At 38.1% G+C, this 72089-nt stretch overlaps 2 protein-coding genes across 5 annotated transcripts; one reads left to right on the forward strand and one right to left on the reverse strand.

Annotated features, from left to right (window-relative positions):
• Positions 1-19479: 19479 nt before the first annotated feature.
• SERBP1 (SERPINE1 mRNA binding protein 1) lies at positions 19480-37668 on the forward strand. Of its 4 annotated transcripts, none has more exons than XM_025171641.2 (10): positions 19503-20180; positions 24780-24933; positions 25199-25342; positions 25462-25557; positions 26000-26074; positions 30133-30310; positions 31646-31693; positions 33120-33293; positions 34142-34180; positions 34847-37668. In XM_025171641.2, the coding sequence occupies exons 1-10, from the start codon at positions 19784-19786 to the stop codon at positions 34901-34903; spliced, it is 1362 nt and encodes a 453-aa protein (XP_025027409.2). In that variant the 5' UTR covers positions 19503-19783; the 3' UTR covers positions 34904-37668. The 4 variants fall into 4 exon arrangements, with proteins under 4 accessions (XP_025027411.2, XP_025027412.2, XP_025027409.2 ...); XM_025171642.2 differs by having other exon boundaries at positions 19514-20180; positions 25486-25557; XM_025171643.2 differs by lacking the exon at positions 31646-31693 and having other exon boundaries at positions 19480-20180.
• Positions 37669-51620: 13952 nt separating this feature from the next.
• On the reverse strand, positions 51621-69286 carry IL12RB2 (interleukin 12 receptor subunit beta 2). The gene is given in 14 exon segments (XM_025171754.2): positions 51621-52154; positions 52541-52628; positions 53717-53819; positions 55250-55384; positions 57281-57439; positions 57516-57617; positions 59164-59361; positions 59815-60034; positions 60441-60520; positions 62736-62874; positions 63860-64002; positions 65075-65253; positions 67829-67943; positions 69029-69286. Coding segments are annotated over 14 exon segments (2451 nt in total). The 5' UTR covers positions 69285-69286.
• Positions 69287-72089: the final 2803 nt, after the last annotated feature.

Raw genomic sequence — 72089 nt, forward strand, 5'->3', positions numbered from 1 at the left:
GTTCCATTGTCACAACCAATCCACCTTGGCTACACTCCCTGCTGATGTTCAGATAATCACTCCAAGAACAGTGGTGATGTAGCGGCCATGTCTACTCAATCCATTGCTGTCGTCACCACTGCTGCTATTCTGGTTCCAGCCAGCTGCCTTCCAACAGCAGCAGATGCCATACCTCGTGATCCCAATCATGGCATCATTGCCACTGCAGCCATTCAACTCCAATCCAAAACGACTCCCTCCTTCTGTCTGCCAGATCCCCTGACCATGCACTGACTGAGCAACTTTTTCTGGTGGCTTGCTGAATCTCCCTGTGCTGGTAGCACTCCTGATGGATCTCCATGGCACAAAAACATCCAAACCATCCAGACTTAGTCCTTCCCCTCACACACACCGAAACTCAATCCAAGCCTCCAGGCAAATCCATTCTTCCAGCTCTCTGTTCTTTTACCCTTAGTACCCCACATCAGCTACCTTCTGTGATGCCATCTTTAAAAAATAAAAACTGTGAATCACAGCTGAAATGCCCATGAAAAAGATGTTGATGTTTGTGGGTGATGACTTAGTGTTGTGGAAGTAATTCTTTGCCCAGCACAGACCTGAAGGGTGGAGGACAATATGTAGTAATCAGCAGAAAAAGCCAGTTTGGGGGGCAATTAAATGCTTGGGTGTGGCAAGACAGAGAAGAAATGGGTGTGAACTCAGACTCAGAAGCACTCCAGAGAATGAACCTTATGGGTACTGTCTGTGGCCACCTCAAGAGCAAGAGTCATGCTGCAAGTCAAGACTTGAGATCAATGCTTTCTTAGACTCAATTCCCACAAAAGGGCTATGTGAGGACCATTGCAAGAATAAGTATCAGATCATTCAATAGATGAAGTAAAACCAGACTGATCACTGGAACTACTAATAATGAAATTAAAGCTTAGATATTTTAAACATATAATGTGGAGGCAAGAGTAATTGGAGAGGACCCTGATGCTTGGAAAAATCAAAGACAATTGAAAGAGGCCAAAAGAAGACAAGGTAGCTACAGGTAGTCCTCGACCTACAACCATTCATTCAGCAACTGTTCGAAATTACAACGGCACTGAAGGAATGGTGATTACGACCAGTCCTTGGAGTTCTGGTTGTCCCAGCACTCCCGCAGTCACGTGATTGCGATCTGGGCACTTGACAATTGTTTTGTACTTATGGTTGCAGCACCTCACAATCACATGATTGCCATTTGCAACCTTCCCTGCCAGCTTCCCCAGAAAGTCAGTGGGGAAGCCAACATGGAAGGTTGCAAATTGCTGGGGTAAGTTTTCCCCTACCTGCACACCTTCCACCAGCCCCTCTTCACTTATGCCACGCTGGCCACTTGCGCAATCCTGTGCACCCTCTTTGACCTGTGTTGGGCCTCTCACACACCATTGAACATCCTTGTGGACATGCACCATGCTTCTTGTGCACCCCCTTGCACCCTTGGGCACCCTCCCTGACCTTCCCCTGTAGCCCTGCACATCCCCTTGCTCTCTCCAACCAGCAGTAGTCACTTACCTGCCTGCTGGCCTAGGACTTGCAACTTCCTGCTGACTTCCTCACTGATTTTGGTTGTGAGAAGCGGGCAGGAAGTTGCCTCCCCTAATGACAGCGGGATTCAGTTAACAACAGCAACCAGGACTGCAGGGATTGCTGTCGCTTAGCAATGTGGTCATGCTTTACAACTGCATCATTTAGCGATGGAAATTTTGGTCCCAGTTGCTGCCATAAGTCAAGGACTACCTGTAGAATAATTGAAGAAGATTGTGATGTTTGGAAAAAAATCAAAGACTATCATTAGTGACATCAGAGGAACTTAGTGAAGCAGTTATTGACAGATATTCTTGATGAAATGATGTTCAACAGGCCATGAAGAGTCAGAATTGACTGAATGACTGAAGAACAATATCAACAAACTTATGAAAATTGTTCTGCCTGACGATTCAGTCACATCCAGCTACTCATAATATGGAGACATTTCTTTTCACTTCAAAACAGACTTGTGACTGGATAGTTTCCATAATAAGTCATTTCAGATAGCATATTTTACAGCTCTAGTTAGACATTAGCATTTAATATGTATTTTCATCTCTTTAACATCAAATCATTTCATAGTATCATTTTTCTTTGCTCACAGGTTCATCAATTCTTTCTGTGCTATGTGGAATATGCTAGGGCAGCCTTCCCAGCCTCTACATGGGTTGTGATTACAACTCCCAGAATTCCCAGCAAACGTAGCCTGGGGAAGACTATGTTAGAATGCCACCTATTGGCTTTGAGATCTCAAGTGATGCAATACTCCTCTTCCACAGCTGTGCTAGTGTGTGCACCTATACTCTTTGTTTTTGTTTTGAATTGGTTATTCCTCAATCCCATTGTTATTTATTGATGGGAATCTCCTGGGGAGGTGATGATTTACACTTAGGATGAGTGCAGTGCTATGGCAAGGACTAGTTTCTATTATTCTTAGTATTTTTATTAAAAAATATATCTGAGAGTCCCTACGATCACAGATTTTGTTTGTTTGTTTACACCTTGTTTATTGACTCTACATAGTTGAACTTTGCAACTGTTCCAAAGAACTACGCTTGACATAAGAGATGCTGGCTGCAATCCAAAGACTTGCGCAAAAGTTGATTAGCCTGTATCCTTTTTGCAAACCAAATTAACTGTGATGCTTCTAAATGGTTCTTCAGGAAATATTTGGGAGTTGTAATTTTTGTTTAAAAACCAAGCATTTTTCCTAAGAATGTCATCATACTCACTTTTAAAACTCCAGTGTCCAAGATATTGTAAGAATAGATACATTTTCTCTAGGATAATCTGTTCCCAACCTGGTCTTTCAGGTTTTCTAACTTTGCACCCATTGCTGTTGATCATCCTCTTCTTTTCTTTCCTTCCACCTTTCCCAGCATTATAGACTTCTCCTGAGAGTTAGGTATTTGCATAATGTGTCCGAAGTATGATAACCTGAGCCTAATAATGTGTGCTTTGAGGGAGAACTCTGGGTTGATTTGTTTGATGATCCATTTGTTTGTTTTCTTGGCTGTCCATGGTATTCTCAGGAGTCTTCTTCAACATCAAAGTTCAAAAGCATCAATATTCATTCTATCCTGCTTCATCAAAGCCCTATTTATGCTTCCATAAATGTCATAGGGAAAACCAGTGAAGATGTTGAAGTAATGGATAGCTTTTGCCTTTTAGGATTAGTTATCAACAGTAAAGGAACCAGCAGTCAAGGAATACACCATAAATTAGCACTTGGAACAGTAGCACTAAAAGGCAAGGTTAATCCTAACCCTAACCTTTTCCATATATTTCATGGGTCTTGATTTACAACCTCTCAATTAAGTGTTATCTTGGCCTATGTGAGATACTAAGAGGAAAGTGAGGGAGGAGGAATTCAGTTTATGTGACATCTGTGATGGAATGGACTTATGAAGGCCAGGCTCAGGGAGATAAGCGTGTTCTTAGCCCCCAACAGGAGCGTGGGAAGTTCAAGAAGATGAGGCTGGCACCTCCCTAAGGAATTCACGGTGTTGTGGCTGGCTGGCTTGGGAACTAGGGTTCAGTCTGGGGAGATTGATGGCAGGTTCAGCCCAAAGAACTCCAAGAGACAATGCAAATACAGTTCTGTTGCGTTTATTAGCTACAACCTCCAGACAGAAAATCTCCCCAGACTGAACCCTAGTTCCCAAGCCAGCCAGCCACAACACCGTGAATTCCTTAGGGAGGTGCCAGCCTCATCTTCTTGAACTTCTCATGCTCCTGTTGGGGGCTAAGAACACGCTTATCTCCCTGAGCCTGGCCTTCGTAAGTCCATTCCATCACACATCTGACAACACGGTCCAGCTGTGAGATGTGAGAAGGAAGCATTTTAAGAAGACTGTCTTAATTATCTTTATTTATTTATTTTTATTTATATATCAAATTTGTCACCACCCATCTTGTTAAAAAATTACTCTAGGCAGTTTACAAAGATGTTATAATCAATTAAAAATACAATATAAAATGGTCCTGAATAAATAAAAAATAAATATAATCCAAGATTAGATGTTAAATTGACAAGTAACTCAGAGAGCATCATCAAGGCACCAGCCATCCCCAGGACTGGGTAAAATTCTTGTTGCCCCATGCAAGTTGGCAAAGCCAGGTCTTTACCCTTTCTGGAAAGCCGGGAGTGTAGGGGACTGGTGCACCTCTGGGGGGAGAATATTCCAAAGGGTCGGGGCAATGGCAGAGAAGGCTCTCCTCCCAGGCCCCGCCAGCTGACATTCTCTCACTGACGGTGTCCGCAACATTCTCTCTCTGCCTGACCGGATGGGATGGGTTGATATAATAAAGGTGAGATGGCCCCTCAGGTAACCTGGACCCATGGCATGTAGGGCTTTAAAGGTAATATCCAACACCTTGGATTGGACCCGGAAGCAAACTGGGTCCCAATGCAGCTCCTGCAGTAAAGGTGTTACATGTGCCATTCTTGGGGCACCCAAGATTGTCTGTGTGGCTGCATTTTGAACCAGCTGTAACTCTGACTAGGAATTCACTCTTCCAAATGCCTTTCTGAAATCCATGTGGTTCTTACTTCCTTGGTTTGCCAGCAACCTGGGTCTTGACAGCCTCTCAAGTTGGGACTTATAATCCTACCATTAAACTGGTTGTGAATTTACTACTCACAGATTGTTATTGCTCAGCCTAGTACAGGACATGGCTAAATCCACCATTCCAAGCACTTATCTATGATTGTCCACTTCACCTCATCCCTGCCCAGGAGGGTGATTGGTGGTTGTTACTAGGTAAAGCTTGGGGGAAGGGAAGCCAGGATAACCCACCAATTGTTTGAACTTGACTCACATTAAATCAGTAAGGACAGACCATTGATCAGCCAGAGCAACAGTGACAGGACTCATGTGTGAGACATATATTATAAAACTAGTGAAAACAGTTTTTTTTTTAAATACAGCCACTTAAAACCTTTTGCTGGCAGGAGTGGAAATAGTGCAATGCACACAATGATGACAGAACTAGGAACACACTTTTGGCAGAACCTGGTTCTCTTCCCTGGTTTAAATCAACCTTCTTTGAAGCATTCTTTAAAGAGAATATTAGACTATTTTTAAACATACAGTAGGTCTTGTGTTCTTTTAAAAGAAACACTAAACCTATGTTTATAAGGAGCCTGCATAAGACCTAAAAAGCTATGTGGAAAGTGGCATTTAGGCATTATGTGGGCAGATGCCTTTGTAGAGACCATGTGTCCAGTCTTTTCTGCAAAATGGCCTTGAAGAGCAGTGCTCGCTAACTGAAGTAGAGGGGTCATGTGCACAGCTGCCTGAAATGGACAGTGGAAGCCAGGCAGATTCCAACCCCTGACTGCATCAACAACAGAATTGTCAGTGAAGAATACCAGATCATACCTGTAAAGGAATATAAATGTGATGAAGGAATGTATGAGTCTTTAGGGGAAGAAAAACAATTCAGTCCTGGGAAAGTGGAAAGCATGAGAAAGAAACTCAAAATAAACCTGCCTTGATTTTGTTTGGTATAAGACGGGGCAGAAAGAAACTATGATAGGCTTTCAAGATGCTGTTATTATACCCTACAACTGTAAAGTAGCATTCCTAGAATCCTTGTGATGTCTGTTTCCTAACCTGGTCTACCTTGGCTGGCATCAATCTTGAAACCACAAATTGGCCAACCACTTTTTAACTGGTGCAATGAATAAATGGCTAATTAATGATATGGGTCAGTAGGTTATGCAAATGGATAAAATCGGGCTTATTAAGTTAATTATGGATAAGCATGTCATGCAAACACTGCCATTAATTCTGGTGCAATGATGATATCTTTTCCTGAAACTACTCATGTTATTTGCTTGGCAGAATTTGCTGAAAAACAATTTCAAATGGAGCTTTTTACAGTGTCTTATCTGTTTCCTTCTCTCATTCAGCTTTTTTCTGTGCTTTCACTTCTGGGTTCACTTCTACTGTAGGGAGAAAGCAAAATATCATTTTTCTGGGATTCCATTACACTTGTCAAGCTGTCCTTGCTGACACCTGCTCTGTCCTCCAAAACCTGCAATCCTTTCCACCAGCTAGTTCATTCAGCAGATCTCTCTTGGGTCCTGCTTATTCCTGCTGGGTCTCCAACTGCAAATTCCTCCTCCTTAATACAATGGTATCTCCAGTCCTTGCTATACAAAAACAACTCCAGGAATGCCAACCACCTCTTCCTGCATTACGTAATGCTTTTATATGTTTACAGTTATAAGGCCGGAGTTTTAATTAGGCAAGAAGCTTCTTGGTTGTCTATATGACCCTGAGCCTAGTTTTGGTCCACAGGAAAAAAAAACCTTTAACCTTGAGACTATTGCAAGTCCATCTGGACAACTCACCCTGCTATATCCATTATCAACATTAGTTTCCTCTCTTCTGGACAGGAAGTTCTCTTTGTAGAAGGGCCTTTGCTCAGTGGTAGAACACGCATTAACCCAAATCATAGAAAGTACTGTACCACCAACTGCCAGTATCTCATCTTTTAACATCTTCTCCCAGGTAAGAGATGATGAGTAAGGCCTTTAACAAATGAGCATGGAGGATTACAACCATCAGAGAATGCAATTACTTTGGTAAAAGGAACTTGTATAAGGCAGCTCCATATGACTTTCTTCTGTTTCCCTAGCTGAGTTCATTCATTATGCTATTTGCAGTTTGTCTGGTTTTAGTTTAGTATGGTCATGAATCTATCCAGCCAGTTGTGACTTATTCAGGAAAATAAATAAGCCATGGCTTAGCTCAGTGTTCTTCAAACTTGGCATCTTTAAGATGTGTGGATTTCAACTCCCAGAATTCCCCAGCCAGCAATTCTGGGAGTTGAAGTCCACACATCTTAAAGTTGCCAAGTTTGAAAAACACTGCTATAACTGAAATGTGATTTATTTACTGTACCGGAAATGCATTAAGGATAGGCAAAGCTAGCTACACCATCCTCCTCTTCATCAGGAGGAGACTACAAGAGCACATGCTGTACGCATATGTGCCTGGGAAGGAAGGCAGAAGGAGGGGACCTCACAAAAAGACCTCCTTAGTCTTTTAGGAAAAGAGCAGGCAGGGTGTCAGCAAACAGGGGACCCAGAGTACAGTACATCCATACCTATCTATAGCCTGTTGCCCTCTTGTGGTTAATAAGTTATGAGGCACTGAAGAGTCAGTACAGTATTGTTGGGTTTGAAACTCCAATCAATCAATCAATCAATCAATCAATCAAATAAGGGCCTAAGGTTATAGATCCTCTGTTTTCAAAATCTGCTTGTTGTACTTCCTACTTTCTGCTGCTTAGTCTATTACTAAGCAGTTTGCCAGCTGTTGACTCTGTTTGAAAATAGCATGTAGCATGTCACAAAGAACTCAGCTCCTCTTTCGGTAAGGCAGCTCCTTAGGTAGGTTATGACTGAGTCGGTGTGCGAACAGTAAGTAAATGCTATTTTCATTCTGTTGCCATAAATAGATCCAGCAATCTTGTTTCTGTAGCTGTTGGAAATGCTGGCTTCATCCCAACACTAAACAGTGATTAATACAATAAGTTTATTCTAGGGAGGCTCAGCGCTTTAAAATTGACTGAAGGTTCTGAAATGTTTAACTCCACTTTGTAAGAAAATTATTCCTTCAGACTTGTTCTCACTTCTTGGTGCATTACTAATTTGATAACCTTAATTGTACTATAACACTAACTAGCAAGCTCATTACTAATGATTGTATAAGACCTTGCTCTAGTACATATAACAGAGGCAATGACATGAGAAGATACCATGTAGTGTTTTTTTTTTAAAAAAAAAATGGTGGTGTGTTTGTGCCACAGTTGTTTATGGTGTATATAACATTCTTTAAAGCTTGCCAGATGCTTTATCCGCTATGAATAACAACTACTCTATATTTACAGCTAAAGAACTAAGCCTAAGTAAGAGAAGATGTATTCAGTAGCAAGTGAATGTGTGCAAAAGGTGGGTATATAAATACACCCCTCTTACATTAAAAAATCATCACTGTAACTCTCAGATTGTAACAGCTTCAAAATGTACAAAAGTGTTCAAACCCAACCCTCCCTCCCTTTATGAAGCTTGTGTGTGTGTGTATTCTCATCTGAACCCTTGGCTAGTGATGGGGAACAGAATGTTTTTGTGGTTGTCAAAAATTCAATATTTAAACATTTAAAAGAACTGAACAGTTGACTAATACAAGAAGTTACCATACTTAGAAGAAGTGGATGCAGTGGCACAAGATGGGCCACCAATAACTAAAGGATGTTCTGATAAGAGACTGAGCTCATCTTCATATCCTCCCAACTGCAGCACAAATACATAACCATTTTTTAAAAAATACTATGCGAAGCCTTCTCCAGAAAGCTAGGTCTTTCCATAAGGTGTCCAAAGCAGGATAATTTGAGCTTTGTCATTGTGCCTCTAGTGAGAACTATGGGTTGATTTTTTTCAATTCGTTTGTCTGTTTTCTTGGTTGTCCATGTTATTCTCAGGAGTCTTCTTCAACATCAAAGTTCAAAAGCATCAAAACCCTTCCTATCCTGCTTCTTCAAAGACCTACTTTTGCTTCCATAGGGGGTCACAGGGGATACCATTGCTTGCATAATTCTGTTCTTTGTAGGCATAGAATATAACTTCTGAATATCTTTTCCAAGGCCTTCATGGCTTCTCTACCAAGTGCTAGTCTGTGGTATCTTGACTGCTTGTTCCTTTACTGTTGATAGTTGATCCTAAAGGGAGAAGCTATCTACCACTGATATCTTCATTGTCAGTTCTAAGGCTGGTTGTTGTACCTGTTGTCATTAGTTTGGTCTTCTTTATATTTAATTTTAGTTCAATTTTTTCACTGTACTCCTTGACTTTTATTACTGGAGCTTTCAGATCCTTTGCATTTTCAGCTATCAGGATAGTGTCATCAGCATACCACAGATTATTGATGTTTCTTCCTCCGGTTTTAAAGCCATAGTGCCCATTTTTTATGGAAATACTCCTTTTTTCCAGTGTGGATAGACCAGGATGGGAGTGGAAGATAATCTTTTAAGAATTTAACCCTAAAGATCTCTATCAGAGGTGATGATGGTAATGAGGTGATCTACAATGGATAACAAAAAGGGATATTTCTCCTAGAGTATCACAAAGGTGATTCATTTTGAACATGCAAACATACTAATGAAGTGAATTATTCATGCCAAGGTACTGGCATGAATTGTGGGATGGCCAGACAAACAGCAGTTACCTGAGTTGAAATGAGAATTTAGAGGCTGGCTGTTATGAAAGTAGCTCTCTCTGAGCTACTCATATAGGGCATATAAGACGTTCAATCAACATTCAGTCTGGCTGACGCCTGTCAGATGATCAGATAGCAAAAGGCAATGAGATTACTCAAACCTCCCATTCTGCCAGTGGGGAAAAAAAATTGTGTCCTTTTAAAACAAAGGCAGAAGCTGTGTCCTGGGTATAGGTAAAGAAGCTTCTGAGCTTCTGTAAAAGGTTTTATTGTATGCTGCCCAGAGTCATGTTTGTGAGATGGGTGGCCATGTAAATTTGATAAATAAATAAGAAATCAAAGAAGCCAAGGAGGAGAAAACTTTTGCTTCATGATATTTGTTTACTTGTGAAAGGGTAAGTAAAAACAGCTAGAAAAGATCATGTTAAGGTTACTTTTACTTTGATTGGATGTGTTTTTAATTTTTTTCATTGTCTCTGGTGCTTGTTATTGAAGATGCGCAATTACTGAGTTTTCATAGAGAAAATACCCAACATCCTTTTATATTCTGCTCCGAGGTCTTATTTTTTTTCTGTGCATTTTTCTACTGGAAGCTTTTGAGATGTTCTCTATGCTTTTCACAGCTCTCTATTTTGATTCTTTCTGCCATTTATTCTTTTGCATATAATTATTTAAATGTAAAAAGGAATCTTTACATTCTCCTTCTTTTTAAAGTGAAGTTTGATTCTATTTATCTCTTGAGAGTTTAATCTATCACCCCACAAAAGATGAGCAGGAGGAAGAAATGATTTCCTTAGCCACCGGCCTCCATACTACTGGGCAAAGGAAATGGTGCTAGAACATAAAAGATTGCACACAGATTCCCCTTCATCAGTATTATTGATGGTGGAGGGAAGACCTCCATCCACATGCCTTGTTCCAGTCATCTCCTTGCCTGAGTGCTCATAATTTTACAGTGTGGAACAAGCCTTTCTCAAGATCCAGTTTCTAGCAATAATAACACATAGAGCAGTGTTTCTCAACCTTGGCAACTTTAAGACGTGTGGACTTCAACTCCCAGAATTCCCAGCCAGCCAGCCTGGCTGGGAAATTCTGGGAGTTGAAGTCCACACGTCTTAAAGTTGCCAAGGTTGAGAAACACTGATATAGACTGACATACACAGCAGACAAATTGTAAATCAACTCAAATATATGAGTTCTTTTGGCTTCTGTTTTCTTTTTCTTTTCTGTCCCTGCTTCCTCTGCCACCAATTATGTTAAAGACTGTTTGAATTATCAGGCACAAGCTGCTGATTAATGTATTCAGCAACTTGTTCTCAGTAAGATAAGTGATGCAGTGTATCACAGCCTAGCTGCTGCTGTGCCAGAAAATTCAATACACCCACCCATCTCTCTTTGAGCTGGAGACATTGCGGAATTACTTTCCGTTGCCTCTGTTTGACAAGCAGCCATATGTAGCTACTACTCCATCTTGCACATGAGACACTTTTCTTAAATATGAATGTATGTTTCTGTTTTGCTTTATTTATTTATCAGATAAAAAGGCAGGAACTCTTCAGCAAGGAAAAAAGATCAGAAAAGACAGGTGGCAAATATGTAAACACACACACACAAACATACTGTACTGCTTCTCAGTAGCGCCACAAATCTCTGAATTTAATTGAAATAGAAAAGCATGAAAATATTCCATGCAGAGGGTTTTGACTGTGTTTTTTCCTGAGCAAAATTCCCCATCCCTCCCCAAAGGAGAACCAAAGCCAGGTGATGCTAGACAGAGAAGGCAAGTGGCGAAGCAGAGCTCGGAGAAAGGACTGAGCATTTATTCCCCATTCTGCTGCAATTCTAATCACATTCAGAATCTTCTGCATCTACTTTGGATTTGCAAAACACCCGCACCTGTACCAAACCAAAATATTTCACTGGTCTCCACACTTTGGCTGGATAGATAAAACTGGGCTCATCAAATAGCCCCAAAATATGGGAGTGTCACAAAAGTAATTATTCCAAAATGGCAAGTAATCAGATTCTACTTTGGTGCTGACAAATGCTTACCTAGGGAATTCACTGCGTTTGTTTAAACATGTTATTTTCTACTGATAATTGAACTCTGGTGCTGATTGGCTTTTGCAACAACAAACTTCACTCTTTGGCCAGATTTTGGGATTCTGTTTTGTTTCTTATAATTGAAGCGGGGGGGGGGGGGCAGATATGCTAAAGCACAGGAGTGGAAGAAAAGAAAAACCAATCACTAAATAGCTGTGTAAATCACTGATATATGTATCTATCACTTTGTACTATGAAGGTGGAAGATGGTTCTATGACTTCATGCCGTGTGACCATTTCATTTCTCTTCCTGAGTGGATTTTATTTATTTTTTGCTGACATTATCTTCATTGTGCCTTATTTATTATTTATTAACTAGCATTATTTATAGGTTGCTTTTCTTCTCATCCCCCTTAAAAAAAGCATACAATAACAATAGAATCTTACAACACAATCAACAAATTGCATCAAGAAAATAAAAGCAGGAATGTGCCTGTCATTAAGCATTTCTTTCTTCTGGTGGGGAATAAAGTGGCAAGTGAACTGTAATTCAGAGCTAACTTGTCCTCCCAGTGAACACATTGTGAACTGTAGTTAATACTAGGCAGATTTGGATGGTGGTATTAATCCATTATAAGCTTGTATCACCCATAAACTCTGTTTATAACTTGCTCACATCAACTCTAATATTGCAAAATAACTTCCTGGCTGACCAACTCTATGTTCTGTATCACTATATCAGTCTTCTCCAACATGGTGTCTTCTAGAGGTTATGAACTACAGCCTATTGAACTTCCTATCACGTATCAAGATAGTTTCAGGTTTTTGCTTTGGGAATGTAAGGTCCTAAACCATTGCCTTCTCTGATATAAATCCGAGTGATCCCTAGATCATCAGAGGTGTTCCTGGTGCTTGCGCTATGACTTTCTGATTGTCATGTTGCAGTTACTTGCAGATAGGCCTTCTGTGCAGTGCTAACTCTCGGAAGTTTTCCTCCCTGATATTTAGGAGGTATCTACTTATGATGTCTTCATCTGTGATGGAATGTGAGGTTGACCTTGGAAGATGAGGGGAAGAGATGCCCTCTAGGAAATGATTAGATAAAAGAGAAAGGAGTCCTTAAGAGACAGTCAGAGAAAGAAACTTAGGAAGATCCACCCTAACTACTCAGGAAGTAAATAGGGAGGGTGGGAGATACAGTACTTGCAAGATACTGTTTCAGACTTGCAAGATACTGTTAAGATAGCCTTACAATAAAGTAGAATTAGCTCATCTAGTCGTGTTTTCTAGCTGGTTTACCTGGGAGGGGTGACATCAATCTTGCCAGTCTGAAAGTACAAATCTCTGCCCTCTCTATTTACCCCCTAGTAGTTAGGGCAGGTCTTTCCTAAGATTCTTTCTCTGGCTGTTACTCTGTTGCAGACTCCTTTCTCTTTTATCTGATTGTTCCCTAGGTGACATCTCTTCCCCCCATCTTCCAAGGTCAACCTCACATTCTATCACATCATCCAGGTCCTCCCTACATCAATGTCTTCTATGAATGGATTGATTTTACTCCTCCATCCACATTTTTAATATTAATACTGTGAATATGATTTATATCAGATGGTTTAATTTGGAATTTTAATGTATTTTAATATAAGAAAGCAATATATAAACATATTAAATAAAATATGTTGATGCTAACTTTGAAAAACAGGAGTAGAAAAATTGGGAAAGGCTTACACTTTCACCACACCAATTGAGAATGGTCCTAAATTTATGTTCTAGGCTTCCATTGGTTCCCTCTATTTCTTTCAACAACTGCTGTCTCTTACAAGTTCACAGGCTGGTCACTTTTCCAACCCTGCTTCTGTTACTACTAATTTTATTATGTGCCATCAAGTCTATGTATACTCTTAACCATCACATAGATAAAACTTGTCCAGGATGATTTGTCCTCAACCTGGCCCTTTTGGTCTTCCAACAGTGAACCTTTCACTATTGTAACAGAGTGCATCACCTTGCTGTTGGTTGTCCTCTTCCTTTTCCTTCTGTCTTTTCCAGCATTATAAACTGCTCAAGAAGGCTAGGTCTTCAAATGTGTCCAAAATGCAATAATTTTAGTCTGGTCATTTGTGACTCGAGTGAGAGGTATTGTTAGCTGGCATGGCCAAATCAAACTAGCATCTTGGGGAAGACTGCACTGTCCAGTGAATCTATTAAATCACCTTTTGTATGTGAAGGACCACATTCCCAGATGACTAAGATAATGGAGACCATGCACTAGTGATGGCCAAAGCTGAATGTGGAACTAGCCACTCATTCGGCCTTTGGATGCTGCTTTAAAAAAATCTGACATTGTTATTTCTCTTTCTAACACCTGATTTTTTTTCCTTTCCATATTGCATGATGCTTAGATGGGATATATCCACTGATACGCACTGATCCTACACAAAGGACTTTGGAACTTAGGCTGCGAGATGCATTTGGCTCTGAGGCTGCTGGTTGCCGATTCATGAGTCAAGTACAATACTCAAGGTAATACCCACTGCATCTGATCTTGGTCCGAGTAATATCCTGAGTTCTGAGGCGCACTGAAAATATGGAACATTTTCAGACAAACAAGTGATTGAAGCAGGAAAAGCTAGAAAATAGGGGTCTAAATAGAAGCTGTTTTTCTCTGCTGCAGCTGATTCCAAAAGTCAGGGATGGATTACAAAGCTGACAATTCTCCCATTTTTTTTCTGATTTCTTCCTAACCCTGAAGGGGATCGAATTTAAAAATAAGGCCTTTCTTTGTTTCATTCGTTTTCCCCACAAATTTCAGATCACATTGCTTGTGGTCACAAGGCTGGAATGTCTGTGTCCAGTGTTTTCTTTTAATCCAGAAAGTAGCAGATACTTCCCAATGGATTAAGTATAATTAGTAGAACTATGTGATAGCAAAGCAAATGTTGGCATTCATTGTGAACTTGCTGAAATGCCAGCTTTGGCCAACGTCACTAACTGTGGAAAAAAAATCACCACTACTTGCCATACCAGGTTTATATGGCACAGAGGAGTAAGGCAGCAGGTAAACACAAACCAGTCCTTCTTCAGCGTCGCAATCTTAGCCCTTCCTCCAGGCCTCCAACAAGAAGCAAAGCTTATATCCCAGAAAGGAGTTGGGCGGTCAGTAAACACAATCCAAGCCACCTTTAGTTATTAGTAGTTGAGTCTCAGTCATTCTCCCAATCTTCCAGCAATATACATTGCATGTTGGGATGATACTTGGCAGCTCCGTTCAATCAATGTTCTTTTCTAATTTTGCATCAGAGGATTATCAACCAATCAACCACTAGAAGGCAGCAGAGAGTTTTGTATCTTTTGCTTCCATCTAGTGGTCATCTAGATTTGTGCAGCTCAGATGTAGCTTCTAGATAAATGTTGAAGAGCCATCGTTTGGTGGGAGTGAAAGAAGTGTAAAATTGTGGGGTTCTCTTGGGTGTTTCAGCTCTCATTCTGAGGCAGCAACCTCTCTGTAGATCAATAAGTTAATATTCCTTTTTAAAATATACTGATTAAATTGCTGCAGTCTCCCTTGCAGCCAAAACTAGATCAAGTCCATTGTCCAGAGCAGTGTTTCTTCACCTTGGCAACTTTAAGATGAGTGGACTTCAACTCCCAGAATTCCCCAGCCAGCCTTTGTTGCCAAGGTTGAGGAACACTGGTCCGGAGACTGAATGATAGAGGTATTCCTACAGCAAACATCCTAGGCCAATTAGAGATGAGTAATTTGCCAACTTGGATATGGTCATCACACGGCTCCTTCTCCAAGCAATAGAGACTGTCCAAATGGACTTTTTGAATAGTTATCCTTGTGTAGGGATAAGTGAGAAAACACTACTTCCACATATGAACACCTAAAGTCAATTTGAGTCTGCCTTAGCAGCAAACTGACAATGGCATGGAGATAATATTGAGAGCACTTGCCTTCTGTAAATGATTAGTGGGGAATCTTCATGTCACAGCAAGCAGGATAAGTGAATGAAACCCATGACTTCTCAAGAAGCTATCCAGACACAAGCCTTCTTTTCCATCAAGATGTCTCATAAAGTTTAGTGTGATTTTTTAAAAACATCGAATTCTTACAGAATGCATATTTTTGAATATTTATCCAAACATATGCATTACTTTCCTAATGTACTTTAAAAAAAACTTTCCTGAACTTAATACATTTTTGTACGTTATTTTAATTAATATATGCTTTTCTGTGCAGACTTTAACTTCAGTAATTGATATAATAAGTGTAATAATACAAATAAAATAATATACATATTTTAACTGAAGAACTCAATGGAAAAATTGGAGTGATGCAAATTTCAGAGCAGTAGTGAATTTCACTTTGTGTTTTTGATTGAAAATGAAGTTCTGTTCTACTCTTTATAGCTATATTCACGTGTACTTACACAGAGGTGTGCTGCTGTATTCAGTAGGTTTTCTCTTTTTTATGAGGGTAGAAAAGCTGTGGAAAATAGAAAGAATTTGTCTTGTAGAATATAAATTTGCTCTGCACTAGAAAAATAAGGGCATTCACAAGAGATTATAAGTCATGCATATGTATACAATAATGAATTAGTTAATTTTTAAGATGCCAGAAGTGCCTTCATTCTTTGTGCTACAACAGAGTAACACAACTACCTCTGAATACTTCTCCAGGAATAATTCCTTTCATAGCGACTCAGTCTCACATTTCCTTTACCCACATGCTTAAAAATTGCACTATTCTGCTTTTTTCTTATGGTATGTGTAATAGCTAGGAAAAAATGGAAATGTAGTGGGACAGTACAGACTAGTTAGAAATGAATCACAGTGCCATTGGTAACCTTTTTAAAGCATTCCATGAACAAAGCATTGTGACTATACAAAAAAAACCTTGTCTGGAAGCACCCAAAAACTGATGAAGAGCACATAAAACTACTGGTAAAAGAGGCAAAGCAATTAATGGAAAAAGAGTTTAATATGACAGGAAAAGTAGCAAAAACTTTATACAGCTCGTAAATCTGATGGTGCATACTACAAAAAACTGTAAGAGTAATACAAATTGCTACCTGTTGCAAAATAAAATTGGCCAAACATCTGCATAAAAGTGAAAAAATAAGTAATTAGAAATAAAACAGAGTTTTTCATTAATTACCCAGAAATGATAGATTTTGTTTTCTACTTTTCCACAGAAGTGCTAAAGAACAGGGTCTAAATTCCAGTTAACTTTCGTATACAGAGTAGTATAGGGTAATATACAGGGCAATAAAACATCAGTTGTAAATGTAACAATACCAATCCATAGATTAGATAGTAGAAAAACAGAGAAACATCATCACATTTTAAACTGCTAAGAATGAAGAAAGGTTATAATGAAATCATACCTTTTTTTGTAAGACTTACTAGATGAATCTAAGTGTTCACCTAGGTGAATGCTTTATATTTATTTTTTGATAACTAGGCACAATAAACAATGTAAGTTAGCAATTAAAAATGTGAATTAAATTATAATGAGAAAAGCAAAACTCATTCAGCATTTAAAAATGTTTAAAATATAAATAAGGTAACTTCTGACATTCTTTGCTACAGGTACAAATATATAATATATTAAGCTGCAATACCTCTCACTCAAGTCACAAATGACCAGACTAAAATTACAGTATTGCATTTTGGACACATGTGAAGACCTAGCCTTCTTGAGCAGTTTATAATGCTGGAAAAGACAGAAGGAAAAGGAAGAGGACAACCAGCAGCAAGGTGATGCACTCTGTTACAATAGTGAAGGGTTCACTGTTGGAAGACCAGAAGGGCCAGGTTGAGGACAAATCAGCCTGGAGAAATTTTATCTATGTGATGGTTAAGAGTCTACATAGACTTGATGGAGCATAATGTTTTTTATTTTATTTATATATCAAATTTGTCACTGTCCATCCTGTTGAAACGATTCTGTGTGGTTTACAAAACAGTTACAAAAAATTAGTAGCAACAGAAGCAGAGTGGGAAAAGTGACCAGCCTGTGAACTTGTAAGAGGCAGCAGTTGCTGAAAGAAAGAGAGGGAACCAATGGAAGCCTAGAACATAAATTTAGGAACATTCTCAAGTGGAATGATGAAAGTGTAAGCCTTTCCCAATTTTTCTGCTCCTTTTTTCAAAATTAGCATCAACATCTTTTATTTAATATGTTTATATATTGCTTTCTTATATTAAAATTAAAATTCCAAATTAAACCATCTGATATAAATCATATTCACAGTATTAATATTAAAAATGTGGAGGGAGGAGTAAAATCAAACCATTCATAGAAGACATTGATGTAGGGAGGACCTGGATGATGTGATGCAATATGAGATTGACCTTGGAAGATGGGGGGAAGAGATGCCGCCTAGGGAACGATCAGATAAAAGAGAAAGGAGTCTGCAACAGAGTAACAGCCAGAGAAAGAAAATACAGCAGTACATTAACCCCAGGCCTGGGACCAAAGCCAGGTTTCAAGAGCTATTATCCCTTCTAATGAACCAGGGTCGTTGTTCAGACCAGCTATGGAGAAAGTGAGGCTGCTTGGCTTCCCAGTTAAGCAGAAGTAGAGAGCCTCTCCTGTTGTACTGGGGACTCCTCTCCCTCACTACTTGATCCAGGGAGGTGGGGTGATCCAGGGATCAAGTGTTGCTGGTGATCTAGGGAGGGAATATGGTTCTGTGGGTAAACAGGAGGGATGTGCCTCTCCTGCTTTACTGGGAGCCCCTCAGACAGGTTGTGACAGAAAGCTAAATCTGCAGAATTTGCCTCCTCTCCTTTTCTTCTCATCTTCCATCCTCATAATAGGGAGAGCGACTGGTTGATATTTTTCCCACTGGGAGATCCAGCAATCACTGCATTTTAACTTCTTTTTTTGGGGGGGGGCACCTTCAAGTCAGTTTTTGACTCCTGCCAACTGCCTGGATATGTCCCTGCAGTTTTCTTGGCAAGGTTCTTTGGTGGTTTGCCATTGCCTCCTTCTGAGAGAGTGACTGGCCCAAGGTCACCAGCTGGCTTTGTGCCTAAGGTGGAACTAGAACTTAATGTCTCCCAGTTTCTAGCCTGGTGCCTTAACCACACCACCAAACTGGCTCTCTAACTAGCCTGCAATGAATATGGAGTACAGTACAGCCTGGCAGTTTAAGCAGAGCAAATTTATGCTCACATAATTTGAGCTGCCTCACAATCTGGAAGGCTGTTCAGAGGCTCTCTGAATGAGCTGTATATCTTATAGAAGACAACATAGTTTAAAGCTGTGAAACACATAACGGATTAATTATTTGTTAATCTCAAGTTGTAGTTTAAGTGAGACAAAATAAATCATTTTGTTCTATGTTGAGAGGTCATGTGTATTTTCTAATCCATGTTTCTAAGTATAATTATGGAACTTCAAATATGGTTGCAGCTCTAAGATCTTCTGGAGAGAAGCATGTACTGAAAATTATGTAAGAGACTACAACTGTCTTGTTTGTCAGTACACAGCATAATTTAATAGTGTGAAGCTGTTAGCTACAGTACAATCCTATGTATGTTTATAATCCTATGGCAAATTTGCAGTTTCATCATAATGTTAGTTTTACACACATCAGTAAGTCAGAAAACAGAAGACCAAGCCAGTTTATACAGAGCCAGAGAAAACAGCATTTTCCTTCTCCGCTTGTATAAGAAATACATCCTGAAACATTGGTAATATCCCTATTTACACCTCTGAGTTTAGATGCTTTGTATGTACCCATAGGAAAATCACGTATAATGCTGTCTTAAGCACATTCTGTTAAATGAAGTAGGTAGAATTCACGCATGTTAAACCAAAATGTAATTGGCTAGTTTGTGACTGAGGGTTATAATTTAGATATAGCCATTACTATTCCCTTTAAGTTCAGAGGGTTGCTCAAACCCCCATAATTGGGTTAATTCAAAGTCATGCATCAGTATCAGTATGTTGTGTAAGCCCAACCCTTGTATTGTTGACCTTTCAGGTTTTCAGGAAACCATGTCTCTCACTTTGTTTCATTTAAGACAATGCAATTTAAGAAAGAGGAAAGAAAGGAATTGAGTACCATGTCTTCTCAAGCAAAAAGCAAAAACAAACAAACAAAAAACCAATTTCTCTGAAACATATTCTGAGGGACGAGATTCCATTGGGAGGGAGCCTTCACCTCCTTATTGCTCTGCTTCTTGATGCCTGCTGGGAATTGTGGTTTTTCTTTGCGCCAAGAACCGGTTATTCTTACAGACGGGGAGTTCAGCCTCTAGTTCCCAAGATTCTCTGCGGGAGCTAGCGGCGTCTAGTTCTGTTTCCCGGATGTCGCTCTCGCCGGAAGAGAAGCGAGTTTCTGTGGGGGCCGGCCATCTTGTGTGGGCAGCAAACGAGCACGTAGGGGGTGGGCCGGGGCCTGGGCAGCATCGGAGGAGGATCCCACCCAAAGGGGTCCATCATGCCCGGACACCTGCAGGAAGGCTTCGGTTGCGTCGTCACCAACCGCTTTGACCAGCTCTTGGACGACGAATCTGACCCCTTCGAGGTGATCCAGGCGGCCGAGAGCCGCAAGAAAGAGAGCACCGGTGGTGGCGGCGGCGGCGGCGGCCACCAAGGGAGCCGTGGAGGTGGAGGCGGGCAGGCGGCCCAGGCCAATTCATCCTCAGGCGGTGGCTCGGGCCAGGTCGGCTCCGGCGGAGGGAGCGGCAGCGCGGCAAAGCAGCTGCGCAGGGAATCTCAGAAGGAGCGCAAGAACCCGCTGCCGCCCTTCGCCTCCTCGACTGGGCCTGGAGGCGCTGGGGACCGAAGAGAGGATGGAGGCGGGCAGCCTGGTTCCGCGCCTCTCAGGAAGGAAGGTGAGCGGCGGGCCGTTCTTCTTCCCTTCTTCGGGAGGAGGAGGCGGGGGTGGTGGTAGACGAGTAAGGCTCTCCACAAGGTCAGTGTCTCTATTGGGCGGGCGGAGAGAGAGCCCGCAGCAGGTCCCCCCCCTTTTGCAAAGCACGTGGTGCTGGAGCAGGACCCCCTCCCCCCTTTTCCCGCTAGTCTGGCCGAAGGCAGCTTTCCAGAAGAGACGTGCCCGTGTCCCTCACATGTAGGGAATGGGAAGGCTGCCTGCTGTGAGCACCTTGCTCACTCCACCCTGTCCGGAGTGGGCCACCTCGTGTTGACCAGCCGCCGTGGAAAGCGCGCCGCATGGGAGGGTGGTGCAATTGAGAGAGCTCATTAGGCGAGCCCTCCACCTTCTCTGCTCGCGTGGGATGCAGGAGCGCTTCGGAAGGGCGTGCGCCCTGAGGTTGGGTTACTCCTTGCGTTGGGATGGCCCTGGAAAGGGCCTGCAAAGGGGAGAGGGAATTCGTCGGGGAAGTTTTACAATCAGAATGCTAGCTTGAGTTTTAAATGCTTAGAAATGGAGAGTGGTTCTGGTGTTTCGGTTTGGTAAACCTGCTGGTTTCCAGGCAGAAGCAGCACGCCGGACGCGGGTTGGTAGTAATGAAGTTTAGTCAATTTGTACCTGGGCCACGTGCATAGCCCGCGTGTTGCTTGGCGGCTGGTCGTTGGGTTTCAGTTGTCTACTGCCGCCTGTTAGGGCTGAAGGAATAGACAAAATGGAGCTCTTGAGGTGAAATGTTTGAGTTGGATTCTGTACTGTAACTTGTAAAGAGATTTTCAACATTGGTGGTTTTTTTCCCCAGTGAAAATTGATCCAAATATGTTTGAATATGTGTCTGTCTTGCCTTATTTTTTTGATTTGAGCATGTCATACAGTTGGTGCTTATTCTAAGACAGAAGGCTAGGATCTGTGGATCGCTGTTTATATACTTTGCAACTTATTGTGTAAATAAAATAAAATGGGCTAAAAGTGTTAAAACTTCACTGTGCTTTTAACTCAATAAAACATTACTTCTCTTTAAGGGAAATAAAAGGTGCTCTTTGAGAATATTGATTAAATTGTGCTTATTATACGATTTTAGTCTTATTTTCTGTGAACTTAGGCAGAAGGATAGTGAAGTATGGTATATTTAATGGTACTGTGCTACACCATGAAGTGCTGGGAAGAAAATTTATGACATGTAACTTGATTATTTTAAATGCATCTTGCTTACAAAAATGTCTTTGCTTATAATTTATGCCAAAGATTATTTAGTGATTATCAGTCCAGTGTCCTGTGTGATGCTACGGTTCTCATAATCACCAATCAACCTGCACTGGCACACTTGGAGAGAAGAAAGTTAAATTAGTACAGGCAATTGTACAGCAACAATAGGAGTTGGAGGTGGTATTAGCAATTGACAGAAATTGTTATTAAATTTATTCTATAGTTTTGTATATTTTAGGTAACATTTGAATATTCAAATAGTAAAAATGCTCTTCTTGAATAAGACAGAGGTGTCTGTCATTAATGCATTAAATCAAGCCTTGTGATGTTTGAAACTTTGATCTGGATATTGATGTTTTCCTTACTTATAGTAATTGCCAGAAGCAAATGTTTGTTATAGTTCTATGACAGTATTTGAATATCAGTTTTTTGGGCTATGAAGTAAGACACAAGTATAAGAGGCTGAGTTTCCAGCATGCCTTTACTGCTATCTACTGACTGTCTGGAGTTTTGCAGCCTGTGTCTGTAGCTATACATTTTAAATGCTTGATTCCACCACTTGAAAATTTTCATGAGTAGGATATTTAATTTAGAGAAGTTGGGTTGATAACTTTTTGCAACAATATGACAGTTCAGACATTAGTACTTCTGTAATTGTCTTGATTCAGCCTTGCTTGAAGCTTCTGTTTGTATTTTATTTGTAGAAATAAAATTTTATTTGTTATTTTTATGCAAACTCCATATACTTATGGAAACATTTGTCTATTTTTGGAGAACTTCAGGTCAGTCTATGTAAACTCAGGAAAATGTTCAGTACTGAAGAATTGCCTGAATCCCACTTGTTTTTAAAAGTTTGGATTATGATATGTGCTGTCAAATCTTTGCCTATTTTCATATACAAGAATCTGATAGAAACCCATTTTAAGGCAATCCATTCATTTTTACTTTGACAGTTACTATAGTAAAAGGATGATGTTAGAAAAGCTGCCTTTATTAGAGAAGAGTATAAATAATGGGGACAATCCAGTGCAGTTAAGTGGAATTTAAATAGCTCCTAAATAATTTCAGAAAAGTTTTTAAAAAATTAAAGTAAGTTTTCTTTTCCATATATTTCTGGTTTCTCCTTAGATTCTATAAATCTTTCTCCTTATAATATAGGCATCTCTTCAAATGGTAGAGAAGGCGAAAGAGAACTCTTGTGCTTACATGCTGAATTTTATGGTAGCTTTAAAGAGTGGCAATCCATAGTGGCAATGGATGCATGACAGAAAAGAAAGCTGCTTGCTTTTCTAATGAGTTGTAAATTCTGCTTGCTGAATACTATCCTATTAAGGTTACATACAGATACTTTGCCTATATTCTGTAGAAAATTGCAGCATAATTCCTGGCCATTGTGGAAAGCAGTAGGATGCTAATGGTAATATTAGTTGTAATATTGTAAGCACGTTCTGCTTACAAACATCAAATCTAGCTAATTTGATATAGGTTCAGTAAGCTTACATGGATCCATAAAAAATCTCAGTGATGATTGTTCAGTAGGCAAGCTATTCTGATTGAATCAGAAATAATGCAACTGTAAGTTAGGCACTTGGAAGAGAAATATTGCTGCATGAAAATGGTTTCATCTAATTTTATACCATGCAATAGAATATCTTTATATTACTAGTAAATATGCAATATATGTAAGACCACTAATAACAGCAGAGTCAAAAGTACTGTTTTGCTTTTATTTTGAACAACAGCTATAGCAGTGAAAGTTAATCGCTTGGATCCAGACTAAATTAATTGCATTGAGATGAAAGAAATAAGTTAGCATGGTCAGGAAGTAAAGCAAAAAAGCACTGTAGTCCTTCAGAAGGCTAGTATCTCCTGATGAGGGCAACTAATAAATGCTTTTCAATTTCTGTGGATTCAAAGTGACAGGAGAAAAGTAAACTTGACCTGATTAAGAACTAAAAAGAAGTGAGGGGAAAGCCAAGGAATATGTTTGCATGTAATGGTTCCTAGATAGGTGTGAAGTTCAGTGTCAACAATTCACTGGAACCTCTTTCCCTTTAATCAGTAGTTATAGCATGTAGCCTCAGGATTTGGCTTGGTCTGAAATGAATGATCACCATATTAAAAGATATAATCACCAGTGATAGCCTGTTGTGGGATTCTGGGACTCTTGGACATTTCTGTTTCAACACATACTGTTCAGGCTGTGCCTGTGAGTATTAAGTATGGCTAATAATTTTCATAAGAAGTAATATTTTTACTGAGATTCCTTGTTCTGAGTCCAGCACACTTGGAATGGTTTCATATAATGATATACATGATAGTTTTAGAACACATTGGTTTAGCATTCAGCAGAACTTTTGAAGCCAATTCATAATATATATTGAGTGGATTTATATCCCATAATTTTTGCCAATGATACAATATTGTTTGAAGCCACCATTGTTCTTTGGATGAGGAAAAGCCAAATTTTAATGTAAAAAAATCATTTCTGTTTCTCTGTTTGAATGGAAACTTTGGCACTGTTGGTTAGCCAGTTGAGTTCAAACAGTGGGACCAAACTGTTATGCAGGAATTATTGGCACTGTGACAGCTCCCAGGCAGAGAATAGATTGTATTGCATGCTGAGACCTAGTGCTTTCAGTTGCAGAAATATTGCATGTGGGGAGGGTATTACTGCAACAGTTTAGTGTATTACTACACAGATAATTTTTTCAGTGAAGTCATATTTCCAGCTTCTTATAATTTTATAACAGAACATCTAATTTCTGTTATAAATAACTTGATAAGTATTCAAACATAATAAGAAAAATGGTGGCTCTCCCATTTCCTAATTGCAACTGATTCTTCACATCCTATAAAAGTTTCTGAAGTAGAAATTATTGACCAGGTCAAAATTAAATTTCACCACTTTTCTTAAATAAAGTGAACAGCTTAGATATTAGACTGTGTTTTCTATCCCAAAATAATTTTTTGCAAACTATTTGAGTACACAAGACTGTAATTCGGGAACAAGTAACTTGATTGTTTCAGTAAAGAATACTACTTGTGGATTTTATTTAATACAAAGGAGACTGAATATTTTAATGATTATTGTTTCAATTATGTGTGTGAACTTAGGTTTAGCTTTTCCAGTTTGTAGCTTGAAGCATTATAAATACCTGTAGATCTAGTTTGACCACAAATCCTATAACATAATAACTGTAAGAACTGCTAGCAAAGGCCATCATACAATACAGTCTCCTAGTCAGTAGAAAACTATTGTTTATCACATGTTGATAATACCTGTGTGTTAAAGAATACTAGTTGCTTGATGGAGGTCAGTAAATAATTTACTGATGCAGATTGCCTTCTATTTTAGGGATAAGACGAATTGGCAGAAGGCCTGATCAACAACAGCCTCAGGGAGAGGGCAAGCCTGTTGAGAGGAGGCAGGAGAGACGGCCTCCTCGTGAACGTCGATTTGATAAACCTGCTGAAGAAAAGGGGGAAGGAGGAGAATTTTCTGTTGACAAGTAAGGATTATATATTTTAAGATTGTTTAGAGATGATTGTGTGCTAGGGTAAGCCAAATTGACCTGTTGATGGATGGTAATTCAAAGCAACTTAATTAGGAAGTACAGAATATTTGTTTTATGAAGGCATGTTTCTTCATATGTTTTAATTAAAATATTGTGAATCACTTAATTTCAAGTTGAATGTATGGTCTGTGGCAATACTTTTTAAAGCATATTAACATGTTTAAAGAGCTAATATAGCCTCTGTTTCTGCTTATAATAGACCCATTATTGATCGTCCTGTGCGTGGTCGTGGTGGTCTTGGAAGAGGTGGCCGTGGTGGAAGAGGACGTGGAATGGGCAGAGGAGATGGCTTTGACTCTAGAGGCAAACGTGAATTCGATAGGCATAGTGGAAGCGACAGATCGTAAGTCTTAAACTCAATAGCTTGTCCTTCAAAATATATTGCAACCTATCAGAATATTTTGCAAATTTGCCTTTGAATTTCTGTATCCCAGCACTATTGTGTTAACTCAGTTTTGTTAGTTCTCTTTCACATTCACATTTCAGTGGTCTAAAGCATGAAGACAAGCGTGGTGGAAGTGGATCACACAACTGGGGAACTGTCAAAGATGAACTGACGTTAGTATTTTATTTTAAGTTTATATTTAGAATAAATATAAATTATAAGCAAATCCATACATATTTTAAGATTACAAGATCACATGATGAAAATACAGATATTATGTTTAATGTTTAGCACCCTAAGCTAGAAAGCAGTGGTGGTGATGGAAGGAGCAGAATTTTTTTTGAAAATATGGCATTATGCAATAGCATAAAAATAAACATTTTTCAGTCTTCAGCATTTTGATTCTGGTGCCACATGTATGTCTTGTAAACTTCATCAGACATTTTAACCACCTGTGTTTTATTAGGGCATGTATTTTTAGAAAACAAAGGAATATATAGATTTGGGGAAACTGGAACTCTGAGAAGTTACTCTACAATTTTCCATAATTTTAAACTCCATGGCAAATAAGTTAAAAGTACTAATTGAAAATAATCTTTATTTTAAACTCTACAGTGACTTGGATCAATCACATGTGACAGAGGAAACACCGGAAGGAGAGGAGCATCCACCTGCTGACTCAGAAAATAAGTAAATATTAAATTGTTAGGTGTTTTTCTTGATTCCCTATAAGAAGCTAAGTTAATGGTGATTTCTTTGTGCTGACATCCTATCATGACCTTTAGGATGAAAAAGTCATCTGAAGCAGTATGGAGAATTATATATTGCTTTGGTAAAGAGCTGTTGGACTGAACATATAGTGGTATCTACTATTGTATGAAGTACTTATATATAATATATGCAACACTTACTGTATGTAATCATATATAAAATGAATGAAAAGCCGTTGATGCACTTGAGGGCTGTTTTGGCAGGACTGGGAACTCTGTCGCTAAGGAATGCTGTTGTAAAGCACAACATCACATGACTCTGCTGATTTATGGCGGCAGTTCCAGCAGTGCCAGTTGCCATCATTAGGCGAATTCCACGCAGTTGCAGTGTCCCATGGTCAAGTGGTTGCCTTTTGCGACCTCCTGCCAGCTTCCCCATTGACTTTGCTCATTGGATGACAGCAGCAAAGGTCACAGATGGTGATCATGTGACTGCAGGATGCCGCAACATCGTAATTGAGCAGGTTGTGACAGCCACAACTATGGGGGTTGTTAGTAAGTCCCCCTTATTCATCACTGTTGTAACTTCAAATGGTCGCTGAACAAGTGGTTGCTAAACAAGGACTGCCTGTATTTAAACTGTCATATATAAGTTGATCTTATATATCTAGTGCTTTTGACATTTATGTTAAAATAAAAAATAGAACATCTTAGTTATGACATGTATCTGTTTTAGGAGTGAGCAGCCCATATGGCAGCAAACCACCAAATCACAATTTTCCACTTCTAAGTAAGCAATAAAAGGTTCATTAAGCCTCTGGTATTTAAAACACCTATATTGCTCTTTTAATACCTGAAGAATTAGGTATTTTAATACCTGAAGAAAGAAAAAGAGGCTGAAAATGCATCTCTCTGTGGCTGGAGAAGAAAAAAAATAGCATTGCCACCAGCCTAAACAGGTTGTTCACCCTGATATATTTATTTACAGCTGTGTATGTCATAACCAGTTCCAAATATATTCTCTGCATTGCAGCATTATTGATGTACAACTAGGCCTCGACCTGCAACCATTCATTCAGTGATTGTTTGAAGTAACAACGGTGCTGAACAAATGGTTATGACTGGTCCTCGGAGTTCTGGCCGTCCCAGTACCCCCACGGTCATAAAATTGTAATCTGGGCGCTTGACAACCGGTTCACACTTAGGTCCAGTTGCAGTGCCCCACAATCATATGATTGCCATTTGCAGCCTTCCCTGCTGGCTTCCCCAGAAAGTCAGCGGGGAAGCTGTCAGGGAAGGTCACAAGTCGCTGGGGTAAGTCTCCCCCACCCACACACCCTTCCCCAGCCCCTCCGCACTTGTGCCGCACCAACTTCTTGCACACCCTCCCCAACCCGTGCTTCTTGCCCACACGCTCACGTACCCGCCTCTTCCCCCCTTGCGCACCCCCTGCTCCTCCCTCACCCAGCAGCAGCCACATACCTTCCTACTGGCCTAGGACTTGCATCTTTCTACCAGCTTCCCCACTGACTTTCATTGTGGGAAGCTGGCAGGAAGTTGCCTTGCCTAATGAGCATGGGATTTGGTTAACAACAGCAACCAGGACTACAGGGATTGCTGTTGCTAAGCAATGCGGTCGTGCTTTACAACCACATCACTTAGCGATGGAAATTCCAGTCCCAATTTGTTGTCGTAAGTTGAGGACTACTTGTAGTTTTGAATGAAGTTCTGCTAAGTCTTCCGCCAAATTAGAAAGGAGCAGTTTTAAAAAAGGTTGTGAGATTGGTATGTAGTTGAAATTAAGATGCTCTAAAAAGTTAGCCTTTGCTGTTACTGTGCATACAAATATTCCAACACTGAAATATTTGTCTTGTTTCTCCCCCTCCCCCTCCCAGCTTGGTAAATCATGGTGATTGATTTCCAATTTTTGGTGTATAATTCAAAATTACATTTTATCTTTAAACCATATTGTTATTTGTAACACATTAACAGACTTACAGATACTGAACTAAAATGGAAAGTTAATTGAGCAAGTTGATATTCTTTAAATAAGTGTCATCTGTTTTAAACTTACAACATAGTCAGATTTGTGCCCAGCCTTTTAAAACAATAGATTTAAAATAAAATATTTTGTTAAATTAGTATCATTGTAAGATCATAAGAAACATGCATAATATTCTTGGAAAATGCTGCCTTGAATTACATATTAAAAAGTCGGGATAAAATATAGTAAAATAATAAGTATACCTGATCTTTAGTCCATAATCCTTGCAAATAATTAGTATCTATCATACTGATACTCTTGAATTGTTTATTTGAAAAAAATACTGTAATTTCAGTCATCCAAAATGTGTTTCAGTATTGATAATAATGTAGGAATTTATATGCCGCTAATACATTTGGACCAAATCATGAAATGAGATGTTTTAATTGACTCTCCTGCCATTTAGCAGTTTTAGGCATTCCAAATTGCTCTTGTAATAAAATAGTAATCTAATATTAGATGCTTAGCAGCCTTTTATAAAATCAGATTGTGTGGGATGGACAGTTGAGGGTAGTATTGTCTGCAATGTACACGTCAGGTTTATTGTTGATATTTTTGCATCAACATTTAACAAATAGGATAACTACTTCCATAACCTGCCGGGTTTTGTTGTTGTTTAGTGGCTTCTGACTCTCATAAGTTGTGGGATATCATTTTCCCAGAATTTTATGTTCTTTGAATTCTAATGGGTTGTTAAGTGAGGATATCACATGGTCTCCATTTGCAACCTGCTGCCTGCTTCTCCATTGACTTTGCTTGTTGGAACCCAGCAAAGAAGGTCACAAATGGCAACCAGGTGGCCATGGGATGCTGCAACGTTGTAATTGTGAACTGGGCCTCAGATCATGATCACGTGACCATGGGGATTCTGCGACAGCTGGAAATCAAAGGACCGATCATAAGTACTACTCATTCAGCATAATTGCAAGTTTGAAAGGTAGCTGAATGAATGGTCATTAACCTAGGACCACAGAACTCAGTCTGTGACTTATACTACTCAATAGGATAACCACCTGGACTGGAACCTTTTCCTATTTTCATAGCTTTAATTATCTCGGTTATTTCTCAGAGAGAGAAAGTTGCAGCTAAAAAAGCAGCTTGGAAGAATGATTTTGCATAAAAATAGTTTTGTAATTCAATGGGTTAAATATTACAAATCCAGAATACTTATATTTTAAAAAGTTCATTTAGTCAGTCAGAATCGTTATATACCTACCCTGAGTATCTTTTATAGGAGATACAGCGTTGCAACTATTTCAGCCAAATTTACCATACTTTCACTTTATATGATTTAATGAATACTCAGTTTCAAGGGCATAGAACAGAAATTAGCACACATAAAATGGGAGGGACTTGGGGAAAAAAAGTAAGGATAAAAAATACCTCTATTTCAAAAGAATAATCACTTCTGGGCTTGCAACTGCAGAGGATGTAAATGGAAACTAGGAGTGATTGTGGGCAATTGGTCCATTTCTACTTCAATAGCACGGAACTTCTCTTAATTTCTAGCTAATGGTCAGCATTGTATTTACCCTTAATGAGCAGATCAGTTTATCAGGATGATGCATATCAACCATTTCAATAGAAGAGAATATCTGTATCTGAGGGTTGAACTGTGGAGTCCTTGGTGCTCTCTGAGCTTGGTTGTTTGCTTGCAGGTGTTTCATAACCCAACTAGGCAACATCATCATCATTGCAAACAACCAAGCTCAGAGAGCACCAAGGACTCCACAGTATCAACCATTGTTTTTGATGTGTGAATTTAAAAGGTAGAAGTGATAGTAAAATTGAAAGACAGTAAGTGATAGTAATATTTGATCATCAGAATAAAACTTTTTGTGTTAAGAATATATTTAGATTGTATGCACTGTTTTTAGGTGCCTTTCTAGTTTTTATTCCTGTGTTTAGATTTCATCACTTGGAATGAGGGTGTGTGTGTGTGTGTGTGTGTGTGTGTGTATTACCTGAGTACTTGACATTCATATTTATCATAGAGAAAATGAAGTAGAAGAAGTTAAGGAAGAAGGTCCTAAAGAAATGACTCTTGATGAATGGAAAGCTATTCAGAATAAGGATCGTGCAAAAGTTGAATTCAACATCCGCAAACCAAATGAAGGTGCTGATGGACAATGGAAAAAAGGCTTTGTTCTGCACAAGTCAAAGAGTGAGGAGGTAGGTATAACTTTTTTCTTAACTTCATATTTACTGTATATTTATACATATAAGAATAATTGGCTTAAGACAATGTAACTATAACTTTTCTAAGTCAGATTTGAGAAACTAATGTGCATTTGGTTAACTAAACATTGTCAGTTTTCATTTCAAAACACAATTCTTTAACCTTTGCAATTGAAGAGAAAAGCTTAAAAATATGATCAGCAAAATCTTGAATTTTGTGATACTCGAGTCTTGTTTGTGACCTTCATAGCTTTTCCAAAAAATGTCACCTAACTTTAACTTATAATATGTCAGGAGGACAGAAATGATTAAATACGTGACTGGAGAACTATCTTATAAATTATAATGAATTAAATGTAAATGAAATAAATGTTAGTTTTTGTCTAGGTTTCACTTTTTTGTGTCAGCACCTGCTCTTCCTATTCGCAGGCTAAGTGGAGCCCTCAGCCCCCAAAAGTTATATGTGCCTGGTAGAGGTGGAGAATGCATTCCAATTTTTAAAATTCAGTTTGCTAGTGGGATGTGGGTTACACACATAAGTCTGAATCCTAGAACAATTTGTAGAAAGATTCCTTTACTGGTAATTCAGTAAAGGTAAGCCTGATAATTCAGACATGCGGTATTCCATCGTATTAAAATTTCCATGAAAAGTAAGCACTGTCAAGCATAGAGCATTTAATTGCTCTACTGCATCTTACTCAACCATGATAGCTTTCTGTCTGAAGCAACATTGTGAATCTGCTTTTCTTGCCTGTCCTATTTTTTATGGAGAGGTATGTTTGTGGAGATGTTGCTAAAAAAAATGACAGTCTTGAAAATATCAAGCTATTCTTGTTTCTTTTGCTCCTCTGTTTCTCAGTAGCAAAGTTGATTCCTTTTTTTAAAAAAAGTGTGAGCCCCATTCTTTTCACTGGGGATTATTTCTGGATGAGTGTGGTGTGAATTGTGACCTAAAGCTGTACTTTAGAGTTCAGCATTTCCTTTAACCCGTAGGTCTGTATCCTGAAGTGATTTGTTCTTCACATTTTTCCTCCTAAAAGTGACCATGACTCTTATGCTTATGGGTGTTAAGTTTACTAAACACATTGGCTTGAATTCCTAACTGCACAACATCCTTTTTACTTGCTGGTTTTGAGTTCATCATTGCTCTGTTTTTGAAAAGTCCTGCATCCTACAGATTTGCCTACTTAATTGTAGAATAAGTTACTCATATATATATATATATATATACACACACACACACACACACACACACATATGCACACATGGGAGTCTCATTATCTTCCTTTTGTTTTTATTTCTTGCACATTGACATACAACTTGCTTCAGACAAAGGGGATGACAGAAATGCAGGGGAGTCAGCTGGAATCTAATGAGGTACTTGACTGTTTATATTTACTTGGTGAATAAGAAACAAACTTCCTCTAGAAGTTCAGTTTGAGGGTGTTTTGTTTTGAAAGAAAACCATTGAAAATGGGTAGTATTAATAAAGCTGTTGATGAATTCATTAATAATTTTTTTTGTAACCAGTCTGGCTACTGACCAATCAGGGTTTGCTCCTTTCTGTGCTAGCCTGCTTGTGAACAAGTTAAAACAGTTTTAGTTTTCTCAAGCACATATTTTTATCATAATGACTATATACATCCATTGAAATATTTCTATTGTCTGATATTTTTTTCCTGAAGGAAAAAATTCTGGAGATTTCAGTATTTGATTCCAGTCATTACTAGGTTGCTGTGTGTTCCTTTTACATTGTTAGAAGTGTTCAGTGTCAAGTGCTAAGGAATAATACTATAGCATTGTGAACACCCTCTGCTTCTTTTGTTCAAGTAGTTTGCTGTGGGTTTTGTAGCTGAAACAGCTTCAACCCTGTGCATATTGACAGTGGACCTCAGTTCTCCCATTCAGAGAATAGTATGTTTCAAGTTGAGGTAATCATATTTCAGAGATCTTGTTATTGGACAAGTGATAATAGTTTTTGCACTCATCTGATTATAGAGCTCCCATTTTATTTGGTTTTTAACTGACTATAATTTCTTGGTTATGGTTTGTTTGTATATTATGTATCTTTCAGTTGATCTTATTTGGTTGTTCAGGTGCTGTAAGACAAATTACTTGGCAGGTAATGAAATGGGGGCTATGCAAAAAGCTTTGGGGCAACCCTATGCAATAGTAGTTGAGGATAACAGTCTCTGGGAACTCTTCTTATAGTTCTTATAGGAATATGATACGAACCCAATTTATAAACATGCTCTGGGGCAGTGTTACCACTGTGGGCTGGGGTGGGACTTTCCCCAGAAGTATGGACAGATGGTTTCTATAAAGATAACTGCTTTAAATACAGTGCATACCCAATTGCCAGTTGATGTTGAGATCTGGCATTTTCTTTTAACTATGTGTGACCTAAGAAGACAGGACAATTTTATTTGAAGTGTAAGGTTCTGTGTGTTCTGATTTGCTTTCTTAATATCTAGGTAATTTAATCTTTTCAGCAAATCCAGAGCCCTTAACTTAACAGAGTTGTAGGGTAATATTTGAGAGATTGTAATAATGATAAGGTTCCACAACTTCACCTGTTAAAAATGCAGTTTTTACACACATTTGGCTATATTCAAATGTTGTGCATGTTCCATTCTAATATTGATTTGTCTGGTTTGTAGTTAGCCTACAAACTGTAGTTTGTAGATCAAGCAAGTAGTATGGTTAGTGCTATAATGTTCTTGTTATACAGCTAAGCTGTTTTTGAATGAAAATAAATTTTAAGTCATACAAGTTAAACCTGAATTGCTTGATTTCATTGTAGTCTCATGCTGAGGACTCTGTAATGGATCATCATTTCCGCAAGCCAGCAAATGATATCACATCCCAGCTGGAGATCAACTTTGGAGATCTTGGTCGTCCTGGGCGTGGTGGTAGAGGTGGAAGAGGCGGTCGTGGGCGTGGGGGAAGGGCTAACCGTGGAAGCAGAACTGACAAGGTAATAACTGATTTTATGTAGATGAAATGGTTACTTACTGAGGCAAATATTTTTCAGGAATTCAGCTGCTTCTAGAGAATGGTGCACAACATTGCAATCCTAGCCTGCACAACTGTGTCAAAAGAGTAAGAAGCTAATTTAGGGAAGGTGTTTATGTAATAGTTTTATGCCTGAAGTTTCAAATACATTAGCTTTTCCTCATAAGTTTGAAAGTTTGAGTTGAATAGGAAGTCCTATATGAGAACAAAATAATTCCCTAAGTGCTTAGAGGAGTTAATTATGTCTTTTCCACTTAAATTGCAGTCTGACTCCCCTCCCCCCAAACTGTAGTAAGAAAGAGAAAGTTAAGCCCTTTTAAATGAGCTGAAGCTACTTCACTCAATTTTTTATTTTTCCGTGATACGTATATTACATTGTCTCAGTTACAAATAATAGTATTCTTACTTAAAAATACGGAGTTTCCCGTTCATGAAATTCTTAGTTCCATTCTGTTTTGCGTACTTTGAAATAAAAAATGTTATCCCAGTTAACAATAAAATCTCTTAATTCCAGATTTGTATATCCCAAACAGGAATGTTTGTTTGGAGTGAAATTATATTATGTTTGATGCAATTTTGTCTTTGTTTCTTCTATTTGGGGAAGGGGTCTAAATCTGCTCCAGAATTTCCACTAGCTTATTCAGAGCAGTTTGAGAATTGGGGGTGGGGAATGGGTACTGCATGAGAAAGTGCCAGTTGCCCTGATTTCATCAACAAGGGTTTTAATGTTCTCACTTCAGCAGCACATATACTAACACATTTATTAAACAGAAGAATGTTTAATAAATATTTGTCCTTGTTCTCTTTTAGTTGGTTAAAGAGTTTGATGTGATCCACACACCCAACCAGGTTGGTGACTTGATAATTTTTTAATGTCATGTGAGTAAGGCTAGGGTTACTGCTCTTCCTAGATTTCCTTTCCTCATTTGTCTAACTACATCAGGTGCAGTGTATGCTTTTCAGTAGTAAATAGTTTTGAAAGCTATGCTGCCTCTGATCTTGGAAATATTTTGCTTAGTATTCTGTGTTACTTTTATTATCCATTGTGTCTAATTCCTTTCAGAGTTGAAGTATGTGTTACTCCATCTTGTAGTATTAAGCGCTAAGATTTTAGTTAAGTGCTAAGTACTTTCTGTCTCCTGCCCTTCAGCTTCATTAATCATGGCTTCTGTTATTTTGAGGATAAAAAAACCTTTTTCTTCATATATGTCTTTCACACTGTGATAATTTTATACATGTCACTAACCATTGCGACCTTTCGTGATAGCAAAATGGGAACTGGATGATTCTCCCATAAAAAGGATATTTTACAGAGCGGAGACCATCACCAAAAAGACACTATATTAATACATAATTGGCTTATACAGCAGCATGTGCAAGACTAGTATTTTTGTAACTTTAGTGTACTATTTTCTATATATTTATTTGTTACATATGTTCCACTATCTTGCATAATACAGCTAATGAAAGTGCTTTATTGACTCTCAGAATTATGGACATCCTGTTTTCTTTCAGTCAAGTGCTTCTGCTCCTGATGTTGATGATCCAGAAGCTTTCCCGGCTTTGTCCTAAACTGGATGCCCTAAGCCAACCCTGCCTCTTGTTGGGCCCTTCTCTACAAGGCTTGCATGCTTAAGGATCCTAAAAACAACTTAAGATATTAAAACGGGGACTCTCATTCATGCCATTCACACCTGAAGACTGAATTTTACCTGTTTTGAAATGAACTTCTCTTGCTACACAGAAGCAACAATATGGTAGTCAGTTTTGTATTTAGAAATGTAATGGTAGCAGGGATGTTTTCATAATTTTTTTCAGAAATTATGCATTCTTCATGGATACTTTTTTGTATTGCTGCTTGAAAATATGCGTTTCCAAACTTGAAATATAGGTGTGAACAGTGTGTACCAGTTAAAGCTTTCACTTCATTTATTTTATTTTTTTTAAGTTAGGGTTAGATGTGCTTTCCCTGAACTACAAATAATTTTAACTCTTGCACACTATATTTCTTTTAATACTGCTTAGCAGATTGTTTTCAGTCCACGGTCAGCTGGGATATGTATAAAAATAATTTGGAAAATTGTTAGTACTGTGTGGAATACTAACTTCTGGAGTATTTTGAGTTTTTAATAAGTCAAACTTGGAAAGTCCATTTTCTTCTATCTTTGGTAGTTTGTGTATTCAAAATCTTTATACAAAATTGATATCAGATACTTGAAAAATAGTCAAAGCACATTGGTTTATATTCTCAATACCTGCTTGTGGATCCAGCAGCTCTGGTTGGATAATTGGCCTAAGCCATTTTTTAAAAAAATCCCTGTTGCACCTCTCATATTCACCCTTTTTCTTCAAGAAAACTAGTTGTCTGTTTGGTAAACTTTGTTTAAACTTGTTAATATTGTTGCTACCAAAAATACCCTGTAGAGTGGAGCAACTTTTTTTCAAGACATGGAAGGTTGGGAACACAGTGGCGTCTTATTTCTTAATACAGTTGGTTTAAACTACAGTTGATACTGTGTGGCAGTGCTGTAACTCTACATTAAAAATGCACCTCATTGAGTGCATTTAAACACTGTTCCACTAGCGTGCAACCATGATCTGAAGAAGAAACCAAAGGGCACTGTATACTTCTTGGGAAAAGGATTATTTGACTTGTTTAAATTGGAGAACCAAGAGCATGAAAGTGGGACAGCCGTGGTCTCCGTGGGACATAAACCAAACCTCACCACCTAATTGAAATGTGGATCTTGCTCTCTTGCTTCAGCTTTTGGCCTTGCCTAGCTGATAAGTGAATGTTTTATTTTCAGGGGGGTGATTGTAAGTTCTCCTTTCCACTGTAGAACTTTCTTAATATTTTAACTTAATCCCTGTGAACAAGAATGTTACCACTTTCAAAACATGAAAGGACTTGAGCAAATAATAAAAAGGACTACTTTGCCTTTCTGTCTACAAAACTTGTTAGGAGGTTAGAACAGCAATATCCATTTATTTCAAGGTTTTTACACTGAGCACCTTGTACAATTTGTGGGTTTCTTAAGGAATTAGAAATCTTAATGGTAATGCCCCATTTTTAAAAAAGCTATGTAAAGTGGGCAAAAAGTATTGAACTAAAGCATAAACAGTATTGAGATGGTGCATTATCTGAATAATTTCTGTGAACATTTGTTTACATAAGCAAAGGTTACTGTATTGAATCTGATTCTTGGTACATTTAGATTTCAACATTGTGATCAGGAGGTAGGGATGAAGAAACAGATTTTTAAATGTGTCTGGTAGCTTTTGCCTTCAGGACAGTTTTTTAAGCGTGCCCTCTGCCCTCCTGCCCCTAATTTATTGGTACTTAGTTTTAACTGATTTTGGAGATAGTCATGTTCCTTAAGTCAACAGGTACATATGTTATCAGGTCTTCTGTTTGTTTCCCATCCAAATGCATCTCATAGCATAATTTGTTGGAAGATACTTGGGCGTTGTCTATATCCTTAAAAAAACACAATTCTATCTCCACAAATATTCTAGTCCCCAAAGACATCAGTTGTTGAGTAGTATGTTACTGTTCATGATACCCCCCATCTTACTCTTTTGATTTCCAAACTTTAATTCTTTGTGTTTTTCTGGACAGCCATATATCCCATGCAATGCCAGTTTTCATCTTCTGATATACTTGTAATATAGAGCAAGTTTAGAGAGGTTGTTTAAAGATGGCCCATTTGCTGGCCTTTTAATAGCTGTGTGCTTAATTTGTGTTGAGCTGTGAAAATGCTTTCATTAATATTGGTGCATATTAGCAAAGTAAAGGTTTATTTTCATGCTCTTTTATAAAAATGTTATCAAATTGGCATTGTGAATGTTTTCAGTACCAGGCATCTTTCCTGTTTTCTGGCTGAAACCATCTAAATGTCTTTTCCAGGAAATGGTCCCCTTGTGGTGGATCCATTAGCAGCAGTGGGCATAGCTTTAGCAAAATTACTTGCATAGTTAATTTTAATATTAGCTATTAAATGAATTGGGCTTTGTATCTCTTACTCTCTTGCTTATCCTGTTGTTGCACCATTTTTTTTTAGAGAGAGACTCCCTTAAAATGCGATATTGATTATGATTGATTTATTTAAATGTTTGAGCATGAAAGTTCATCTTGTACCAGGCTACTGGCAGAAGACTTAAAACAAGTAAAACAAAAGAGCACAAGCCCTTCTAAGGTAACCCTAAACATCAAAAACGATATGTCTATTGTGAATATACATTTTGTTGGACGGATATTGCATCTGATTGGATGATTACATTTTGCCCTGAAAGTCACTTGCATACCATCCTGTTGACTTAATAAAAGCAGGACTGAGGCTTTTGGCTGTCTTGAGTGCTCAAAGTTTAGATACATGTTCACCTTCCAATGAATAATACTAGTTAAAATGGTAACTGAAATTACTGGTAAGAAAATTAGGGACTGATAGAGACCTTCTTTTTTTTTTTCCCCAGAATTTTGATTTGAGATGTAATGCTTTCCTTTAAAATGGTGAGATTCTATATGGTAATATTTTAAATTATATTTTAACAAATATGGGCTAAAACTCTTGAAGTACACATGACTTGATATAAATTGCTTCCTTCCTTCTCTAATCCTGGAGAAGATTTAAAGAGTTACTAATGGCTATGTGGATAATAGCAATGGGGAGCATGAGAGGAAGTATCTGAAGATGGGGAGATTGACTTTCTGCCTACCTGTGGCTTCAGGTACATTGAATGTGAGAGAATGCTGATGTTATTAGCTCTGGGTTTACTTTGCAATTTAATATCCATAAGCACTTGCCTCTATTTTGCAATTTATTAATAAGCAAGAGGATGCATGGAGTAAAAAGGTAGTGGTAGAATTGTAAAATGAAAACAGTGAAAGGTAAGAGATTGCAGGTTAACTGTTAAGCTGTTTTTATAACATCTCTTTTTCATTCTTTAAAGATGAAATGCTATGTGAGTGACGAATGAGAAGAGCTTTTTTAAAAGATATTTTTGGCTCTTTTCCATATGCAATATGGTAATTTAAGATGAGAAAAAGTTGGGCAGAGTGCAAGTAAACTTTTTTAAAAAGTTGCTTTGGAAGTGAAGAAAAAATTAAATCACAAGTTCAGTTGGATTGGTTGGGAAAAAAATGCAGCTAGAATAATAGTGCAAGTCGTGGATTAAATTCTTCAGAGTGTAGATATGCCCTATAATTGGTTCACAATATTTGCAAATATTTACAAGGGTTGTTCTTATCCCTGTATTTTAGAAGTCATTTCTGGACATTCTGTGGCCTTAATCTTGAAAAGCAAATACTAGTGCATGTTTCCTTGTCAATTGTACAGTGCTGTATATTACAATTGATTGTATGAAGTGCACTTAGTCTTCTGTACAAGTCTGTCCTTCCATAATGTTGTATATGTTATCTTCCATATTATGAGAGATGGAACAGCCTGCATTTTATGAGATTTGCAATCTGATCCCACACATACTCTCATTTTAATGAGATTTTAACTGAGTGCTTAAAATTGCAGCTGTTTTGAATGGGCAGGTTTGTTACCTAGGCTTCAATCACACACATAGAGTGAGTTCCAATAAACACAGGCGGCTTTGTTTCTGATAGATGTAGCAAAAATATAACGGGTGTGAAGTTCTGTTCATGCAGGAAGATATTCCAGATTACTGCTCAATTACAGGTTGGTTTAAACTACCACCCTGCCTCCAACCTTCAAAGTCTCTATCACTCAGTGACCAAACTGGAACTAATAATTTCCAACTTACAGAATTAATTTCAGTGAAGTCATTTTGCAAGTTTCTGGTGCATTCTTAGAATTGGATATTATGGATGAGTAGTAGTTTAAGCACGGATTTATTCCTGTGAATGCCTCATAAAATGCAATAGATAGTTGCATCCAGTTTGTCCCTGGATTCACAAGTTTGCTCCAGAAAAATCACAATTTCATGGTTTGATCACCCAGAAAAAATTTAATGTTGTCAACATTTGTGTAAACTACCTTAATGTATAGTTGTCTTCTCTCCCATTCTGTTTTATTCCACATATGTATGTTGCCTGAACCAGTAAATCCTGGATCAATTTAGGATTGCAATTCAACAAATTGCTCTGAAATCTTGAATACAAATATGTGTTTTACGAAGAGGATATACTTACAAAATTTCACAGTTACATTGACTGAATGTATCACAGTAGAAGCTTGCCATATGTTTATTTTTTTTAATCATATACCCACATTGCACAAAACACACATTTCTAAAAAAACAGGCAACTTTTACCTGCCCTGTTAGCTATTCAAATTATATCCCATTCATTGGGGAAAAAAGGCTGCATTATTCTATTTGTCCCAACTATAGATGCCTTAGAATAAAATGTTTTGGCTTTTTTTTTAAAAAAAATGAAACCTAACTCCTAAAATCTACATTGCAAAAATGTATTCTGAAGTTTTGTAGATGGATGAGGAACTATTCAAGATCGAGATCAGAATAGATCGAACATAAAGCAACAGAAACACTTGTGTCTTGCAGGACTTTATGTCTAAGTGGATTATACAGATGCATGATGGCCTGGAACCCTCCCAAACCTTTAGACTTGCAGGTTTGACAGGCTTGAGCAGTAAAGTGTATTTTCCACAAATTGTGCTGGGAAGAGTCTTACATGTACATAAGCAGTATTTTATAAAATAATTTCACTATATCCCTTGGGTGAACAGTTTTGAATATTGCTTTTAGATTTAACTAAATGAATAATTAGTATGGGTTCTGGTTGGCAGTGATGTGGAAATAAAACTGGATTTCCAGCTTATTGAAAAAAAAAATCCAAAGTATTGTATCGCAGAAAATATAACCTGCTTAAAAAGCATACTTCTATTAAGAGGTGTGATTAAAATGTGTATAAATATGACCATGGAGAAATCAGACCATTGTTTTGTTGCATTGGACAATTGTAACTTCTGGAATACTGCATTGATAAAAACAATTGTCAGAGTGCTTCATACCATTATGAAATTGTGTACAAATTCCATAGATTACGAAGTTTTCAAATGTAGAAAACACTATTCAGACTTGCTTCCTGGTTATTGCTAAATCTAAAATTAGATTTAGATTAAACCTAAATGAGTTTTTTAATATAAAAGCAGCATTTTACACAGCAAGTTAAGTAATGCTTTGCAATTAGTTAAAGATCCTTTGAGTTGGAAAACTCAGCAGCTCTGAGATAGGAATCCAGGAGTTGACTTGAAAGGACGCAGAGTTTGAGTTGTTAAATTTGTCCATTACATTGTGATCAAGTCAGTTTACAGTAGCAATACAAGCGCTGCAAATATAATAAAATAAATGCATATAATATTAAGGCAAGTAAAATGAAAAAATTTCAGCAGACTCATGGATCAGTTTATGGGCCAAAAGTTTGAAGAAAAAGTTATTTGCCTGCTAGCAAAAGTGTGGTAAGGAAAGGTAGCGCTAACTGGGTCTTGGACTCTGGGAATCAATCGATGCTGGGCTATTTCACCAAATGATCAGATATTGGATGAACAGACCTGAAAATTCTGGCAATTTCCTCTAGGAGAACACTCAAGATACACTGATTTAAATCCATGTAAATCTGGCAGAGTTGGGCTTGCTTAGTACTTGGATGGGAGGCCTGCAGGAATACTAGTGCTGTAAGCTAGGCTTCGAAGTTGAACAAAAAACACCTGGGAAAAGGCAGCAGGGAAAGGCTACCATTTTATTGCCAAGAAAACTTCAGGGGTCCTTGAAGTTGCCAAGAGTTGAGTGTAACTCAGGCTTTATAGTTTACATGTGTAATTAGAAATAAACCAGCTGAAGTTCCACACATTCTTTCAAGGAGTAGTATACATCACTATGTCTAGAAACACATTAAGGAGCAGGTACAGTTAGTGTGCTGTGTTCTGCCATTGGTGAACCTTGGGCATTTGATCTTCAGACTGAATCCAGGTTTGTATGAAGCTAAGGTGAGTCAGGGCAGCAAGACAGGGTGAACCCCTATTGCTTGATCTGCCTTTCAAATGATCAAGAATGCCTTTGTCTAAATTACACTTAAGTTTGCTCTGATCTTGTATACTGAAACAATTTGAAACTGACTCATACTTCGGAAAAGAATGCTTAATGTCCATGTGCTTGTATTCTGTCCATCTGGTGAAGTTGACTGATCTATGAAATATGTCATAGTACAATTATTAGTCTTTATGGTGCCCCAAACCTGCATGAAAGCTCAGGGGATTCGCAGGCCATGATGTCCCCTAAGAATCACCCTAAATTGAGTGCTAGGATGTCAATGATAATTCCCCCAGCACCAACTTTTGAATCCTTCCCTTCATGAAATGAAAGAATTACACAGTTCCTCCAGTCCCTTTCTGTCAGAGGCAGAAGGAGCTCCAGCAGAATCCACACATTCTTAATGTTAACTAAGAAATGCAATAACTGCCCCAGTAACAATTTCCTACACAAATGGATTTTAAAAAAAGTGGTTACACTTTCTAGCAAATGACGTTCATACTTCTTGAAATAAATTCACTGATTAGTGAATGAACCTTAAATTAGAAATGAGATGTGCTTGGATAATTCAGCAAGAATATTCTGTTCCAATTGTAGGGAAAAAAATGTCAGAGCTTCTAATAGTTTTTAAGTGGGGAGCTGGCATGTTGAAAAACTAGAAGCCAGCTTCCAAATTATAAGGAACGTGTTTTGTAGGGGGTAAAAGTGTGATTTGATTTCAGCTTCAGTATGATGGTTGAAGCAGAAAATCATGGGTTAAAAAATGTGCGTGCATGGGTATTTTACAGCTCATTCCTCATCTCTCTTTTGTGTTGGGCTCTTGAATTTATTTAATTTTAAATTTGCCACATTAGCTTCTGGGAAATTGATTTTTTGTTACTGGTAATGCCCATGATGCTAACCATATTATGAATGATTTTTTTTTCAAGGGAAAGCACCAAAGGCACTCTGTTCCAAAACATTTGAAGACTGCTTTAAATAAGGTGGAAAAGCGCACCCTTGTGTCTTTTCAATGCTTGAATAATTTCTCTTCGCCCTCCCCCTGTTCCACTTCCCCAGAAAATCTTGGAATGAATTTTGCCACTAACATAAACAGGGAGATTGCATTTCATATTTCCTAAATTGAAAATGTAACTGGATTATTGTAAATATGGGGGGGAAACTAACAAGCGCTCTAGCTCTTTCCAGCTTCTCATTTGGTGTATTTTGATTTCTGGTCCGTAATTGCTGTTACATAATAAAAACAGTTTGATGCAGTAGTGGGATTCACACACACAAGTTCTGAGCCTGCACAAAAACCACTGGGGATGTTTCGAAGCTTAAGTTTTTTTGTGGCAATCCCATTCATCCCAAGGTGTGCCCTTAAGTGATGATGCTTCCTGCCGGTTTCCTGAGTTGGCTGCTGCTGTGATGACATCCTAGGAGTTCCTCAGAAGCATTTCAATCTTCTGTGACTTGTTTGCATTGTCAGATGGAAAGCTAATGTACAGTCGACGTTGAGTTTTGAGTCTCTCTTGTAACTGCCACAGCTGTTGCAGCAAAGACCATCAGCTGCACGGCCGCCCAGTTTAATTTGTTTAGGGGATAGATGGGTTGAGATTTGCCTAAAGGCCTATTGAAATCATTCCTCATGTTTCTGTGTGAACAAGTCCTTGCTGCAGCTGCTCCAGTTCCTGGCTATTCTGCCCATGTCTGTGTCTCAGTTCTACAGAGTATTAAATTTGTCATGGTTTAGAGGAGATTCTCATGGAGATTCCCCATTTCCTACCAGGTTTTTGACAACTTCACGTGCTTTACAATCAACTGCTCTAGCTGATCACAGTGGTTCTTGCAATTCTCACTATTTTGCTAATACCCTCAAGAGCAGGATTTTTGCTGGTGACTGACTAGGCTATGACCCAATCTTCACTACAGATCACGCAACTTGCATCAGCCCTGTTGGTGTTTAAAGGTGACCCTTTCAGATGCAGTGGGCTATGATCTTTCTGTTCTCACCTAATGCAGAGTTGGGGAATTGGATGTTCTCTTCTTCACTGAAGATACCTGTAATGAGTCAGCCAGGTGACATGCTAAGCCTGTCCAAGACCCTATTTTTCAGTTTGTACAACTGCAATTGCTATGCCTGTTGCCTGTCCTACTTTGTGCACATATATTTTTATTAAGAATTTTAATTATAATAGAATCTAATACAAACTAAAGAAAAGAGGATAGAAAGGAGTAAAATGTGCAAGGAAAGAGGAAAAAAGATAGAAAAGAATATAATAGAGAAAAAATATATAAAGAAGTGACTTCTAACCTTCGCAACAAGTATAAACAGTGACTCTTTGCCCCCTCTAAGGTTACAAATCCATAAAACATCTTTTCAGTCCTGGTGTCAGCAGAAAGTCCATAAAGGGTTGCCAGAAGTAGCAACATTTTGTTTTAACCTTGATCAAATGAACCAACTTTACATTGCTTCCTTTTACTTCTAGCAGTCTTAGAGACATCATTATTTACTGTTGATATTGTAGCTACTATTTTCTGATTCCATTCTTCAAAAATCTTCAGTATTTTCATTGTTATAATGTTTTGCAACAGTTTACAGGCTTATAAATCTTTCCTCTACCTAAAACTTTAAAAAAAACGTTAGTCCCCTCCGATGTCCAGTTTTTGAAATCATGAAATGGCTTATCTTTTGTCTTTAAAAAATCAAAACAGAATCTATTTTCCATGAGAAGCTGTTTGTTCTTTGTAATTAATTCCAAAATTTTATTGTAAAAGTTTCAATATTCCAATTTTATCTGGACCGTAAGTCGGTTTATAACTTCCTAAGATCAAAATCTTATTTAGTTTTTGCTGTTTATTTCAGATTCTTTAAATTCTTAAGATTATGATTAAAATTTTCTTTCATTCAGGATTGAAGGCAGTCTCACCCAATGTTTTCAAACTTGTCGGTCTGAAGGTCTCTCATAGCTTAGAGGTAGTTAATGAACGATGTCTGAAAGTGATTAGAAAGTGGGGTTTGCAAACTTAGTGTCCTTTAAAAGTCTCTGCCACAATTATGAGCAAGATGGCTAATCCTGTCATCTCCTGGCACTCAAACCTGTGGAAAACTGCTGTCCTGCAGTTTCCTCACAAGAAGTAGCTGTCCAGAGCATATTTGGGTGATCTCCCATCCTCTCCTTATCAAAAGAGGTTCCAAGGAACCAGTCTACTCACTGGTTCCTTGGTCTTTGCCATGGTCGTCGACTCTGCAAAAACTTCAGTTTGGCATGCTTCCCCCAGAATGCCTGTTGCCTGTCCTACTGAAGATGGTGAGTAATTTATTGTATTCAGGAAGACAGATGCACATCCATTTTTCAATATGCTCTTCCAAATGCTAATATTACTGAAGCTTCTCGGTCCCATAACCAGCACTTAACATTCAGAGCAGAGCATATTAAAAAATAAGGGACTCAGGAATACTGGCTGTATTTTGTCAAATTATTAAATGGGTTTTATGGATAAGAACAATTACAGGAAGGGACACTAGAAAATTTCCAGACCGATACCCTGAACTGCTAGGAGGTCAAACCAGTCAATCTTAAAGGAAATCAACCCTGATTGCTCATTGGAAGGATTGATAATGAGGCTCAAGCTCAGATTCTTTGGTCACCTAATGCAAAGAGAGGACTCTTTGGAAAAGACCCTGATGCTGGGAAAGATTGAAGGCAAACGGAGAAGAGGATGGCAGAGGATGAGATGGTTAGATAGCATCACTGAAGCAATGAGCATGAAACTGAGCACACTCAGGGAGGCAGTGAAGGACAGGAAGGCCTGGCACAATATGGTTCATGGGGTCACGAAGAGTCAGACACGACGACTGAACAACCACCACCACCACCAAGTACATGCAAAACATTGCATTTCAAAGATGACAGTGGATGGACTGCACTGCCCTCTGCCAACCTGCCTGATTTTATTCTATATGGCTCATCAAGATGGCTTGAGCAAATACAGAAATTGCTCTTCAGTGGTGAAAGTTTATTGTCTGTCAGCCTTACAAGGTAGACCAGACAGGAAACACCACCAGATGAGCTAATTCCACTTTATTGTAAAGCTACGTTAACAGAATCTTGCAAGTCCAAAATTATATTTCTTCCCCTGTCTCCTTTACAGCCCAAGAAACTAGGGATGGTCTCTTCTGAGCCTCTTGCCCTGCCCACTTTCCTGCTGCAGGCTCAGCTGCCTTTTATCTGACTGTTCCCTTGGTTGTGTTTCTTTGCCTTGTCTCCTGAGGTCATCCCACATACCATTACAGTTTCAAAACTAATTACATTCTTGTTAGGGGCCAGAAGTTGTATTCCACAGCAAAACAGATGGACTTCAGTCCATACCAGCTTCTCACTTACTGGCCTTGACAGTGATACCATTTTCCAAATCATGGGGTGTCTTTTGGGTCATGAGACATTACTCTTGATATTTCCAGCAGCAAAGCTCACAATAGTGCCACTCTTCACCTTAAAAACCAAGTTCTCATTCTCATTGCAGTACACACACTGTCTGATTAGTATAATAGTCATTACTTCCATTTTGGCTGTTGTCTTGTTTTCCTCTCATTCTAGCAGGCAATTACCTGTTTTTTTTTAGTTTATTACCTTCCTTCTAACACGTTGCTCCATCCCAGTCTTTCCAGGGTCAGATGAGGTACATGTCTTCTTTTAGAAAAGGACCATCAAATGTGTTCCATGTACTTTCTCAGTATTTCACTGTTTCACAGAAGGATGATGATGATGGTTTATCTGGATCTGGTGTCTTCTGGAGAAAGAGCATTGGTTTGCATCTATGGATTTAAAGAATATCTACTTTCATAGCTGGATTCTAGCCTCCCATTGCCAATATCTGAGCTTCATAGTCAACATGCTGTTGTAATGTAGTCTTCAGGTTGGCAATGGCACCCTGGATATGTGCCAAATGTACAGCTATCATGCTGGTATACTTAAAACCTGGAGCATCTATGTTTACATATAGTTGAGTGATTGCCTCGTAAATCTTTTGAGGCACTAGCTATTATGAAATCTGGATTTTGCTCTTGTTTTCATGTTGAATCTGGGTCTTTTTGTGCTAATTTTATTTATCCCTCCAGCTTGTCCAATGTAACCCCATTTGATCCTCCATCTGTTGGGACATGAGACTTCTGCTGTGAGAGTAATCCCTTTTCACCAGACTTCGGATTCAACCACTGCAAGCATGGTTCCTTCTTTTGGTCTTAAACTACTCCGGTGTCTGCCATGTCATCCAAATTAATTCTAATGTGGACATTAGGATCTAACCTGCTAAATAGAACTCCTTTTACAATTCCTATGTCTTTGATTAAGCTGCTAATTAATGTGTGATACTGGACATCTCATGTTCGAAGAAGCAGGATGGAACAAAATCTGCTCCTCTTCAGATTTACATATGTTTGGTGAATTGGTACATATCCAGAAATATCCATCCAGTGGCAGTAAGTTGGCTGATCAGGACAATGACCTAGTAGATGCTCTTGTCTCACTCAGGTTCATAGCCTCATGAATGAAAGTTGCCCCCGGCAATTACTTCCAGTATCTTCTATTTTTGGAGTTAGCCAAAGGCAGATCTTTTTGCAGATCTCAGGCATTGTCTTTGTATTATACTGCAGCAAGGATCTATAAGCTGTGGATCCAGGAGGGATCCTTTCCAGTCTTACACAACATTTTTATAAATCTGTTCACACCATTCCCACTACTGTCAAGAAACTTAGCCAAGAACACATGTGATGACTTACATTGTATCCTTATCCTTGCCAGTTCTGGTTTGTCTCCTTCCTCCTTCAAGTCTAAGAACTTTTGTCGTCTTTTCCATCCAAATTTCTTACTAGGCACTAGGAGAAGAGCATCATTCAGACTCTGAAATACTCAGACTCACAATTTGTTAGGTGGCTTGTAAAAAGCAGTGATTTAAGTTTTACCTGCTGCCCAGAAGCCGCCTATATTCAACATATATAAGCGGCCTAGGTTTTCTGTTCTTGCTTGACCCTGGGGTGTACTGTGCCATGTGTCTTCCTTTTGACTATTTAATGATTTTCCACCAGAATCTTATGCCACTCCTTGCAGTCTCTAGCCTTGACTAAATTAATCTTGAAACTTTTCAAACCATTGGCATTTGTGTTCATTGCCCTAGAACACTGAGATCATATTCTGCCAATCTTCTTTCTGAAAGTGGCCTCTTCATTGACATGGATAATGCACTCACTCAAGGTTAGATAATCCCTGTCATTTATCTAGGCTGTAGTCCCCTGTTTCCTCAGAGATTCTCATTTCTTTATGTGCTTTCAAAGCTTCTCCAAGTACTAGCTGTTTTCATCTCAACGGTCCTCAAAGCAAGTCATAACTAATTTCTACTTGAAATTGGCACATAAGCCCTTCTACTTCCCAGCTGAAGGGCATTCAGTAAAGTCAGTAGTTTCATGGCATACGCTTCTGCAGGATATTCTGTTAAAGTGATCTGTTGTGCTGCAAAGTGGTCACAACCTTTTTTATTAATGAAGACCAGGCCTGTAGTACAGAAGACAGACAGTATCTGGCATAGCATTGTCTTTGGTCTTCTCCTAGAACTCATTGCACCTCCAGATACAAGAGTTAGACCATCACTTGAGTGAATCATAGAGACCACCTTGAAGGTTGGATTATTTTCGAGAGGGCGGAGCTGGCGTCGCGGCGATACGGCGGGCGATCCTGGGCTCCCAGGATGGCAGCCGATATCTCCTCCCCCGGACGGTCCCGATGGACCTAAGCCGTCCCGTAGAGATGGCGATCGCAAAGGGCACGTCCCGCGGATCTCAGGGACGCCGCAAGTCCCAGATTGATCCGGGGAGAAGCTCTTGAAGCCGGCGGAGGAGAGCCAGCCAAAATGGCTGCGAAAGCCGGGGCAGCTCCAAAGGAAGAAGGAAGAGAAGGGTGTCAACTGGGTGAGATGGACTCTTACTATTTAACTATTCTTAGAGAACACCTTAAGTAACTTAAAGAGATTTTTAAAAGTGAAGAAAAGTGGATTAAGCGGCGAGATCGAGCCTTATAAAAAAAGGGGAAATTTTTTTTTCTTTTCAACTTTCCCTTTTTAGTGGAATTGGCAAGATGTTTTTTTCTTAAAAAAAAATATATTTAACTGGATTGGCTTTTTCTTTTTAATACTCAATAACTCTTTATCTTAAGCCTTTTTTTTGACTAAGATTTCTTTATTGTTGTAAGAAATTTATACTTTTTGATTTTGAAATGGGGAAAGTGGAGTTAAGAGAAAGTAAATGAAAGAAAGTTACACTACCATCTAGAGGCTCAACATAGTGCTCTTTTTCTTCTATTGTGACGCATGCTCAAGGACCCTGTGCTTTCTAAAAAGATAGTGGGATGTGCATGTTTATACAGGTGCCATCCGTAACTATAAACAAGAAAGTGGAGTTGAAAGCGATTTTGAAAATATCAAGATGGAAAGTTTGAGCTAGTCACAAGAGCCCTGATTACTGGCAGTAGCTCTTCTTTCTGCTAGAAGCTCTGCTTTGCTCTCCATTCCCCCCTCAGTTGGATTTTTTAAAAAGAGACTTAGTCTTTTCCCTCCTCTTCTTTTTTTTTTTTTCTCCTCTTGTTTTTTTTTTTATTTTTTATTTTTGGCAAGAACAAAGATAAAGAATCCTTTGACTCAATGAAGGTTTATCAAGATAATAAACTATACGAGAAACACAATGCAGAAAAAGATCTTTAAACTATTGAGGATGACTATAAAAAACTGGAAGAAGAGCTGCAGAAATTCCCGCAAAAAAAGAAAAGAAAAAAGATACTAAAGCTAAAATGGACTTAATTAAACATAAAACGGGATCAATGGAAAAGGAAGAAATAGTACAAGAAATCAGAAACATTAAACAGAATTATTGTGAGGCTTATAAATTGAGAATTAAAAGGGTTAATCAACTGATAAATGAAGAGGGACAGACCTGTTCTTGGCACTGAGGGTGAGAAAAAGATTATACAAGATTATAATGGAAAATCGTACTAAAAGAATGCACAAAAAGAAGAAGTAAAACAATATTGAAAGAAACTACTTCAGATGTTTAAAGAAAAACGAGGGGAATACAACAATGATGGAACTGACAGAAGCTTCAAAAAGCAGAATGTTTGAAAGGACATTTATTATTGCTTTCTCTTATCCAATAATATAGAAAAAGGAATAAACAGCTAGATATTTTGGGATATTGAATGAAAAGGGTGAACTCAAAATTATGCAAGCGCTGGAATAAAGTATAAATCTGAGATATATAGTTAAAAATTGTATTTGATTCTAAATGTTTTAAGAGATTAGACATTTACATATGGTTGAATATAGTAACATATAGATTTTAAACTAGAGATATTTTTGTTGAAATATGTAGTGAAGAATCTGGTTAGAACTGTAACCCGGTTAGAACTGTAACTGATATTGTAACTGATACTGGTTAGAACTGTAACTTTTAAGAATTGGAAAAATTAAAAATTACTTATGCAGGAGGAAGTTATTGAAAATTATGAAATGTGCAGAGATGAGTTAAACTGAGATTTGAAATTAGAATAAGAAGATAAGTAACTTGTTTTTATTAATGATTGGATGAGAAAATATAGTAATGTAATGGATTAGGAAACTTTATAATAGAAATTTGATATTAATTATTATATATATACACATATAATCGATAGATGAAAATGTATTACTAATCCTATTGAAAGTTAAAATTTCTTGTAATAAATGATTTTATAGATTAGCTATGAATGATTAATAATTGTTAATTGATAAGTATACAAGTATATTTTGAATAGATGATATGAGAATTTAAGATTATGAAAGGGGCACCAACGAGTTGGTAACTGGTTGACACACGCTATAAAATGGAAGATGCTCTTTTTTTTATGCCTTTTTATGGTTTTGTTTGTCCATGTATGTTTTGTGTTTGTTGTAAAAATAAAAAAATATTAAAAAAAAAAAGAAAGAAGGTTGGATTATTTTCCTGTAACTGTTAAAGAAAGCAGAAAAAAGTATGAAGAAAAGTATGTTCTATGAATCAACACGAGCTTCTTATCTGCCCCACATCAAGTGGAAATGTTATGTTATCTTGGTATCATATTGCTAGAGAGAATGACAACATGTTCAGTGTTTTAAAAGCAAGTATTGGGACAGTGAGAACTCCTGCCCAAAAATCTTATTCTGGAACATTCTCATGTCTTATTGTGCTGGCAACCATTTCATAATTTAGGAAGTCATTCAAAGATCCAGTTACAAGTACCCTACAGTTTTTCCATTGCATTGAAAACAAATTTCTGGATAAATGTTTATACACTGAAATTTGCAAATTAAAGGTGCATTTTACTATTTAGAATTGGTTTTGGCCTAGGTGAAGTGGGGCAGAATGATAGCAATCCCAAAATCTCAAGGAAAAAAGGCGGCATTCATTTTATGCACAGTGAGAAGAAAAGAAATGGACACGAGGCTTCTCCCATTTTATACTTTGGAGTTTCAGAGTAATACTTAGCTTTTTAGCAAATGGATGGAACCTCACTTTGTGTCCTTTCAAACTAAGCGATAAAGATTGTGGGAGTTGATCTAGAAGATGCATCTTCAGGTAGTTCTAGATTTGCAAACAGTATTTAAAAAAGAATGGCTCTTATAAATTATAGTCTTCTGAGCTTGCCGGTCTCTATTTATGATCTGTTTTTATATCCCATTCATTGAAATGGGAACAAGAAATGCTTGTAATGCAAAGACAAACAAGATAAAGGAATTTCTTTCTACCAGTATGTTTTTTGGCTATATAGGATATACAAAAGACCGTTAAAGAGTGTGATGCATTCTAGAAATCACAGACTGATTTTGAAATGAAGAGCTTTGTATCTAAACATTTTTTTAAAATAACTTTTGAAATGTGTTCTTGGAGTTAGATCATTTTACTGGTTGTATGACTGGACTGGTTAGGCCATATCTTTTCTTTTTAAATAACCATTATACTTCTCTTTTAGTTAGTGATAGGTTTGTGATACAGTATGTTTGGTTTTGCTGCTGTTTGTAAATGGTTACAATGTTTGTTTCTTTCTCTCTGGATGTATTATGTTCTTGTGAATCAATCTTAACTCATTTTTAACTGAAAAATAGGTTAAACAGGTACTGTAAACATTTATTTGGAAGTACATTGATTGCACTTAGCTTTTGTGCATGAACTTAAATAAGAGGCTTGGTCTCTTGACCTGAACTCTACTACAATCCCCACCAAAAGTGTTTAATGCTGCACAACATTCTATATATCTCTTCTCTGAAAAGGGTTCTCTGTGAAAGAATTGCAGTCCATTCTTATAGCATCCAGAGTAAGTTTTCCACCAAAACGAACTGAACTTGTTCGAAAAGAAGTTATAGGAAAAAGAGGTAATGAATTGAATTCAGATTCAGAGTTGTCCTCCTCAGGATCCATAATGGCAGGTGTGATGGTTGGCAAGTAATCTACTGTGGCATCCTCAAGTGGATTAACCAAGTACTCAGAAAATACTTGATCTTGGTTTGGATCTTCAGGTACAACTTTCTTGTACAAAGATGGCAGCTGATGGTTCCCAGTATTATCTATTATGTTGGTAGTCAACGAATCACAGTTCATAGTTCTCATAGATAGTTCTTCTATCTCAGTATTTTTGAAATTGTGCATATCCATAAAAGCTAGGTATGGTCTTTTAATTAAGACTTCCTTTATTTGTAGAGTTTGAGGGTCTTCAGATCTGGCTGGGTTGCTTAAAAACTCTGTAGAATTTAAACTGGATTCATCCTTAATGAAGAAATTGAGGGAAAATGTGAGTCGATAATAGTACAATACCTGAACATATCTCTCTTTCTTTAAAAGCAAACTTCTTTTGCATAAAAGTCAGCTTTATGTAACTACTCTGCAAGATTTGAAATTTGTAAATTCTTTTATAAAATGGGGGTTTTTCATCACAATGTTTGAGAATGATATGAGACTGTCACATGATCAATAATTGTGGCACGTTTTTTTCATCTGAGAAAATCTACTTTTGGTAGAAGGAAATCCTAGAAAACTGAAGCTGAATTATTTATATCCTCTCGTCTTTAAGTATCTCTCTGCTAATTTAAGGAAGAACTTTTCCCTTGAGACAGTCCATCAGCTGAGCTGGAGTATCAAATAGGTAGGCCTACCATTGTAGATGCAAACTCTTTTGCCCATAAAGAGTTGGCTGGATCTGGATACCATCCAAATAACAGAGCAGAAAAGAGGGAGAAAATCCTAGTGGGAAAAAAAATAAAACAATGCAACCTTTAGCTTTAAGTGTTAATAATGTCACAGTTGTGGAGTGTAAAACTCTCTCTAGGAATTATTAAATTAGAGCTCCATGAGACTCTTCTGGCATAAGTACAATATGTTTATAAGTTAGTTGGCACTTCTGCATTATAAATTGAGTAGGTCTGATGTGGTCTACTTAAGGTAGCAGATTTGGATGTATCATAAAGGTGCAGAAAGCTGCCAATTATTATTACTACCAAGAATTTGCTATTTGACTTTCCTGTCTTGTGAAAGTGGGAACAAGTTCCACAATATTCACTTGTATTCACTTTTCTCCCTCTTCCCCTCCACAAAGTTAGATTTAGAAGGTAGCAGCTTTATATAAACATCTGATGGGCATCCTTCTCCACATATCTTCAACGCTAACCCTAACCCTAAGGTCCTATCTGGTTGGCTTTTGGACTCCTAGTGGAATAGCAGTGCTGGCTCACACAGAGAATAGAGGGGCTGCTACAATAAAGGAAGGAAAAAAGCAACCAGCAGCTAGAAAGATAATATTGGAGCATCCATGTTTAAAAGTGACTCTTTTTGTAGCCTGCCTCCTACATTATATGGAGCGTTATATCTATGGAACTTTTACTTGAAGACGAATAGTGGTAAGCTATCTTGGTGGATTCAGGTGCATATCTAAAGATAAGGAGATGAAATGTATGGGCACATTGGAACACAAGAAGGCAAAGTGCAGTTAAAGGTGGACCACCGAGCAGAATAACCATGAAAAATGGATGTGAAGTTGAAAGGAATGATCTGAAAGGCAAGATACGGATTGTGTTTGCTGTGGAGGAATTTAGGTTTCTAGGGATCCACAGGCAGCCATTAGTAGCATCCCTGTTGGTATTACACTTTTAAAGTTAAATAAAGGTATCCTGCTTAACTGCACCATCTCATTCTGGATATTATTACATACAACCAAGCAAGTACTTTCTCATATAAATTATTCTATTTAATGCCATTTTTTATGATATTCTAATTTTTTGCCACTGTACATCTAACAATCACTAATCATTTAAAAAAAAATTATAATCACTTACTTTTGCCGAACAAATGGTACACAACAGATGCAGACTGAAAGCCCAGTAATAATGGAAATGGTTATAACTGGAATCCAGTCAGAGGCGTCTGTAAATCCAATTGCTACGTTATGACAAAAATACTTGCATTAAAAAACAACAACTTATATAACAGGCATTTAGAAATCTGATTTCTTTTTCTTTTTTAAAGCATTTCTTTATTTAGTCTCTTACACTTTCTTGGATGAGATCCATGATGCAATACTCTTAACACACATACACCACTATATTAAAACAACCATTCTGGATACTTTCCTATACAGCTCTCCCAACCCTCCAGTTGGAGAAGATTGATTTAATAACTTCTGCAGTCTATTATTTAAAAATCAGGCAGTTTCATTTAACATTTTGACAGATAATGATATGCCTTCATGAATTTGTTTGTAAAAAAAAAAATTAGCCATTACTCATAATGGGTAATATAAAGGCATTGATTGGGCAGAGTTCTGAAAACTATATTCCCAAGAATGCCCCAGCTATTAAGGATGAGTGGATCAGTATAAATCAGTGTTTTTCAAACTTGGCAACTATGAAATGTATAGACTTCAACTCCCATTCCCCAACCAGCATGCTGGGTAAAACTAGTGTTTATAAATTGGTATAAATTTAGTCCTTTAAATATATGTGTTTGATAAGACAGGACTTGATTCTAATTTTAATGAGTGTTTTGAAAAATCCACTGGGAAAACATGACTGTTTTCTTTCACAGTTTTCTTAACATATGAACCTTTTGTACACAACTTGCCAGAGAGATGAAGAGCTTGTATATTTCCTGAGGATCCTTTTTGAAAAATGATTCTACCTTACAGACCTTTGTTATGTAAATTTCCTTGAGGCAGATCTTTTACATGTATTTTTTCCCTTGTGAAGTAAATCCCTTCCTTTTACATCACTTGCCCTTTTTCTGGATTTTACATTTTTATTAGATTCATCTCACATCTTCCCTGTGGAGCTTTGGTCAGAGAAAAGAGTACCTTAAGAAGTCTGGTTGCAAATCCTTCTCCATAAAATCTTTTTTTTTTTATATATATATATCCTTATGAGCTAGCCATATCAGATGCAAGAATATTTTAGGAATTTTGTTCCACTGTTCAGCTATTAAAGGAGTTTTCTGAGGGCAAAACTAATTATATTCATAAGTGTCTATCAGGGAGCTAGGGTGATGAAACACACATTGTGATATAAACTTCATAATGTACATATACTTGTGTCTGATGTCAGGACACAAGTGTAGAATGGCACAGTTTGCATCATGATGCTACGATGTGTGTTTTGTGATTTTTCCATCATCGTGGTTGTGGACATTTATAGTCTGCCACTGGGGATAAGGAGCTAATTTCTGAATGTTTCCAATAATGTGTTTTGAATTTTGTTAAATCTTCCACACGACACTGTGTCCAATTTTCACCTAAAATCTGAAAATTAGCTGTTTATAGAGCAATTTTATGTTTTTCCCCCTAAATATAAGCTTTAGAGGTGAGATATTATAATTACTTTTTATGTGGATCAGCTCTTCATTTCCTTTGGGGCTTTCTCCGGCATTTGTGGAAGCAGTCATCCAAATAACATATGAAGCACCAGCCTCTATGCTTTCTATAGAAAATGGTTGTTGGGCTGTTTTAGAGATCTCTGATTGGAAAAACAAAAAGGTGAAAGAATGACTGTTACATAGTATAAACTATTATCAGGTCAAGGTACATACTGTATCTTTGCCTTTGTGATCTCAGGCAACTTTTCTCAATGCGCAACCACATTTCTTAGGCTATTTGAAGCTACATGATACCAAAAGCATGTTATGCCCATATTAAAAGACCTGTGTTGGTCGCCCATGGTTTTCTAAGCACACATCAAAGTAGTGATTTTAAGCTTTAAAGCCATTAATATTTTAGAGGCTAACCATCTGAGAGATCAACTATCTTTGTCTACCCTGTCTGGGTATTAAGCTTGTCAAGAGAGATTCTATTAGAGATGTCCATGTTTAGCGGCCCATTTGCCAAATACTCAAGAGAGGGCCTTCTCCTGGGTTGCTTTGAAGCTATGGAGTGCCCTTCCTAGAGAAATGCATTTGGGCTGCACTCTCTTGGCAGCCAAGAAAGGAGCAAAGTGCTGAAGATCTTTTCAGACAGGTCTTTGAAGAAGTTATATTCATAATATTTTGAACTGTTTTGATCTGGTTTAAATTTTATATTGCCATCTGCCTTGATTGTCTTATGAATAGAAAAGCAAGATATTGATAGGAATGATAAATCCATCAGGTGGCTATGTCTTCCATCATGGCAATTTGTATCCAACACATCTGGGAAGCACAAGATTAAGGACGAATGATACAGAGGAAATAATCTGCAACTTCAGCAAGGACATATGACTCTCTCCATTCTTCCCCTTGTTGACCATTCTAGCTTGTTGGTTGTTCCTCAGCTTTATATCCTGGTTCTCAGTTTTAGTTACTTTCTAAGTGATTTCATAATGGGAGTAAACTAAATTACAATTAAAAACAGAACATCATAAAATAATAACTGGATGCTGTTTCTCTTGCTCAGGCTGTGTAGAAAATTGAGGGAATGTGTTTGCCAGGATAATGAAGTCTTGTTCTTTCTTGATACTTCCACTGCAGTACGACAAACCCAGCTTCGCAAAATAGGTAGGATTCAGTATTTACTCTGGCGATACAGAAATATTTCCTTTCCTCCCCAGCAGGAATGGGCAAATAAGGGCTGTGTCTGGGCCTGAAGCCCCTTTCTCATGCCTCCTAGGATCCCAGATTTTGTACCACCAGTAAAGAATTACAACTTTCTGCGGTTTTAATAAGAAATCAAAGAAAAGATGTCTAGGATGTTGGATTGGCTTCATACAACCTGAAAATAAAAGAAAATTAATCTCCCAAAACCTGCCTCTGCCTCTATAGTCATAAGTAAATAGATAGCGTTCTCTTTCTACTTTCCGGCCAGCACAAGTCTGTCTGCTCCTGCTAATACATGATGGGAAAGTATCTTCATGTGCATTCACTCTTACTAATTTGAGATTCTGTTGAAAATACACCTTTTTTTTTTTCAAGTAGGGCAAAATATTGCATAGAGAGGCTTCCAGCTGAGGCTTCACCGTAGACCAGGGCTTTTCAACCTTGGCAACTTTAAGATGTGTGGACTTCAACTCCCAGAATTCCCCAGCCAGCCATGATGGCTAGGGAATTCTGGGAGTTGAAGTCCACTCATCTTAAAGTTGACAAGGTTGAGAAACACTGTCATAGACACCAAGTGTTATTATTTTAACACTTATTTTAAGCTTGATTGGGGCAATTTGATTGGGCTGAAAACTGAAATGATTCACAAGCACTGCCTGATCTTTTTGAGCACAGGCCCTCCCTTCAGCCTACCTCACTCTATAAATGATGAGAGACAATGTCTATTTCTTTGGACACAGAGGGATACCTGTAATTTCTGACTGAAAATTGCCCCCGCTCCTTTTTAGTACCCTATGCATTTTGCACTTTAAGAGTCAGGTTGTTAATTTTTAAAAGGTACCTACCATGGACTTCTGGGGGTACAGAGAAGAGCTGTTTCTGCAAATAAATCTTGTAACTAGTGATACACCCCATTTGCTGATGTGCTGGGACTTCTCTCCAGGAGACCAAAATGCTCCCATCTCCCACAGTTACATTCATAATGCGAGGTCCTGTTAATGGGGCTACAAAACAAACCTTTGTGAAAAACCTGAACTTAGATTATCTTAAATCTTAAACCAAACCACCAGTTAGTCTTACCTTTTGCTGATATATTTTCTGTGGTCACAGCTGCTTTTCCAGCTCTGTCCTGATAGAGCGCAAACACGCTGATGTGGTAGCATACATTAGGCTTTAAGTTCTCTAGAAATTAGAAAGTGGTCTTTCAGACACACCTGACTGTAGTGCTTCACAATTCAGGAGGAGAGTGGTTTTATTTTTTTGAACTTGATGTTTGCAAATCATCATTTTATTGTTGCTGTGGACACAGTGTCATACTTTTAGATTCAGACAACCATATTTAATGGTGCTGCTGGAAGCTAACAAATCCTTCCTTTTTCTTTTTCCTAATTGCTTCTCTGACTTCCCTAAAAAGGGGCAGCCTTTGGGCTATTGTGTGAGGAACTGAAGCAGGATCTCTAAAAATCAGCCAGATGCAACCTGCGACGAAGAAAAGTCCCTCTCATAATGGCTGCCTTCACTCACTTTTCATTCATTGCTTCTTTGTCCTCTATCCTAAAGCCCACATGTTTTGGGTAGGTTTTCTGGCTCTCAGATAAATTTAAGAAAGATTAGGACTTGGAGGGTAAAAGTGCATGTAAACTTGCTTCTCTGGACTCATTATAAATAAAAATATAGTTTTTCAGTTCATTACAAAGCTCCTGTTCTGAAGTCTGTAGAACCAAAGAAGATGATAAAAATCAGATGCCACAAACATTCTTGTAAGATTATCAATCTGTAGAGGAAAAACCTCAGGAAAAGTCTTTAGGACATAGTAAAAACAACACCCTCTTATCCAGAAGATTATTAATGAAATCCAGAAGATTATTATTAATGAAATATAGATTTTAATATACATTTCTGTATATTTTTAGGGTCTTTCTCCAAAACCATGAGGGCTATTAGAGAAAAACTTTATTTAAAAATAGCAACCACATAAGCAGTAAGTTAGGTCTGAATGACTATCTCACAATGATCCTGTGCTACAATCACTACCAAAAGATTTGGGTAATTCTTTTTCTATTCCAAAATATTTATGTCCAGCTGACACTGCCAAAGGATTGAATTGCACAAAAATTTTTACAGAACAGAAAGTTTAAGTTATGAGAATTGAAAACATTTCATGCCTGTGTTAAGCTGGAGTTATCATAATATTATTTTCATGAATCTAGAAGAGAAAGGTTGTTGATAGTCCTCAGTTATATTGTGTGTTGTCTGTTATGGTGTATGGAATGACTCAGTTCACGTTGCAGATTTGGAAAGAAAGCTGTCAGCAAAATGACTGCATAAATCACACTGAAAGCAATAAGGTGTCAAGTAATGTTTGCTTCGGGTGAGCTTGGCTCCTTAGAACAAGTAAAATACACAAGTTCTTTTCTTTCTGTTACAATTTGCTTTCAGTGATTGCAATGGCTACAACCCAAGATATTATTCTGAGTCACCTGGGAAAACCAGAAGGATGAGCAAAGCCAACCTTCCCCAACCAGGGTTAGGACTATAAGCCCAGGTGGAATTCCTATAATCCATTCCAACATATGGTCTACTACACTGGGTTGGGGAAGGTTATACTGAGTTACAGTGCGGTGCTACACTGTGGCTAAATGTGTGAATTTTGAAAAGTAACACTTGTTTGTAACTGTTTGTGTAAACTTACTCATTAGCAATGTGTGCTCCTGTGAAACGAGCTTACCTTTTATTACTGTACAATTAGAAAAAGGAATTTTAAACCATGTTGGGAAGGTTTTCATGTGATAGTGTCGATGGAGCTCTACCCATGCAACTACATATCCATTGATGAAAGATGATGGTGCTAAAGGTGCTTCCCATTTAACAATGATGCTGTCATTGTCCACTGATGTAGTTAAAACATGGTTAGGCAGTGGCAGTTCTGGAAGAATAAAAAAAAAGTACTTGTATCAGCTCAGCTGGAGTGCAACTTCATCAGTCCTGAAGACATTCAAGTTTAGTAATGGAAACAATGCTCACAGAGAAGTTAGTATTTCTAGATAGAATAAGTTTTGGAACTTGGCAATGGAACTGTAAGTAATCAGTGCACTGTAACATTGGTTAGGTTAAACTGAAGTCATGCTACAAGAATTTCATTCGTAAGTTGTGCAAAAGAAAATTAAACTGAATAACCCTTGTAAATTTAGTTGCTATTACTACATTAGGTGAATGATGGTGAAGGAATCTGGGATCTAAGCCTATTCAGTACTAATCAAAGCAAAATGTGCTCCTGGAATTCTTTGTGAGCTTTTAACCTACTACAACTGAGGCCAGTAACTAATATTCAGTTATCTTAATAAGAGTTCAAGTTCTATAGAAAAAAAACTTACCATACCTGTAATTCCTAGTTTTGTGGTGATATAGACAGATGGGGATACTCCCCGTGAATTCTGAGAATTAAGTGTTATGTTATAATCTGCCTTAAGGGAGACTTGTGAGAAAACAGTGTTGGTGGTCACAAAAATTTCTGCAGCTCTAGGTGGCATCTGGTTGAGGATCTGAAATACCACTTGGTAATGACAGTTTTTGCTTATTGTTTCTGATGCATTCATTGACTGTAAATGAATAAGACATTTTTGCATGTTAGTTCACTGTGTTCTGCCATGCCCCAATCCAGGACAACTGGACTAGAACTGAAAAGACATTGGGTTCAAAAATTCCCTTTGTCATGAAGCTCACAGGGTAACCATCGACATTGTACCTTTCTCTGTTTGATTTTCTCTCTGGCTGGCCATTGGGGGCCTAAGTTCAAGAAGGGTGGTCTTCTGTAACTTTCTGGCAGAGATGAAGAATGCGCTTTTTGACCCCATCTATCAAGGCTTCACCTTTGTACTAAAAACAGTGAAGTTGCAGTAGTGATGGCTGCATTCTTTCACAATTATATTATGAATTGCAGGTGCTTCCTTTTCCCCATCTCCTTTTTTAATCAGGATAAAATGAGATTTATACAGAAATGTTTACCTTCCAGAAAAGAGTAATGTTCTGCATTTTGGAAGAGATCTCCTTCTTTAAATACCAGACATCAGTGGGTTCGAATGGCACTGGGGACCAAGAGAAAAAAAGATTTAGAATGTAATATTTATATCAACTTGGGAGTGACTTTGTCAAATGTTGGGCAGGTTGTTGGAAACAAATATAAGAACGCTATGAAGACTTGGAAATCAAGGATTTGCTCATTCTAACAAAAGATGTAATGCTTTAGCCTCTTATCAGCTAGGCAATTTCCTAAAAGTTACCAAAACTCAGACCATACATAGGCCAAATTCTTCCAAGTATCATGTCAATGGGTCTTCATCACGGATGAAGGAGTCTTTGAAAGGGGAAAGAAGGGTGGGAAATATCAACATATCCTGCCACCAAACCTATTTTGTAATTTTTATTTGTTTTCCAGATAATTACGTTTGGCATGCCACCTGCAGCGAGGGATAATTGGTCACCGCTGCTTCTATATTAAGAGCAGCTATGCTGGATGAGACCCTGAAGGCCCATCTCCTGGGTGCCATTCCAGCTAAACCATAAGCCACATGGTTAAAAAAAAATTCTAATTAAAAAATTAGCAAAGTTCCAACTGAAGCATTATTGTCATTTCCAAATATATCACTGAGGCCCAATAGATCCCAGAGGCATGGGTGACTGCCAGGGATTGGCTGGAAATGTGTCTGTCTGCCAATAAACAAAGATTTAATATTAACTTTAAGGGATAGAAAACATCTACAAACAATTGAAGAGGCTTGGAGCAAAGCAGCTTCCCTATTTGCCATCTAAAATACCAATACCAATACCAATACTTTTAATGGCCAAGTATAAAACATACTCAAGGAATTTATCTTCAGTGATAACAGCAAAATCAACGGTGCGTTTGGATAAGAGCAAAAAAGATCACATGGTATTCAGCAAAGCAATGGCACGAGGGAAAAAACTATTCTGATGTCTGGATGTTTTAACATAAGGAGCTCTATGGCGCCATCCTGAAGGAAGAAGTTGGAACAGATTGTACCCAGGATGAGAAGAGTCTGCAGATATCCTCTCTGCCCTCCTTTTGACCCTCACAGTATATAGTTCTTCTACAGAAGGCAGATGGATTGCAATGATCCTTTCTGCAGACTTAACTATTCGCTGGAGTCTGAGTCTGTCCTGTTTGGTTGCAGAACCAAACCAGACAGTTATAGAGGAGCAGATAACAGACTCAATGATTCCCCTGTAAAACTGCACCAAGAGCTCCTGGGATAATTTAAACTTCCTAAGTTGCCGCAGGAAAAACATCCTTTGCTGTGCCTTTTTAATAATGGCTGTAATGTTATACATCCATTTCAGGTCTTGGGAAAGTATAGAGCCCAGGAACCTGAAGGACTCTACCACTGATACTAGACTGTTAAGTATAGTAAGGGGAGGAATAGGAGAAGGATTCTTCCTAAAGTCCACAATCATCTCCACGGTCTTAAGTGTATTCAGTTTCAGGTCTGATGAAGCTTTTACTATTATCAATCCCCACCATTTTGTGAATAAACAAGTGTGTTGTGGTAACTATCTTGTGAGAGTGCCTATGGGATGTTGCACAACTTTTAAATGTGTTAGTGATGCAGAATAGATTAGAGTATCTCTATTTTCTGGTTCTGCACCCAATTTTCTGCAGTGACCACTCATGCACCTGTGGGAAGTTCACAAGAATATAAAAGCCGCAACACTCTCTCTTGAATGGTTCCCAAATGCAGTTTTTCAGCAGCTGATATTCAGTAAAATAGTACCTGTGATCTGGATAGCATTATGCAGCCATCAAGCTTAGTAGCCATAGATTGCTTAATTCTCTGTGAATGTGTGAAATCCCCTTTCAGACTGAAATCTCTCCAGTCCTGCTTTCCAGGAGAGAGGGCATTTACACCTTTTTCATCAGCCAGAGTTTCAGGCAGCTGGTTATTCTGTCATGAAGATGGCAGGAAAGATCTGAAGATGAACACTCTGGTGCTCTGCTAATAAACGGTGGCCAAACCTTGTGCCTCTTATTGAGTTCCATTTGTAACGAAGTAAAATGTAATACAAGGGATCACAGAAGGGCTGTGGACACTTGAAAAAATGATTTAGAGGAGGTGCTTTGGACTCCCCCCACCTTGGTTTTTCGGCACATATGAATAATTTTTTCATTTCTCCCTAAATTCCTATGAGATTATAGCCTGGCATGAATTAGTTATCCATAATTGGTTTTTATATAAATAGCAAAGCAAACGTTAGACATGTGGTGTTATTGAGTTGTTTTATCACCTGCTTCTGTTTGAAATGCTAGGCTCCAGTCACTCCATAAACCTCTATCTGGAAGGAGCCTGCAGGAAACCTGGAACTCATATTTCATCCTGGGCTTCAGGTCATGAAGATCATACCTTCTAGCATTTAGATTTTCAAGCTAGCATGGAAAGGATGAAACACATAGACAAACTTAATAAGTGCTGCTTTTCTTTGTTAATTGCAATTTCTTTAAGAGACAGAAAATCTCTATTTATGCTCAACAGAACCCTGTAACCATCCTGTATATGCTATAAGACGCCCCAGTTGTCCCCTGCAAGAGAAACACATGGCCTTCCAAACTAAATGCCAGACCTGGCACAAGCATTCAAGTTATGTTCCTAATTATGCGTTGGGACCAATGCATCATAACTTTGTATACACAAATCTCCATCTTGTTTCTCCTCTGTACAGAAGTGTGTGGCTGTATTAAAGTGTGTCTGACACTAATGAACATTACTAGGTCCATTAGCACCTCACTGATGGGACAATGCAGAAATGTATCTTGTGTTTGCATCCACCAAATGATAAACAAATGTTCAGAGATATCTGAGGAGCAGATAGAGAGCATGGTACTGATGTTGGTTACTAGGTATGCATTTGGAGGTATGGGTTAAGTTAATGTCAGATTACACATCCTGAACTAAAGATGAGCTGATTACAATATTAAAGATGTAGCATTTACACTACCTGGGTGAGTAAGAGCAAAAGGCTGACTCAATATGCTGCCATAACTTTGCCTCCAGGGACATGATTTAGATGGAAAACATCAGCAGAAAATCAGCGATATACTCCTATAACATCAGGATATATATTGCCAAAGGGTTTAAATCCATATAACATGCTGTTGATTTCCTTTCTATTGGATGCTTACTACAGGGCCGAAAACATTGAAATTATGTCTGAATATGACTAAGGCATCACATTAGTAATGTACATATATAAAATAATGGATTACTAATATAATCATAAAAATAAAATATTCCTACCTTCTTTTTCTTATTTGTAATGCTGGCCAAAGACTGTAATAAAGACACTTCATTTCATTTCATTTCATTTCATTTCATTTCATTTCATTTCATTTCATTTCATATTAACATTCCTACCGTAATCCAGGAATTACTGTGGATTGGTTGGTATCTCAATCTAAAGCATTGGGTTTCTTGTTGATCTTGCCATAAAATGGTGCAATTTTGGGGAGCAAACGCATCACAGTTTACTGAGAGATCCGCAGGAGGGTGAGGCTTCACTGTGTTGTGATGATCAGTGATGCATCAACATAAACAAAAACACAGCATTATTTTTGGAAATAAAATTCTGAGCTACTATAACAACACTGTAAGAGTCCTCAAAATTAGACTGGAGAACTATCTAGTCCAATACCTTGCTACATGCAATGGTATGTTATATACTTTTGAGAAGACCATAAGTGGGAAATGAGGACAATAGCAACCTCTTACTTGTCACCCTGAAAATTATATTCAGCTATCACTTATTTGAAGAGTTGTAAAGTTGTAACATAGGGATGATTGGAACAAGGAAATATATAACAATCATATAAAGCAATGGGAATATGTGCCCCTTCCATGATTATAATCATGGAAGGGGCACATATTCCCATTGCTTTATATGAGTGTTGTATATTTCCTTGTTCCAATCATCCCTGTGTTACAACTTTACAGCTCTTCAAATAAATTGTATACTCCTGATATTGTCTTTAAGGGGAATGCATTTGGAAGGCTAAGTCTAAAAATTCCAAAAACAGACTGAGTGGAAAGCACACAGCTTTAATTTTTTCCCCCTATTGTTTAAACATCACTAACATAAACTTGACTTTTATTAGTTTTATCCCACCCTAGCAACTCTAAATAAGATACATGAAGGATTTCCCCTAATCTTATTCTCATAACCATCACTGTGTGAGATAGGTTGGGCTGAAATAAAGAATAAATCAATGTCATACAGAAAGCTCTATGATCAAGTGGGGAGTTGAACTCTGGTCTTCTCTGGTTGCAGTCCAACAATTTAGCCACTACATCACAATACACCTCCGTGAGTCTGTATTCTGTATGGAGCACTTGCATGCATTTCTACATCAGAAATTTGAAAATTTGAAAAGAAGTTGGTTTAACGACTATCATAATGGCCACCCTCCAAAGCTGATTTGTCAAGGGTTGTGTAATACTATTTAGCAAAGGAAGCCAAAAATCTTCAATACAAGAGTCATTTGATTTAATTGAACTGACTGACTGATTAAAAATTGAGTCATTACTCAAGCCAATATTCTGTTCCAATAATATATCAGAATTCCTTATAATTACCAATGTCTATTAATGTGAACTGCATTGGTTCAGAAGAATTGCTCCCTAGTTTATTTGTGGCTTTGACCACAACTGTATAAATAGTTTCAAAGTCCAGCTTTTTCCTGAGATCTACTGAGTAATTTGTAGTGCTAATTTTTTCTTCCAAAACTGTTCCATCGGGGATTTCATTTGTTAGCCTGCAACAGAAAGAAAAACTGGGATGAACAGTATGACTTTCTTTCTTTCTTTCTTTCTTTCTTTCTTTCTTTCTTTCTTTCTTTCTTTCTTTCTTTCTTTCCTAAAGAATCCTTACCTAGATTAATTTACACCTATATAACATTGTATGACAGAGACATATATTACCACCTAAATTTTCAGTTCATTAGTAAGGACTTATTTTTTTGCAGATAGCTTGAACCCAGTACTTTTTATTATAATATCCAGTTTAATTGCTTACTCTAATGTTTCAGTTACTCTCATTCAGTTAATTTTACTTACCCTAATATTCAGTTTAATCTTCCCAGTGGTCACTCAAAACTCCAATGTCTGCTCTGAAGCTAATTGCCAAATCCCAAGTATAGAATCATAAACTCAGAAAGATGACAAAATGAAAAATGAAAATCCTGCATAACCTTTTGAAATTTGCATTACATATATCATGCTTTCGATATATAATTATATATTAGTATTGCAAGGGGAAATATGATTGCGTAGCTAGGAAGCAGCTTTTAGCTGATCTGGGCTGATTTCAAAAACCTAAGCAGAATTAGCCCTAGTCAGTAACTGAATAAGAGATGATCAGGAAATTTCAATGTTTTCTTCCTCCTCTTCCTTCTTTCCTCCTCTTCCTCCTTCTCCCTCCTCTTCCTTACAGATTCCTCATATAAAATCAGGAGCTCAACAGGGGAAAAAAAGGCTAGCCATGTTACTTTGCCTTTGCTGGTGAAAAAAACATTGATCTTACTTAGCTTGCATGGAACAAATGCTGTTGTACCAGCACTGTGTTTCGGGATCCTATGACATATGGTTTTCAACAATTCTAGAATCATAGATTTTTGGGTTGAAAAATTGAAAGTTCCCAAGAAAAGTGAGCAAAGAAGCAAGATTCTGTTACAAAATATCCTTTTATAGTTTTGCTAAAGTTAAAGGTAATGGCTCCTTCACGATGAGACTGATTCCAGATGACTTAATGGTCTCACTCAGGTAATGTTCTTGGTTACTATGTACAGTAGAAGTGGTTCACCATTGCCATCTTCTGGTTTTTTAAAAAATATGCATATTTACATTCTAGCCTTCAGATATTTCCTGATGGTGTCCCATCCAAACACTGTAGTTTAGCATTCTGAGATGGATCTTAAAATCACTCAGATTGCCTGTATTTTTAATTCAAGATAGAATATTAGCAAAGCAGACTAAAGAGAAATTCCCTCCCTCCTTTCCCAGAAATCTATTTGATGGAAAGATTAACTGCTTAATTGCTTTATTGAAGACTTATTGTTACGGAGAATGAGTGGGGGAATGCCAGTGATGTGATATTGTTTCATTATTTGAGCTATAGGGAAATGAGACATATCATTCCTTTTATTTTACACCTAGAGTTAACTCTGAAGGACTAAGAATGCTCATTGGATATAGAATGTTCTCTGGGTGTTGGAGAGGTCCCCCCCAAAATTGGGGTGAGTGGGTGGGCAGGTGCACAGAACAGAAGGGTTAGGATCCTGAAGAGGCCAATCAATATACTGGCACCATACCTGGCTTGTTAAATTCTGCCCCCTTACCCATCTATTGGGCAGTCATAGTCTGGAGAGCTTGGATTTAAGTGGTAAAACTATATCGATATGCATGATTAATTTAGTCTTTGTAATTGCATTGCATTTGAATTTATTTTTTTTGTATAACTCGGAAGAAGGCAGATTCAAAATCCGGATGGTGGCAAAATCTCTTTTTCATTGTTCTTTTGGATCTGTATTATGAATCAGGTACCTCAAGCAGCATTACAAGACAGAATTGGCATTTTTATTATATCAAAGCTCTTTCACATGTTCTCCATCCCAGGGATCTTGTGCATCTATGAAGCAACAGTGTTCATGTAATGTAACCTGAGTCTATGATAACAGCCTCTGAGATATTCAATGAAAGGGCCAATAAGGAGAAGTGTGTTATCACAAGCCATGATGCCTGTCTAAAATTGGACACAATTTAGTTCCTGCCAACCATCAAGAAAGTCTTTCGTTGGGAACAGGTGGTTAGAGAAGGGAAGAGGACATAGGGAACTTTTTCCCCTGAACTTTCCTTCTACTCACCAGTTTAAAGTTCCAAGCCATTGTAAGAGACAGCCACAGATAGCAGATGTTAAAGAGGAAGCAACAGTGGTAGCTCCTGGGGATCTGCTTTATTGAAGGACAACTGACCTAACTTGATCCTTAGAACTATCTATTAAGGTGAAGGACGTTATTCCTTCTGCAGAGTTAAGTAAGGTTCAATTAACCATGGATGGAATATGCCATCTTCTCCTTTGCCTCAGGCTGTACAATATTTTGAGTTGCCCTAATAATGGGATCAAGTCCTTTAAAAAAAGGCTTGCAGAGAAAAGATTGATGCCAAGATATTTATGCCCTAAATTTTGACAACCAAGGCCAATATTTTGATCAAAGCTAGCTCAAATTCCACTCTTTCCATCCCAGGTGGTACATAGGAAAATGGAAACGAAGAGTAAGTGATAAGGCAGAATTGGACCGATGTAAACTTAGCTATAAGGGAGACAGAACTTACTGTAATGTATAGGTAGTATACAGATAAGTATAATGTCCTCTGTCCCAAGAACAAATGGTACGTCCATACTTTCCATACTGAGCACAGGATACATTTTTTGGCTGATCTGGAGCAACTTAAAAAAGAAAAGTGGTCAGCAGCTGAGATAGGAAGAGATCACTATTTTGGCTTGAATCTAGGTTGTTTGTACAAACTCTTGTGTAAGAGTTTATATTTGCATTTAAAAACTTCCAGTGTAAATCCCTGCATCAAAACCTGTTTGAGGAAAAGCCTGCCCTGTGTACAGTAAAAATAAATGTATTACACAACGGAAGTAAGACATAATATTACTATTCATCCTATTTTTCCCTCTTTAATTTGGAGTAGATAATATTGTCAAAAAATAGCTCAGTTTTGCAGTGGTTTTCTTATATGGATCTGCCAAGAGGAAGTGAATTTCTGGGCACTGCAACAAAGCAATGGTGGTAACTGCTGGGGAACACGGACATGACCAGCTCAGGCAAAGTCTTGCTGGGAGTCATTGATTTCAAATAGAAAATAAGATACAGCCTTTCACCTTTTCACTTCTATGCTTTAAAAGTATCTGACTAGCTGGATTATACTGAGCGGTGGATGCAAGAAAGGAGAGAGATGAACAAGAGCTATACAAAACTCAGAGGAAGAGATAATACCCTATTCCTGTATTCAGGCTTTTGAGTGATTATAACACTGAAGCATTCTTGTAGGGCTCTAACCTGGTCAAATACAATAATTCTCTTTTGCCTGATGGACATATCTGGATGCTCAAGAAGATGACTGAGCACCATGACACGAGGAGAGCTAGCCACATATGGAATATATGAAGTGTCAGCAATCACACACTTGACGAGTGCAATAAAAGACACATTTCCAAGAAAGGCAAGTTGGTGAGAAGACCAACATAAATGCAATCATTTACACCAAGTTTTCTGCTTGAACAAAGCACCCATTCACCAAAAGGCAAAACTTGGCTTTCCCCAATTCCTTCTATTATTCTAACATTAATTTTCCCCAATTAATTTATCCCACCTAAGGGCTCCATCTCGTTATGTCCCATTGAATACATAAAATCATACATTTGTAACTGAGAAAAACTATGTTTCAAAAAGTAGATAAATTCCCTTCCCATTTTTACACTACATATTCAGTTAACTTAACAAAAGTTTTTTAAAAAATTCTTACTTCCAACATCAACATAAATTCCACATATGAGCCATGACTTCACTCCTTGTTGGAAATTGCATTGAAATGTCTGTCTCCCCAAAGTATTCAGCAGAATCTGTGTCCTGATTGAAGAGTTTGAAGAGCTGCTGCTACTGATTATTGAGTGGTTTTGTAAAAGGACTATATTATAATGCAAACCATAGAAGCTCCTGTTTAGCCAGCAGGACAGATTCACAGATGATTTTGATGACTGCTCTCGGCCACTTGCACGCATGCCTCCCCTGTAAGGCACAAAACAAATCAACAAAGTTATTACAGGGTGCAAAGTTGCTGTATCCTGTATTAACTTCTTGCAATAGAAATAAACTGGCTTTGGAGACTACATGTTTTACCCTGTGCCAGTAAAAATGCTTGTATAAACTCCCCCTACATGGTAAAACAAGCAGCTCTCACCAAGGATGTCCACAGGAGTAAAAAAAAAATCATGATGGTGGCTGCAACTCCATAGTGAGCCATCTTGACTTTGTTAACACCCCACCACTCCCATATATAGCCTTGGCTCCTATACTCACTCACCTTCTCTCTTATTCCAAACTCCTTGATCTTGGAAGCTATATCCAAAACATAACATTAGTACAATATTGCTTTATAGTCTTTTCCAGCTGGTGTCCTCCGAAAATGTTGGATTCAAGCTCTTTTTAAGGGCGGGACCAAGAGGGCAACTATTCTGGGGCCCCCAGATGCACAGCCCCTCTTATGAAGTATGGTTCAGAATTTGAAACTTCCCATAGATACTTTAGGTCCCCCCTTCTGTTTTCTGGGTTACCAACTGGGAGAATATATATTGGTATCAGATGCAGGTAAAAGGAAGCACACAGAGGTGAGGTGAAATTAACATTCTGCTCTGGGTCTCTCTGAATCATTAAAAGGGCCTTGCTGGGCTTCAGTGCCCATTGTGCTGAACTAGCTATGGTGCCTGGGGATTATTGGAGTGAAATCTAAGACATAGAGAGCCCCAGATTGAAGAAAGCTGCTCCAAAGTCTAAGCCTGCTCTTTTTTATCCTTCCACAAAACCAAGTACCTATTTCCTATCTACTTTTGTCTCAGCTTGTTAGCCATCATAATACTGTTGGGCAAAACAAGGTATCTCCTGACATTGCCCTGCCTTAAAGTTGCCTCCTAGCCAATGCCCTCCCGTGTCATATAAGATTTCCTGCGTGCAGTGAAGGAAGATAAAATAGTGGTTTCACTTGCCCCTGGGCTTCCCTTGTAAGTGAGCTGCAATTCCTGGGTGTTCTGTTCTACAGTTAGTGAAGGGAAATCACATGTGCTCTGTATTCGTTCTGAAATGGTTATACCGTACAGGTGAATAACTGACCCCATGAGAAAGTTGGCTGTGGGCACCAAGAGAGAAAGATGGAGATGCAGAGGAAGAACGTGCTCTGCGAAACTCTAATCCTGTCCCCTCCGCCCATTCGTATCTCTGCCTCCTCCCACTTTTGATTTAGAGATAGATTTGGAGTAGACAGATAATCATATACATAATTTTTAGGAAAGGATTTTCATGTGAGGCCTTTAACTTGAATTTGGACTTTCCTCATTGAAAATCCCACTGTTGTATGTTGAATACCCAAAAGAGCAGAACGTGTCGAATCCCTCCTTTAGAGCATTTGCCCCAACACCGGAGCTCTGCCGGAAAGGAAACATGGGAAGCCATAGGATACGTGTTTGTAGGGCCCCAACCAGATTCTTTCATAGAAGCAACCAGAGCAGAAATCCTTGGAATGGAACAATGTTTCAGCTCTGAAAAAATGCAAGAAGCCTATTTCTGTAATAGCCCTTTGTCAACAAAGATCGCCTGACTCTGCCTCAATGGATGTCAGAACAATAACAAAAGGAATTCTGCAGGGCGGCTGTAAATAATTTTAGTTAATAATTTGAGCCACCTTGAATGCCCTAGGGGCAGAAGGATAGGTTGCTGCTGCTGCTGCTGTTACATTATATTTTCTTTTTAAGAAAAAAAATGCTACTCAACCTTTGATTCTTGCATTCCTCTGATACCAAAACCTTTACTCCTAGAATAAAAAAACAAAGATGTTTTGTAATAAACAATTCAAAACCTAAGCAATTATAAAACGAAGGAAGTGTTGTTTTTAAAGATTTCGTTGCAGGAGGAAGTTATGGCAAGTGCTGACTTGTTTGGCAGCTTTGGCTCCAGCAGATGCTAAAGCTGAAAATTTTGCAAATTGAGTACACTGACAGCTCCCGTGGTCAAGAAATGAGGGTCCAGGTCCTCTTCATACAAAGATAGCTCTTTCTCCAGATTTGCTGTTCAGAATCTCTGGTTCTCTTTCCAAATACTGATTCTGTAGCACTACTGCTGATTGTACATTGTCTACATCAAACATACATCAGCCATTATTTGTATTCCCAAATTCTAATCCCAGACATCTTTTACTTAAAGTAAAGAGGTAATGGTCAGTACATCTATAGTTTGGATGGAGCCATCTGTTCATATGTCACCCTACCCACTTGGCAGAAGACTTGTGATGTTTTGTGATAGGATATGAAGATTTTTCCTCCTGTGACTCTTCTAGATGATTGGCCTTACTAAGAATTCTTTTTTTTTTTTTGATCCATTCAATTGTGTCCGATTCTTGGAGACTGCCTGGAAAAGTCTCTGCAGTTTTCTTGGGAAGGTTTTTTTTCAGAAATGGTTTGCCATTGCCTCTTTCTTAGGGCTGAGAGAGAATGATTGGCCCAAGGTCACCCAGCTGGCTTTGTGCCTAGGCAGGATTAAGGCTCACAGTCTCCTGGTTTCTAGCCTGGTGCCTTAACCACTACACCAAACTGGCTCTCCAAGTTACTGAGGATACATAGGCTAAAAATTCCAGCATTTCCAGAACCTACTTACCTATTCCCAAGAACACTAAAAACCAAACTGTTAAAGGCAAGCTTCCTGTGAAGATCATCTTGATATATTGTTGAATTTTTGCTCCTGTTTTTTTTAAAAAAACCAATAATCAGTATATATAGTCAGCAAATAATCTTTTGGGGAGGAAGGCACCTCAGTCTTTT

Source organism: Python bivittatus, unplaced genomic scaffold (genome assembly GCF_059951505.1).
Source record: "Python bivittatus isolate LINGU-HERP-01145 unplaced genomic scaffold, Pbiv_v1 ctg000700_np1212, whole genome shotgun sequence".
Lineage (NCBI taxonomy): Eukaryota > Metazoa > Chordata > Lepidosauria > Squamata > Pythonidae > Python > Python bivittatus.

Coding starts and splice junctions, on each gene's coding strand:
- SERBP1 (XM_025171641.2), top strand. CDS start 19,784: ATGCCCGGACACCTGCAGGAAGGCTTCGGTTGCGTCGTCACCAACCGC. Junction 25,343..25,461: donor CATAGTGGAAGCGACAGATC/GTAAGTCTTAAA, acceptor CAGTTTTGTTAG/TTCTCTTTCACATTCACATT. Junction 25,558..25,999: donor ACTGTCAAAGATGAACTGAC/GTTAGTATTTTA, acceptor TAAACTCTACAG/TGACTTGGATCAATCACATG.